The sequence below is a fragment of the Hordeum vulgare genome, chromosome 2H (assembly GCF_904849725.1).
Source record: "Hordeum vulgare subsp. vulgare chromosome 2H, MorexV3_pseudomolecules_assembly, whole genome shotgun sequence".
Taxonomy (NCBI): Eukaryota; Viridiplantae; Streptophyta; class Magnoliopsida; order Poales; family Poaceae; genus Hordeum; species Hordeum vulgare.
In genome coordinates this window covers 127,194,662-127,266,750 of record NC_058519.1, presented here as the reverse complement: position 1 = coordinate 127,266,750, position 72,089 = coordinate 127,194,662, and the positions used below count along the sequence as shown (strand labels likewise).

General features: G+C 44.8%; 1 long non-coding RNA gene across 3 annotated transcripts; it reads left to right on the top strand.

The window, feature by feature from the left end:
- The first annotated feature begins 46,314 nt into the window (after window positions 1-46,314).
- LOC123425498 lies at window positions 46,315-68,566 on the top strand. Of its 3 annotated transcripts, XR_006621843.1 has the most exons (6): window positions 46,315-46,792; window positions 47,199-47,371; window positions 47,461-47,734; window positions 47,804-47,896; window positions 47,971-48,103; window positions 68,528-68,566. It is a non-coding gene; the product is annotated as an uncharacterized LOC123425498 (long non-coding RNA). The 3 variants fall into 3 exon arrangements; XR_006621841.1 differs by lacking the exon at window positions 68,528-68,566 and having other exon boundaries at window positions 47,971-48,382; XR_006621842.1 differs by lacking the exon at window positions 68,528-68,566 and having other exon boundaries at window positions 47,804-47,919; window positions 48,008-48,382.
- Window positions 68,567-72,089: the final 3,523 nt, after the last annotated feature.

Sequence of the window (72,089 nt, the reverse complement as noted above, 5' to 3'; positions counted from 1 at the left end):
CCACCCGAGGACACGGAGGGGTCCATCCCATGCCTAGTGGAAGCCCAATGCTCCACGCTGGGGAGAAGACTCAAAGGAATCAGGCCCTAATGCCTCGGGGGTAGGGACACTCACGAGGCCAAAGCGTCCTCGCGACCTCCCAGACACACCCCCACCGTGAAACTCTCACGTAATAACGAGCCGAGGTTGTATATGCCCAGGGCCCCTCGAGGACGCGGCGGGTTCCATCCCACACCTAGTGGCAGCCCTACGCTCCACACTGAGGAGAAGACGAAGGCAATCAACTCAGTCCTCCAATGACTATGCCCGCAGCTGGCCAGGAAATCAACACAGTCCACCAATGACTATGGCCGCAGCTGGCCAGGAAATCAACACAATCCAGCAATGACTCTGCCCACAGCTGGCTAGGAAGCCAACCCAGTCCACCTGCGACCACGCCACCTGCAACCACACCCATGCCCAGTGCGGGGGACAAACAACTGGAGGTACGGAGCCGCTCGTACGTCAAGGAGGTCCCCTGCGCATCGCGATTGAAGGGCCTAATGATATGTCTCCGTCGTATATATAATTTTTTATTGTTTCATGCCAATATTCCACGACTTTCATTTACTTTTGGCAACTTTTTATACTATTTTTGGGACTAACATATCGATCCAGTGCCTAGTGCCAGTTCCTGTTTGTTGTATATTTTTTGTTTCGTAGATTATTCATACCAAACGAAGTCCAAAGGCAATAAAAACCTACGGGGATTTTTTTGGAATATTTATGATTTTTGGGAAGAAGAATCTATGCGAAACGATGCCCGAGGAGGTCACAAGCCCAGGAGTCGCGCCCCCCCTAGGGTGCGGCTGGCAGGCTTGTGACCTATCCCTAAGGCGGTTGGGGGCCTTCTTTCCCCGCAAGAAAGCTAATATCCGGGAGAAAATCTTGTTAAAATTTCTGCCCAATCGGAGTTATAGATCTCCGGGAATTTAACAAACGGTGAAAGGCCAGAATCTAGGAGCGCAGAAACAGAAGGACACAGAGAGAGAGATCCAATCTCGGAGGGGTTGTCGCCCCTCCACCACCAAGGAGACCATGGACTAGAGGGGAAACCCTTCTCCCATCTAGGGAGGAGGTCAAGGAAGAAGAAGAAGAAGGGGGGCTCTCTACCCCTCTCTCCTAGCGGCACCGGAACGCCGCCCGGGACATCATTGTGTGACGGCGATTTACACCAACACCTCCGTCATCTATATTCAGCGGTCCACTCTCCCGCAACCCGTTGTACCCTCTACTTGAACATGGTGTTTATGTTTCATATTATTATCCAATGATGTGTTGCCATCCTATGATGCCTGAGTAGATTTTCGTTGTTCTATCGGTGATTGATGAATTGCTATGATTGGTTTAATTTGCTTGTGGTGATGTTGCTGTCCTTTGGTGCCCATCATATGAGCACGTGTGTGGATAACACCATAGGGTTAGTAGTATGTTGATAGGACTATGTATTGGAGGGCAAGGGTGACAGAAGCTTCAGCCTAGCATAGAAATTGATGCATACGGGATTGAAGGGGGACCAATATATCTTATTGCTATGGTTGGGTTTTACCTTAATGAACGTTAGTAGTTGCGGATGCTTGCTAATAGTTCCAATCATAAGTGCATAGAATTCCAAGTAAGGGATGACATGCTAGAAGTGGCCTCTCCCACATAAAACTTGCTATCGGTCTAGTAACATAGTCAATTGCTTAGGGCCAATTCCACAACTCCTACCACCACTTTTCCACACTTGTTGAACTAACGTAATTGTTTCTTTATCTAACCAGCCCCTAGTTCTTATTTGCGTGTTCTCTGTTTTCTTGCAATCATATCCTATCTCTTCTACAAAGTACTTCTAGTTTCATGCTTGTTCTAGGTAAAGCGAACGTAAAGTGTGCGTAGAGTTGTATTGGTGGTCGATAGAACTTGAGGGAATATTTGTCCTACCTTTAGCTCCTCATTGGGTTCGACACTCTTACTTATCGAGAAAGGCTACAATTGATCCCCTATACTTGTGGGTTATCAAGACCTTTTTCTGGCGCCGTTGCCAGAGAGAAATAGTGTGGGGTGAATATTCTCATGTGTGCTTGTTTGCTTTATCACTAAGTAGATTTATTTGTTGTTCTAAGTTTTTCTCTATCTTTAGTTATGGATATGGAACACGAAATACCAAAAACATTCGGTGTACTTGCTACTCATGGAGATGGAGAACCTCCTAAAACCCTCGATGCTCGTTATGTGGAAAATATTATGCACTTCTTTAATAACCCTGAGAAAACACCATTAAATTATATAATGGGATACACGTTGGATCAACGTGAATACTTTAGGGATGATCGCTTGACTCAAAAAGGGAAACTATTATGGGATCAAATTCATTTGTTGAAATGGTATGCTTGGGAGATATGCTCGAGATATGATATTACTTGTTGCTCTAGGACGAATTCTAAACACCTTCCCTTTTCTTGCAAATTTAATGCTAATGAAACCTTGGCTTCTTATGCTAATGGTATATATGATTACTATGATGTGGAACAAATAGAAGAGTTTGTTGCTTTTATGGGTGCTTATCAAATTGAAGCTTCGTTTAAAAGGTGTGATGATAATGATGATGATGCTTACCGATCTAAAAATTTGGTTATGCTTCGTTATTGTTATACTAATTATGAATATAATGCCCATATTTATCGATTTATGGACAAATTCTATGCTGCCCAAGAAGAGACTAATACTTTGCAGGAAAGTATGGAAGAAGAAAATGCTGAAACTGTGAGCTCATTAGATGAAAAGAGATGACGAGGAGGGAAAAGAACAAAAGGAGGAAGAGCGGATTAGCTACCCGTGCCCACCTTCTAATGAGAGTAACTCTTCAAATCATACATTGTTTAATTTCCCTTCGTTCTTACCGACGGATGAATGCTATGTTGATTGCTATGATCCCTTGGATTCGTTTGAAATATCCCTTTTTGATGAACTTGATGCTTGCTATGCTTGTGGCCATGATGCCAATATGAATGATGCTTATGAAGATGAACTTGCTATAGTTCCTTATGTTAAACATGAAACTGTTGCTATCACACCCACTTATGATAGTCCTATTATCTTTTTGAACTCTCCCATCTACACTATATCGGAGAAGTTTGCTCTTATTAGGGATTACATAGATGTGTTGCCTTCTACTATTACACATGATGATTTTTATGAATATAGTATGCATGTGCTTGCTACTCCTACTTGCAATTATTATGAGAGAGGAACTACATCTCCACCTCTCTATGTTTCCAATACGATAAAATTGCAAGAAACTGCTTATGCTATGTATTGGCCTTTACTTGATGTGTATGAATTGTTCTTTTATGACATGCCAATGCATAGGAAGAGAGTTAGACTTTGTAATTGCATGATATATGTTACCGTGTGCTCACTACTAGATTGCAAATCATTGTTAATTAAAATTGGCTTTGATATACCGTGGGATCTGGGTGGATCCATTACTTGAGCACTTTATGTCTAGCTTAATGGCTTTAAAGAAAGCGCTGCCTGGGAGACAACCCAGAAGTTTTAGAGAGTCATTTATTTATGTTGATTTATTTTATATAGTTTAAAAAGAAAACAAAATATAGAGGGGAACTGAAAACATTTTCAAAAAGAGAAGCGATTGAAAGGTGATGCATTGCGGAAGTGAGGGTCGACCTTGAACACTTGTGTTCATGCTCATGGAAACAATGTAGAATTTTTCATGGAAGTTTCTCTAAAAACTAATTATCCCCTTGTACAACTCCATTGTATTATAAAAATAATGTGCCAAGTAAATCCTTTATGATTAGTTTGGGTGATAGTTGTTTGATCATGCTGAAAAAGACAGGAACTTTGTGCTCACAAAATTATTTTTAATTCCTATCCCGAAAGAGGTTTTGAGTTGATTCTTTTTGCTGCTGATTTATAAGCAAATTTCGCTAATTGTCATTATGTTTCAGAATTTTTTGAGTATCATAAGTATGGTATAAGTTCAGATTACTACAGACTGTTCTGTTTTTGATAGATTCTGTTTTCTATGCATTGTTCTCTTATTTTGATGAATCTATGGGTAGTATCGGGGGTATGAACCATGGTGAATTTGGATTACAGGAGATATAATGCTAATATTAATTTGGAATGAGTTCACAACAGTACTTAAAGTGGTGATTTACTTTATTGTACTAACGGATCTCACGAAGGTTTTGTTGAGTTTTGTGTGATTGAAGTTTTCAAGTTTTGGGTGAGACCATGATGGACGAAAGAATAAGAAGAGGCAAGAGCCTATGCTTGGGGACGCCCGAGGCACCCCAAGGTAATATTCAAGTAAGACTCAAGCGTCTAAGCTTGGGGATGCTCCGGAAGGCATCCCCTCTTTCGTCTACAATCTATCGGTAATTTTACTCGGACCTATATTTTTATTCGTCACATCATATGTGCAAATACTTGGAGCGTCTTTTGTGTTTTTTATTTTTCTTATATGCACCATGCTGGTATGAGATGGTTCTTGGTTGATTTATAGAATGCTCTTTTCACTTCACTTATATCTTTTGAGTATGGCTTTATAGAATGCTTCATGTGCTTCACTTATATCATTTGAAGTTTGGATTGCCTGTTTCCCTACACATAGAAAACCTCCATTTGTAGAATGCACTTTTGCTTCACTTATATTTGTTAGAGCGGGGCATATATTTTGAAGAAAGAATTAAACTCTCATGCTTCACTTATACCTATTTAGAGAGTTAACATGAGTTGGTCATTCACATGGTTAGTCATAAAATCCTACATAAAACTTGTAGATCACTGAATATGATATGTTTGATTCCTTGCAATAGTTTTGCGACATGAAGATGTGATATTAGAGTCATCCGAAGTAAGTAATTGTGTATTCGTAGAAATAATTGTGTTAAGATTTGTGATTCCCGTAGCATGCACGTATGGTGAACCGTTATCTGACGAAGTCGGAGCATGATTTATTTATTGATTGTCATCCTTTGTGCGGAAGTCGGGATCGCGCGATGGTTAACTCCTACCAACCCTTCCCTTAGGAGCATGCGTGTAGTACCTTGTTTCGATGACTAATAGACTTTTACAATAAGTATGTGAGTTCTTAATGACTGATGTTGAGTCCATGGATTATACGCACTCTCACCCTTCCACCATTGCTAGCCTCTCTAGTACCGCGCAACTTTCGCCAGTGCATTACACACACAATATACCCTTCCTCAAAACAGCCACCATACCTACCTATTATGGCATTTTCATAGCCATTCCGAGATATATTGCCATGCAACTTCCATCGTTCCGTTTATTATGACACGCACCATCATTGTCATATTGCTTTGCACGATCTTAAGATAGCTAGCATGATGTTTTCATGGCTTGTCCGTTTTTTGCTGTCATTGCTACGCTAGATCATTGCACATCCCTGTACACCGCCGGAGGCATTCATATAGAGTCATATTTTGTTCTAAATATTGAGTTGTAAGTAAATAAAAGTGTGATGATCATCATTATTAGAGCATTGCCCCATCTAAGGAAGTAATAAAAGAGGCCAATGAAGCCCAAATAAAAAAAGGCCAAAGAAGCCCACCAAAAAAAGAGAATAATAATAAAAAAATGAGAGAAAAGAGAGAAGGGACAATGCTACTATCCTTTACCACACTTGTGCTTCAAAGTAGCACCATGATATTCAGGATAGAGAGTCTCCTATGTTGTCACTTTCATATACTAGTGGGAAATTTACATTATAGAACTTGGCTTGTATATTCCAATGATGGGCTTCCTCAAATTGCCCTAGGTCTTCGTGAGCAAGCGAGTTGGATGCACACCCACTAGTTTCTTTTTGAATTTTCATACACTTATAGCTCTTGTGCATCTGTTGCATGGCAATACCTACTCACTCACATTGATATCTATTGATGGGCATCTCCATAGCCCGTTGATACACCTAGTTGATGTGAGACTATCTCCTCCTTTTTTTCTTCTCCACAACCACCATATTCTATTCCACCTATAGTGTTATGTCCATGGCTCACGCTCATGTATTGCGTGAAAGTTAAAAAAGTTTGAGAACACTAAAGTATGAAACAATTGCTTGGCTAAAACCGGAGTTGTGCATGATTTAAATACGTTGTGTGGGGAAGATGGAGCATAGCCAGCCTATATGATTTTGTACGGATAACTTTCTTTGGCCATGATTTTTTGAGAAGACATGACTTCTTTGTTTCTATGCTTGAAATTATTATCTTTATGTCAAATGATAGACTATTGCTTCAAATCACTCGTGTTTTAGTATTCATGTCATGATTAGATTATATGATCAAGATTATGCTAGGTAGCATTCCACATCAAAAATTATCTTTTTTATCATTTACCTACTCGAGGACGAGCAGGAATTAAGCTAGGAGATGCTGATACGTCTCCGTCGTATCTATTATTTTTTATTGTCTCATGCCAATATTCTACAACTTTCATATACTTTTGGCAACTTTTTATACTATTTTTGGGACTAACATATTGATCCAGTGCCCAGTGCCAGTTCCTGTTTGTTGCATGTTTTTTGTTTCGCAGATTATCCATACCAAAAAAAGTCCAAACTCAATAAAAAAACCTATGGGGATTTTTTTGGAATATTTTTGATTTTTGGGAAGAATAATCTATGCGAAACGATGCCCGAGGAGGTTACAAGCCCAAGAGGCGCGCCCCCCCTAGGGCGCGGCTGGCAGGCTTGTGACTAATCCCTAAGGCGGTTGGGGCCCTTTTTTCACCGCAAGAAAACTAATATCCGGAAGAAAATCGTGTTAAAATTTAGGCCCAACCGGAGTTACGGATCTCTGGGAATTTAAGAAACGGTGAAAGTCGAGAATCTAGGAGCGTAGAAACAGAAGGACACAGAGAAAGAGATCCAATCCCGGAGGGGCTCTCGCCCCTCCGCCGCCATGGAGACCATGGACCGGAGGGGGGAACCCTTCTCCCATCTAGGGAGGAGGTCAAGGGATAAGAATAAGAAGGGGGCTCTCTCCCCCTCTCTCCCGGCGGCGCCGGAACGCCGCCCGGGACATCATCGTGTCACGGCGATCTACACCAACACCTCCGTCATCTTCACCAACACCTCCATCACCTTCCCCCATCTATATTCAATGGTCCACCCTCCCGAAACCCATTGTACCCTCCACTTGAACATGGTGCTTTATGCTTCATATTATTATCCAATGATGTGTTACCATCCTATGATGTCTGAGTAGATTTTCGTTGTCCTATCGGTGATTGATGAATTGCTATAATTGGTTTAATTTGCTTGTGGTGATGTTGCTGTCCTTTGGTGCCCATCATATGAGCACGTGTGTGGATAACACCATAGGGTTAGTAGTATGTTGATAGGACTATGTATTGGAGGGCAAGGGTGACAGAAGCTTCAGCCTAGCATAGAAATTGATGCATACGGGATTGAAGGGGGACCAATATATCTTATTGCTATGGTTGGGTTTTACCTTAATGAACGTTAGTAGTTGCGGATGCTTGCTAATAGTTCCAATCATAAGTGCATAGAATTCCAAGTAAGGGATGGCATGCTAGAAGTGGCCTCTCCCACAGAAAACTTGCTATCGGTCTAGTAACGTAGTCAATTGCTTAGGGACAATTCCACAACTCCTACCACCACTTTTCCACACTTGTTGAACTAACGTAATTGTTTCTTTATCTAACCAGCCCCTAGTTCTTATTTGCGTGTTCTCTATTTTCTTGCAATCCTATCCTATCACTCCTACAAAGTACTTCTAGTTTCATACTTGTTCTAGGTAAAGCGAACGTAAAGTGTGCGTAGAGTTGTATCGGTGGTCGATAGAACTTGAGGGAATATTTGTCGTACCTTTAGCTCCTCGTTGGGTTCAACACTCTTACTTATCGTGAAAGGCTACAATTGATCCCCTATACTTGTGGGTTATCACCTAACTATGCCCGTAGCCCCTTCCCTCTTGGGCCGTCCTGGGTTCTGGTCGGTTCAACAGCGGTGGAGGTACGCACGGGGCTGGCCCTGCCGACGCAGAGCCTAATGCGCTCAACAAGCCACTTAAAATCTGTCAGGCAGAATGCTGGAGTCGCTCGTAAGTCAAGGGGGACTCCTAAGCATCACTACTCAGGAGCCTGAACTTTGCCCGTAGCCCCTTCCCCCTTTGGGCCGTCCTCATTTCTGGTCGGCTCAATCGCGACGGAGGTACGTGCGGGGCGGGTCCTGCCGACGCAGAGTGCTGAAGGAGTTCGGGAATCTCAATTTTTTATTTTCTTAGGAGGGACATTGGAGTCGCTCGTACGTCAAGTGGGACTCCTGAGCATCGCGACTCAAGGGCCTGAACTGGGCCTGTAGCCCCTTTCCCCTTTGGGTTGTCCTCGTTTCCGGTCGGTCCAATCGCGGTGGAGGTACGCGTGGGGCGGGCCCTACCGATGCAGAGTGCTGATGGTGTACCGAAGTTTCAGAATCCTCACCGCGTTCCCCTCATGAGGGCTTCTCGCACGTCAAGGGGGACCCCTGAGCATCGTGACTCAGGGGCCTAACTGCGCTCGTAACCCCTCCCCCCTTTGCGCCTTCCTCGTTTCCGGTCGGTTCACTGGCGGCGGAGATACATGCGGGGCGGGCCCTACCGACGCAGAGTATCACATCAAACATGTAAGAAATGAGGCGAAGAAACCATTCAAGCAGCCAACCAGTTATTATAAGCCTCAACTAATTCTTGAAAACGAAAATAAGTTTGACGCCTCCACGAGGCACGATGTGCATTGCAGGGGAAAAACAAGGAGAAGAAATCAGTAGGAGCCGCCACTGCCGGTAGCTCCATCTTCATGGGGCTTGTTGTCGGCGTCAGAAGCGTCGTCTTACCCATCGTCGGCTTCAGCGGCATCCGGTGACGAAGCAGCTGCAACGCGGGCGAACCTCTTCACGAACGCCTCCAACGGGCCCTTCACCGCCTCCGCAGCGCTATGGCGGGCCTCAGTGGGGACCGACAGGATCACGGAGCCGAAGTCAAATCCTGGCTCGCGAAGATGGAGGTGACTGAAGACGCGTGTCACAGCCTCGGTGAAGAGGTCACGACACTCGATGTACAAGATCTTATCCACCTAGATGACGACGTCCTCCGACGACACGGCGAGCTCCGCCGCGAGCACGGCGAAGCCGCTCTCTGGGGTGGCCAGAGGCTCATCGAACCTGTCCATGCAGAGGGTGCAGACTGTCGCGCGGAGCCTGAGCTCAACATCAGGGAAGCCGACCAGCTCCGTGGCCTTCTTCTTCTCGGACGCGGAGAGGGCTTCGCCCTTGGCATCGAGAAGGGTCTTCCTCGAGACGACCTCCTTCTCATGCTCGTCCAAGCGCGCCTGCTTCGCGCACAGACGATTTTCCTCCTGGACAACTCTTCTTCCCGGGCGGCGAGCTTGGCCTTGCGGTCCACGAGTTCCTCCTCATGCAGGCGAAGCTGCTTGGTTAGCTTGGCTTGTTCTGCTTGGAAGGCCTTCACGCGAGCCTCCGCCTCTTCGCAGCGTTTGGCAGCTGTCACGGCTTCCTCCAGCGCCACCTCACATGCAGCGCGAGCGGCCTTGGCCTCCTCCTTGCCCTTTGCCATCACGCCCGCGACCTTTCCCAGGGTGGTGAAGGCGTTGTTCAGGACTCCCTGGGTGAATACCGAAGTCTTCAGGATCTCCACCTGAGGAGCCTCTAGTACTGTCGCGGGCCGTGCAATCAAGGAGGCATCATCACGAAGGACAGGGGGCTCCGGAGGCTGCTCAGAGGTTGCGAGCATTGGCGCATCGATAGATCGAGGGGCCTCAAGAGCCTGCCCCTCGGGCAAAGGCGCCCCCGCGACCGCCTCAGGACGCTTCGGGGGCTTGGCGACCAAGACCAAAGAGGTCGCCCCGCGAGGCTCCCCTCCTTCATCAGCAGCCTGCGACGCGTTGGGGAGAGTCGACGGTGCGTCGGGAGTCGCCTTCGGCTTGACGCACGCCTTCTTCTTCTTCGCCCCCGGCTAAGCAACATCCCTGGACATCAGGCAAAAAGAGAATCAGCCATGCACGGACGATGAGTGCGAGGAGCGTGCCAAGACGATCCACTTACTCTTCAACGTCGCGCCACCTCTTCTTCCTCTCCGCCCAGGCGACGGCAGGGGCCACAGTGACCCCCGCGGAGGGGGGTGAGCCCGGCGCCTCGGATCTCCCGCCGGCACAGGCGGGACGTGCCGAGGGCGGCTCAACCCCGTTCCTCTGGGGGCGAGCACGCACATGGACCGCGTGGCGCGCGGGGCCGACGCGGGTCCCCTAAAGGTCCTGGTCGGGCGCGAGGAGATCACCACGGAGACCTCGCCGATGGCATCATCATCTTCAAGCTCACGCAGAAGGATGGCCTGCGATGGGGGATGCGCGTTCGTGGGGCAGTCTTCGACAATCTTCTCCGAGTCCTCCCCGCCGGAGGCGACATCCGACGATACCTCCACCGGACCAGAGCCCTCAGCCAGGAAGAGCCCCCGCTCATCGAAGACGGGCAGCGCGGCGATCAGATTGGCCCGGTCGTCGAGATGGTACAGCGGACCCAGAGCCTCGGGCATGTCACCAGGGTCACCGCCCAGCAAGATCGCCATGGCCATGTTCAGCTCCTCAGTGGGAAGGTCCTGGGACCGGACCCTCAGCTCGTCGTCCCCATCCCGGTAGTCCCACAGGGGCCTGTAATGGGCCTGAAGGGGCTCCAGGCACTGCACCAAGAATTCCTTCACTGTCAGTCCTCCAGTCAGCCTCCTCGCGCTGATGTCGCGGTAGAAGCGCTACAGGATGGGCACAACCCAAGGGTCGGAGAGCTTCGCCGAGCTCCACGCAGAAGCCTTCTCCGGCAGCCCCTTCGACTCCTCCAGCCGAGGGTTGCCATCCCTGAGACTCATGAGAACCCAGCGGTGCCTGAAGTTTTCCGTCTTCTTCCCGGCCTTCAGGAGCAAATTGCCGCTTTGGGCCGCTACGAAGGAGACGTACGCCAACAAATGGGCACCGTCGTGCAGGCGTAGGCTGAAGAAATGACGGAAGAGGGCTACAAAAGGTCGCACGCCCACAAAGGCCTCGCAATAGAAAGCAAAGACCGATAGGAGCAAAATGGAGTTGCGCTGGAGGTGAAGGGCCTGGATCCCGTAGTGACTCCGGATGGCAGTGACGAATGAGGATAAAGGCGGCACCAGCCTGACGAAGATGCTATGTAGGAAGAAGGGTTATACCACCTTCGACGCGGGCCGCCTCTCTATGGCGCGAGGCTAGATCAGGGTCCGCCCGTGCTCGTTGGACTCGGCCGCAGTCCATGGAAGCATGGGGCGAGATCCACAACCTTGGAGAGGGTGCACTCCCGGAGCGGAGGAGCCGGTGCAGGACCTTGCGCCTCTGGCTTCTTCTTGCCGGCGGCGCCATCGCTGAACTCGCAAGGGAGCGGCGCGGCACTGGATCTAGGAGATGCCAGTTGGAGTTGGAGGCCGAGGAGGAAGAGAGAGTGTGGGAGAAGGGAAAGCAATAATGGACCAATGCAACAAGTCAGACTCCTGATAACTCAAGCGGAGACAAAAGGCAAGGGGAACCCGACATCAGCTGCGTGAGGCACGCCAGACCTGGCTCACACGCATTAAGGGCCCGCGACATTTCGGGCTGCCCTCAAGGCTTCGCCGGGAAGCCAGCCCACGCGCACCTTGGTCCTAGGTGCTACTATCGGCATTCTAGGAATGGGGGTACCCAGACCTGCGTGCGTGTGGCCCAGGGCTGGCCCACTTCACCAAGCAAGCACGATTGAGCGCGGTACCACCCAAGGCAAGGCCCTCACAACGGGACAAGTCTCGCGAGGAGGAACAGCATCAAGACCCGCAGGGGGCCTCAACAGGACCACTTCGGAGCGGCGGATATTCCGAGGCAAGACCCGGCCTTAGGAGACAAGGATGACGTGGGGAAAGGACATGCGAGCAGCAGACAGTAGGGCGGGGTAGTTTCCCATTTAATGCAAAGTGGGCAAGGACGTACCGGGGTCCCAAGGCATCTTCCAAAGGTTTCACTTCTGGTGAAACAAAGCCACCGCCACCCGCCAGCAGGACATACGTCATCCCTGGACCCATCCCTGCAGCGCTGGCAACTACTTTGCAGGCGAAGACCACCTTTGGGCAGGAGAGCATGTTCCCTATTCCCCTTCAAAATTGGCTATTGTGGGATCCATTCCCGCCCTTGAGATAAGGGTAGAGGACCCGAGCCGCAGCTATATATAGAGGATAGGTTGCTCCGTAGAGGGAGAGATCCGTTCATTCGCCCACTGGCACCACACAAAGGCCATCCAGCCTCTGGAGGCCCTCGAACACTGTACTAGTTCATCCACCAACCTCCACGAGAGGCAATCCACCAAAGCAGGAGTAGGGTATTAGACTTCCCAGCGGCCCAAACCTGGGTAAACTGCCGTCTTCTGTGTCTTCATCACCATCGGGTGAGTTCTTTTCCATCCCCGACGAGTGGCGAGTTAGGTGATGCGAGCCCACGAGAGATCTTCGTACACGCCCCTGAGTTCGAATCTTTAGGGTTTTGCGGAGCCCAAAATCCGACAGTCGCTTCCCAACCTATTTGCTAGCCTTCGCGTGTACTAAGTGGGAATACTGCTTGTGCATCAAAATCATTGACACAAAGTTATTCCAGATAAGTCCACTAAATCTACCTATATACGGTATTACCCTGGCGTTCCAAGTAAATTTGCATGTGCCACCTCTAATACCTCAAATTAACTTCTATTTTGTGTGCCTCGACCACTCATAGAGTGACAGAGGGCAGTCAGTATCTTCCAAGCTAAGGGGGTTATTCTCATGATGAGTGTTTATTCACTCATCCTTGCATGAGAGGGGCTGGTATAAAGGGACTCCTAATCCCGAAATCATAAATCGCAAATAATTAAAAAACTCCCCGAATTGTTATTGGTATGGACCACACCCATGGATTCTTCTAGCCATGGAGTGTGTTTGTTGGTGGAGGGAAGTAAACCTTTAGTTTTACTGCTTGGGAACCGCCGCTAATTTGTTTAGCATGAAGATACCGATTACTCTTGGTCATAACATTGATAGGGAGGGAGTACCTCCCAAGATAATTTATCTCTATTTTTGGCTTTGAGCTGTGGCAGCACTTCAAATCCCCGCTTCCCTCTGCGAGGGGACTTCCTATTTACTTTCATGTTATTTTATTTTTACTTTGAGTCATCACCTTCTCAAATAAGTACCATACCTGAGAGCATTGTTGTCATCCTCATGCTTTGTGTCTAGTTAGACGTTGTTTGCAGCATGACTCGATCTCTTCTACCATGAATTACAATGTCTAGTCGCTGCTTGAACTTTGGAGGTGCTCTGCATTTATGTTTTGCTGTCCCAGAAAGGGCTAGAGAGATACCATTGTTGTCATATTATATCATGATTGTTTTCACCATGTGTTGACGTTTGAGTTATTATTGCTTGCTAGTTGATTATGACATTGATATGAGCTAATACAGTTTCTAAGGGTTATTGCCGATATGAAAACCTGGGTACTCCCTAAGCATGTATATGTAAACAAGAACAAAAGAGGTCGTAAAAGTTTTTCTTTATCACATTCAGTTTATCAACTGAATTGCTTGAGGACAAGCAATGGGTTAAGCTTGGGGGATTTTATATGTCTCCATCGTATCTAGTTTTCCTAATGCTTTTGCTCTTGTTTCAGATTCTAATTTGCATGATTTGAATGAAACTAACCCGGACTAGCGTTGATTTTAGCAGAATTGTTGTGGTGTTCTTTTTGTGTAGAAATAAAAGTTCTCGGAATTTAGCGAAACTTTATGGAGATTTTTTATAGAATAAAAGAAAAATAATGGAGCCAAGACCCACTAGAGGGGGGCACACACCCACTAGGCACCAAGGCGCACGACCCCCCTAGCGCGTCCTAGTGGCTATTGGGGCCCACTGGGCTCCGATAACCCTAATTCCTACGCTATGACATCCTATTTTCGAAGAAAAAAGGAAGGAGAGGAAGTTTCATCGCGTTTCATGATACAAAGCCATCGCCACCTCTTGTTCTTCATTGGGAGGCCAAATCTGGAGTCCGTTTGGAGCTCCGGAGAGGGGAATCTTCGGTCTTCGTCATCACCAACCCTCCTTCATCACCAATTCCGTGATGCTCTCCACCAGGAGTGAGTAATACCTTCGTAGGCTTGTCGGTCGGTGAAGAGCTAGATGAGATTCAACATGTAATTGAGTTAGTTTTGTTAGGGCTCGATCCCTAGTATCCACTATGTTCGGAGATTGATGTTGCTATGACTTTGCCATGCTTAATGCTTGTCACTAGGGCCCGAGTGCCATGATTAGAGATGTGAACCATTTATTTTTTCACCATTATATCTATGTTTTTGATCCGATCTTGCATGTTATATACACCTACTACGTGTTAGGATCCGCATACCCTAAAAGTGACAATAATTGGGATTCTTTCCGATGATTACCATAGTATGAGGACTTCATGTATTCACTATGTGTTAATGCTTTGTTCCGGTTCTCTATTAACAGGAGGCCTCAATATCCCTTAGTTTCCTTATGGTCCCCGCTGCCATGGGATGGTAGGACAAAAGATGTCATGCAAGTTCTTTTCCATAAGCATGTATGCCTATTTGCGGAATACATGCCTACATTATATTGATGAATGGGAGCTAGTTCTGTGTCTCCCTATGTTATGACTGATACATGATGAATATTATCCAGCAATATATCTGATCCAGTGCCTATGAGTTTTCCACATATTGTTCTTACTAAGTTACTACTGTTGCTATTGCGGTTACAATTGCTACAAAACTGCTATCACTGTTACCATTACTATTGCTACTGTTACCAGTGCTATCAAAACTATCATATTGCTGTGCTACTGATCACTATGCTGCAGGTACTAAATCTCCAAGTGTGGTTGAATTGACAATTCAGCTGCTAATACCTGAAAATATTTTTTGTCTCCCTTGTGTCGAATCTATAAATTTGGGTTTAATACTTTACGAAAACTATTGCGATCACATATAGTTGTGGGTTATCAATGATTAGCAAGCTCCCCCTGGTAGAGTGGTTGGATGCTACCTTTATCAATACCATCAAAATCTGGCAAAAAGAGTGGTTTCACATCATCGAACCACACGGCACGGATTGGGCACCATCCCCCGAATTCATATCCGGACCTCCCACAAGGCTCGTGTTGTGGATGAGAAGGGGCTTGACTGGGGTTTACCGTGGAGGTGGAGTCGCTGCAGAGGTGCATATCCAAATTGATAGAGAAGGGGCTCAAACTAACCAATGTGGTTTAGGTCATGCTTTACCGCCGCCTCCTACCTTGCCAACATCGAGCCACTCCAATGTGGTCCTACAAACCCAAAGCCCCTGCCACTATGCTCCACTTTTACCTCACCACACACAACAAGGTGTGGAAGTTGTTGTTCAAGTCCCAAAAGGTCCGTCCGGTCGAGGAGGAAGACAATATTTTACTCTTGACTTCGGGTGCTACCTTTTAATAAGGCACTTAACACTTTATTGCCCACACTCACAAAACTGGCTAGAGAAAGACAAACGGATTAATGGACTCGCACTACTTCCCAAGGACCCTAGGGCAGCCTTGCTAGTCGAGGCGCCGTACACGGTGCGGGAGAAAAAGGAGAAGAAGGACAAGAAGAAGGAGGCCCGAGGAGACCTCTGCCCGAGAGGACACCACGAAACCAAGTCCAAGGATACCCAAGCCCCTTCTTCTCTTGAGGGAGAGGAGGAAGAGGACGGGGAGGAGATCAACTCCTCCGGAACAAGAAAGAGGGCAGCGTCTGGTGACGTCGAGGGGGATCTCGCTCCTCCTATGCAAAAAAGGCAATGCAGGGCCAAGACGGCCATGTTTGACAATGGCCCAGACTCTTCCGAGGATTCTGCGACTTATGAATTGGTTCCTCGAAGGAACCCCATCGTTAAGCCCCTGGACCAAAGGTATGAGTTCTTAAGACTCTGTCATGCATCCATGTTGCGGTTCGCTAATAACCATATGCATTCTTTTCATGTTGTAGCGTGCGACGTGACCTCCCCATCGATCAGACCTCAGAGGGGATTCTCCATCATCCGAGCTAGGGAATATTAGGACCGCATCACACACTACACCTCCTCCGGTTATCAAGGAGATCGAGGAGGTGTTGTCCCGAAAGACCCCTCCTGGGCCGAACACGCGGGTGGGGTGACGTTGTTATGGCCGAGGTTAATACCTCGGTCGCCAAAGACCAGGAGGGAGAACCCCTCCCGGTGAACAAAGAGGGGGAGCCCGGTCAAACCAATCCCTCTCCAACGACATTCCCGGAGACCCCTAGGCCCCTAGAGTTGTCCATTCCGGACTCCGCCAAAGGGGGAACCGAGGTGCCGCCACCAGATCCACCCATAGGAGAGCGGGTCGGAACTGGGTGCAGGCCGCAATGGAGGAGGCTTTAAATGTCTCCTCAATTGCTGAAGAACACCATGCTCTTCCGGGTGCTGATTTACAAAGCATCCACTCCATTGACAACGGACTCAAGGAGGCTTTCGACAGCCTCTTGATGGGCTTCAAGGTAAATCATGTAATACCCTTTTACAAAGAGAATTTCTTTTATGGGTTGATGCAATCCTCATATATAGTAGCCCCAGAGCCCTCAGTGAGTTTGCAAAACTCAAGCAGGGGTGAAATAGCTTATAAAAACACTGATAATAGTAAAAGTGAACCGTAGGCCCTAGACTCTGGCAGGATTGAAGAAATCCTCGCAGAGGATCCTAAATCTTATAACTCGGGAGTCTCACATGTAAGAGTTGTTATGAACGCCTCATCCTCGGCAGTAGCCACTAATACTTGTGATCTGCGTTGGGTTTTTGTGAAGACGAATGAGTAATTGCAACATAATACATGTAAGTATTTCCGTGAGTTAAGAAACCAAGGTTTATCAACCAATAGGAATATCAATCCTCAACCGTCTTCAGCGACTGCACACAAAAGAGCAAACAACTTGCACCCAACGTGGGCAATAGGGTTGTCAATCCCCTCGATCTCGTTATTTGCAAATAAATGAGGTGTGCAGATAATTATAGTTTGCAAAATAAAATAAAAGACAAATAATAACAACGAGGAAATTACAGGTATTCTTAATATATAAGTGAATAGACCTCGGGACCATAGTGTTCTCTAGTGGCATCTTTGATGAAAGCAACATATGGTGGGTAAACAAATTACTCTTGGGGAATTAACAGAACACCAGATAGTTATGTGATTTTCACGAAAATGATCATGTGTATAAAGGCATCACGTCCGTAAGCAAATAGGCTAACTCCTACATGCACCTACTACTATTACTCCACCCATCGACTGTTATCCAGCATGCATCTAGAGTATTAAGTAAAAGAGAGTAATACTTGGAGAACAATGACATGATGTAGACTAAGTAAACTCAGCCAATATGAATAAACCCCATCATTTTATCCTTTGTGGCAACAACACAAAGACACAACTTGTCCCCTTCTGTCACTGGGATATAGAAACTCGCCACACTGAACCCACTACAATGCACCCGTCTCACCGAAGAAATACCAAACTGCTTGGCCAAATCAATTTAATAGATCAGAGAGAATTACAAAGCTATGATGATCATGCAAATAAGAATCATAAAACTCAAAGAAGACCTAAAAGATAAAAAATTATGGCAATTGGACTTCGTTTGGTATTGAAAACCCGAAAAACAAAAAACACAGAGAAAACAACAACTGGCCATGGGCACTGTGTTAGTAGGTTAGTGCTAAAAAATAATTTAATTGGTGAATTATGACCCAAAATGTATCCTAGGATGATAATATAATAGCATGGAATAATAATAAAATTATAGTTACGTTGGAGACGTATCAAGCATCCCCAAGCTTAAACCATGCTCGTCCTCGAGTAGGTAAATGATAAAACTAGAATTTTTGATATGACATGCTACCCAATATGTAATCTTTTGCACATATGCTCATTAAGAAACGATGAATTAACAAACATCAACATAGTAATAATTATAAGCACAAACAACAAAATCATCAATCTTTCAAAGTATACAATCCGAAAAGAATGTTTACCCCTATTCATCTTTCATATTAGCAAAGCATGCCTCCGTCTTCACCACATTAATACAATTGTCAAGCACCGCGATGTCCAAGTCAGGCAGTTGGATCATAATTTTTCAAAGTGAATCAAGTTTTTATTCTTCACGCAATACATGAGCGTGAGCCATGGACATAGTATCAGGTGAAATAGAATATGGTGGTAGATATCAAAGGGGTAAAAGTGGACAAGATAGTTTCACATCAACTAGGCGTACCAGCGGGCTATGAAGATGTCCATCGGTAGATGTCAATACAAGGAGTAGGGACTGCCATACCAATGATGGACTAGAGCTATAAGTGTATGAAAGCTCAAATCAAGCCAAGTGGGGTGTGCATCCAACTTGCTTGATCATGAAGACCTCAAGCATTTGAGGAAGCCCATCATTAGAATATGAAATCAAGTTTATAATAATGATAATATGATTCCCACTAGCATATGAAAATGACATATCATGAGACTCTCTTTAGGAGGAACATGGTGCCACTTTGAGGCACAAGTGTTGTAAATGATAGTAGCAAAGTCCCTTCTCTCTTTTTCTCTCATTCATTTTTATTTTTTTTATGGTGGGCTCATTTGACCACCCCCATTTTTATTTTCCATTTGGAGTCTCTTCTCGACTTGTGGGGGGATCATAGCCGCCATCATCCTTTCCTCAGTGGGACAATGCTCTAATAATGATGACCATCACACTTTTATTTACTTAGAACTCATGAAAGCTCGATATGAAGAACTATGCCTCAATATGAATGCCTATGGCAGTGTACTAGGATTTGCAATGATCTAGCATGACATGTATCAGCAATATAATGAATGGTGGCAATGCCACAAATGCTATGTTAGCTCTATATGATCACGCAAAGCAATATGATGATGATGAATGAAGTAGTCATCTGATACAGTGGAATTTGAATGGAAATATATCTCAGAATGGATGTGAAAATGCCACGATAGGTAGGTATGGTCGATGTTTTGAGGAAGATATAAGAAGGTTTATGTGTGACAGAGCATATCATGCCACGGGGTTTGGATGCTGTAGGATCGAAAGTATGTCTAGAGGAGGGGGGTGATTACACTACTTGACCAATAAAAAGTTAGCCTTTTCCCAATTTTAGTTGTGGGCAAGTTTTAGTAATTATGGTAAGTCAAGTAGACCCTACACATGCACATCTAAGAGTATAGCAACGGAATGTAAAACATGCAAGTGTAAAGTAAAGGGAGTAAGGTAGGGAGATCAAAGGCAACAGGTTGACACAAAGATTTTTAGCATGGTTCCAATAGGTGGCGCTACCGTACGTCCATGTTAGTGGAGAGTTCAACCCACGGTGGGTAACGACTGCGTTAGTCCATGGAGGGCTCCACCCACAAGGGGTCCACAAAGAAGCGGCCTTCTCTATTCCCCCACGGCTTCCATCCATGAAGGACTAGACTCACTCACGGTAGATATTCACGAAGTAGGCAATATCCTTGCCCTTACAAACAAAGTTGTCAGAATAATGACTCAAGTCTTAGAATCTTACGACTTTACAATCCAAACTAGCCCCTCCGATTCTATGATTTTGCTCATAGAATCTAAGTTTCTACGATCCTAGTAGTTATGATTCTACGATTCACGATCCTACCCAATGGAGCTCAGATTCAATTCAGAATCGCGATTCTGACAACCTTGCTTACAAACATCTTGGTTCAACTCCACAACACAAAGTAGGAGGCTCCCAAGTGACATCTAACCAATCTAGGAGACACCACCCTCCAAAAGGCAATAGATGCAGTAGAATGATGAACTCCTTGCTCTTGTGCTTCTAAAGATAGTCTTATCAACACTAGGTTACTCTCTCATAGAATAGGCATGGGTAGGAGAGATTGATTTGGTGGGAAGCAACTTTGGGAGGCTAGAGATCAAGTTTCAAATGAATGGATTGGAATATCTTGATCTCAACACATAAGAGGTGGCTCTCTCTTAGAAAAATGGATCTGGCAATGAAGTGTGTGTTCTGAGTGCTTCCTCTACGAATGAGAGGTTGGTGGAGAGGTATACATAGGCAGCACCCAAAATCCAACCGTTACACCTAAAGTGACCAACTCGGTGACACCGAAGTCATAAACTCGGTGGTACCAACTTGCACAAAAGGTAGCAACTTTCGAATCTCGGTGAGACCGATATACACAACTCAGTAGAACCGAAAATGTGGCTAACGGTCAGATGACCCAACTCAACGACACCGATACCCAAACTCAGAAATTCTGATTTTGTGTACCGAGGCAACAAAATGTTGGTCACCTGAACTTGGTAGAACCGACGTAGAATCGGTTGTACCAAAATGGTAGGTTTGGATAGGGTTCTGTCCGGGCTGAAAATCGGTAGGGCCTAATCGGAAAACTTGGTGGCATCGATTTTGGATATTTGGCATAGGATAGAAGTGTTATGTGGGAAAATGACAGAGTACTTTTGGTGGCTATCTCTGAGCACTTGAGCAACCAGTTCATTTTAAGACCTCGTCCCCTTTTAATAGTATTGGCTTTCCTATGGACTCAAAAGTGATTTCTCACAAATATAAAATGAAGAGTCTTCTTGCTTGAAGCTTGAGCCAATCTTATTCCTTTGTTGCATCAAGGGGAATCTCCACATAAACATTTAGCCAATGCATCTTTTCAACTTTTCTGAAATATACTAGGATAAGATCATTAGTCCAATGCTGCATATGTTGTGATCAATTATCAAAACCACCTTAGGGAGCAATTGTGCTTTCAATCTCCCCCTTATTGATAATTGATGACAACATAAAGATCAAAGCTTTGACAAAATATATAATCAATGATTAGCATCGACGCTTTGAGAAGCATGCGGAAAGCAAGAGCTCCCCCTAAATTTGTGCATTATTTATAATTTGCGTTTGAATGCAAATGCACAATCGATTAGGATCATGGGTCACTCTTCCATGTCACATACATCTTGGTGGTGCACATACATGATATGAATGAATAGAAATGCACATGACACCAAAAGAATAAGTGAATGATCATCATATGAATAGCTGAAATATAATAATGTAGTAGCATCAACCAAACAAAGCGTATGATCAAACATAGGTAACTGGATAAAGTCATCCAACGAGACAAAGGATTTTTAAAAAGCAAGAAAGAGCAAATAAAGTCAAAAGCTTATCTCTCGAAGCCCTATGATCTATACATTTCTCCCCATTTGGCAACAAGTTACCAAAAGGTTCTAAAAGTATAGAGCTAATCATCTCTCTGGGCTCTATCTCCTGTGACAGTCGATGATGGAGTAGAGAGAAGAGCGTCGGCGAAGGCTTCGACAGAATGTCCTGGAGCTAGAGGTGTCGATACTGGAGGTGCTGGAGCTTGGGCTGAAGCTGAAGGTGCACATGCGTGAGCTAATGAAGTTGTTCTTGCTTCCGACACTAGCGCAGTTGCTAACCTGGGCTTGGTACTGAACTGAGTGGTAGTGCGAGGAGGAAACTCTTCATCATCACTAGTTGAACTGGGTGTCCTTGCACCATCAACTTCATGCTTGAGCCGATCAACACTAGTTGATATCTTTGTCACTTTGACGTCCAAATCATGGAGTTTGGTTTCCACGATCATCTCTAAGCTCCTTTGATTTAGCAGAATCTCTGAGATATTCTTCTCCATATCGTGGATAGTGCTCACTAGAAATGCCATTTGCTCAGCTTGAGTTCTGAGCTGTGGAACTCGTGGTGGCACATTCCTAGCAGCCTCTACTTCTGCTACCTTAGTTGCCTCTCTAGCTGCGGCTGAGCTGGAATCATTGTCAAGTTGGAAATATGCCCTAGAGGTAGTAATAAATTAGTTATTATTATACTTCCTTGTTCATGATAAACGTTTATTATCCATGCTAGAATTGTCTTGATTGGAAACTCAAATACATGTGTGGATACATAGACAACACACTGTCCCTAGTGAGCCTCTAGTTGACTAGCTCGTTGATAAAAGATGGTCAAGGTTTCCTAGCCATAGATAAGTGTTGGCACTCGATAATGGGATCACATCATTAGGAGAATGATGTGATGGACAAGGCCCAAACTATGAACGTAGCATATGATCGTGTCAGTTTAGTTCTAGTGTTTTCTACATGTCAATGTATATGTTCCTATGACCATGAGATCATGCAACTCCTGGACATCGGAGGAATACCTTGTGTGTATCAAATGTCACAACGTAACTGGGTGACTATAAAGGTGCTCTACAGATATCTCCGTAGGTGTCTGTTGGGTTGGCATGGATCAAGACTGGGATTTGTCACTCCGTATGACGGAGAGGTATCTCGGGGCCCACTCGCTAATACAACATCAGAATAAGCCTTGCAAGCAATGTGACTAAGCAGTTAGTCACGAGATCTTGTATTACGCAACGAGTAAAGAGACTTGCCAGTAACGAGATTGAATTAGGTATAGAGGTACCAATGATCGAATCTCGGGCAAGTAACATACCGATAGACAAAGGGAACAACATACGGGATTAACTGAATCCTTGACATAGAGGTTCAACCGATAAAGATCTTCGTAGAATTTGTAGGAGCCAATATGGGCATCCAGGTCCTGCTATTGGTTATTGACCGGAGAGTGTCTCACGTCATGTGTGCATAGTTCTCAAACCTGCAGGGTCTGCACACTTAAGGTTTGGTGACGTTTCGGTATAGTTGAATTATTGATGTTGGTAACCGAATGTTGTTCGGAGTCTCGGATGAGATCCCGGAAATCACTAGGGTTTACGGAATGGTCTGGAAATGAAGATAGATATATAGGAATGCTGCATTTGGCTTCCGAAAAGATTTCGGGCATTACCTGTAAAGTACCAGGAGTGACAAATGGATTCTGGGGTTTTACCAGGAGGGGCCACTCACCCGGGAGAAGACCTAATAGCCCTATGTGTGGCGCACCAGCCTTTAGTGGGCTAGTGAGGCCAGCCCTATAACCTATTTCGGCCAAAGCAAAAATAAAAGGAAAAAGGAAAAAAAGGAAGGAGGTGGACAAGTGGAGAAGGAGTCCTCCACCAAACCGAATTGAAGGAGGACTCCTCCCTCTTGGTTCGGCCGAACCCTCCTACTTTGAATAGGAGTCAAGGGAACCCTCCTTCTTGTTCCACCTATATATAGTGGAGGTTTGAGAGGCTTTTTGTACCCCAAGCCATTGTGCAGCCCTCTCTCCCTCCACCACTTCGTGACTCCGTGTAGCTAGTTCGGTACGACACGGCAAAGCCCTGCCGGAGTTGCTCCACCATCATCACCGCCACGCCACGCCGTTGTGCTGCCGAAGAATTCAGCTACCTCTTCATCTCTCTTGCCGGATCAAGAAGGCGGAGATCCTCATCAAGCTGTACGTGTGTTGAACACGGAGGTGTCGTCCATTCGGCACTAGATCGGGATGGGATCACAAGACGGATCATGATGAGATCGCGGGATGGGCTGTGATTTGGATCGCGAAGATGTTCCACTACATCAATCGCGTTATATATACGCTTCCGCTTAGCAATTTATAAGGGTATGTAGATTCACTCTCGCCTCTCACATATGATCATCACCATGGATAGGTATTGCATGTGCGTAGGAATTTTTTTATTTCCCATGCAAAGTTCCCCAACAGTGGCATCATGAGCTAGGTTCATGGGTAGTTGATATCTCGAGTAGAACACAAAAGAGTTTGTGGGTGTTGATGTTCAATTTTCTGCCCTCCTTAGACTTTTCTTGATTCAGCGGTATTGTTGGATTGAAGCGCCCCGGACCAACATTACTCGTATGCTTACGAGAGACCGGTTTCATCGACTAACATGCAATTTGTTGAAGAAAGATGACTGATGGGTGTTCGTTTCTTCAAGTTTAGTTGAATCAGATTTGACGGAGGCAATCCTTGGAGAAGGTTAAATAGCAACTTGCATATCACCGTTGTGGTTTTGCATAAGTGAGATGCGATCATACTAAATACACATAGCAGGCACGTAAAATTTGCAACAACAAATTAGAGAACGTCTAACTTCTTTTTGCAGGGTATGCATGTGATGTGATATGGCCAAAGACATGATATGATATATTGGATGTATGAGATAATCATGTTGTAATAGTTACATATCGACTTGCACGTCGATGCTACGGAAACCTCCAGGGACCATAGGGTTGTCTTTAATTATTTTGCGCTTGGTGATGCTTTCCTTATCGCTAGTAGTAGCTTTAGTAGTAACAACATAATTAGCGCGACAACCTCGATGGCAGCATAATGATGGAGATGATGATGACGGAGATCATGGTGTGGCGCCGGTGATGATGGAGATCATGCTGGTGCTTTGATGACGGAGATCAAGAAGCACAAGTTCATGGCCATGTCATGTCACTTATGATTTGCATGTGATGTTAATCCTTTTATGCACCTTATTTTGCTTAGGATGACAGTAGCATTATAAGGTGACCCCTCACTAAAAATTCAAGATGAAGTTGTGTTATCCCCGACTGTTCACCGTAGTGACAGTTCATCGTTTCGAGACACCAGATGATGATCGGGTGTGATAGACTCAACGTTCACATACAACGGGTGCAAAATAGTTGCACGCGCGGAAAACTCGGGTCAAACTTGACGTGCCTAGCATGTACGGACATGGCCTTGAAACACAAAACACTGAAAGGTTGAGCATGAATCATATAGTTGATATGATCAACATGGATATGTTCACCATTGAAACTATACTCAACTCAAGTGATGATCGGACTTGAGTTAGTGAATTTGGATCATGCGACACTCGAATGACTAGAGGGATGTCAATCTGAGTGGGAGTTTATTATTAATATGATTAGTTAAACTCAATTATCATGAACATCGTCAAAAGGTCTTTGCAAATTATGTTGTAGCTTGCGTTGTAGCTCTACTATTTTTGATATGTTCCTAGAGGAAATTTAGTTAAAAGATGATAGTAGCAATTATGCGGACTGGGTCCGTAAACTGAGGATTGTCCTCATTGCTACACAGAAGGCTTATGTCCTTAATTCAGCACTCGGTATGCTGAACCCCGAGCATCGTATGTGGATGTTTTGAACATGTGACATACACGTTTTTTATGACTACATGATAGTTTAGTGCATAATGCTTAATCGGCTTAGAATTGAGGTGCTGAAGACGTTTCGAACATCGCGGAACATACGAGATGTTCCAAGAAATGAAATTGGGATTTCAGGCTTGTGCCCGTGTTGAGAGGTATGAGACCTCCGACAAGATTCTTTGTCTACAAAGTAAGGGAGAAAAGCTCAATCATTGAGCATGTACTCAAATTGTCTCAGTGCTACAATCACTTGAATCGAGTGGGAGTTAATCTTCCAGATGAGATAGTGATGGTTCTCCAAAGTCACTGCCACCAAGCTGCTGGAGCTTTGTGTTGAACTATAGCATATCGGGGATGAATATACTGATCCCTGAGTTATTCGTGATGTTTGACACTACGAAAGTAGAAATCAAGTAGGAGCATCAATTGTTGATGGTTAGTGAAACCACTAGTTTCGAGAAGAGCAAGGGCGAGAAGGGATACTTCATGAATGGCAAACCAGTTGCCGCTCTAGTGAAGAAACGCGAGGTTGAACCCAAACCCAAGACTAAGTGCTTCTATTGTGAGGGAATGATAACTGAAGAGGAACTACCCGAGATACTTGGTAGATAAGAAGGTTGGCAAAGTCGACAAAACTATATTGGATATACGTGATATTGATGTGTACCTTACTAGTACTCCTAGTAGCACCGGGGTATTAGATACCTGTTCCGTTGCTAGGTTTTAGTAACTCGAAGAAAAGCTACGGAATAAACGAATAATACCAAGGGAGAGGTGACGATGTCTGTTGGAAGTAATTCCAAGGTTGATGTAATCACCATCGCACGCTCCCTCTTCTTTCGAGATTAGTGTTGAACCTAAATGTTGTTTGGTGTTCACATTGAGCATGGACATGATTGGATTGTGTTTATTGCAATATGATTATTCATTTAAAGATAATAATGGTTATTCTGTTTACTTGAATAATACCTTCAATGGTCTTGCACCTAAAATGAATGGTTTATTGAATCTCGATCGTAGTGATACTCATGTTCATAATATTGATGCCAAAAGATACAAAGTAGTAATGATAGTACCACTTACTTGTGGCACTTCCACTTAAGTCATATTGGTATAAAACACATGAAGAAGCTCATGCTGATGGATCTTTGGAGTCACTCGTTTTTGAAACGTTTGAGACATGTGAACCATGTCTATTGGAATAAACACATGATGAAACTCCATGCAGATGGATCGTTTGGACTCACTTGATTTTGAACCACTTGAGACATGCAAATCATACCACATGGGCAAGATGACTGAAGTCCTCATTTTTCCAGTGAGATGGAACAAGAAAGCAACTTGTTGGAAGTAATACATTTTGATGTGTGCAGTCCAATGAGTGTCGAGGCACGCAGTGGATATCGTTATGTTCTTACTCACTGACGATTTGAGTAGATACATCAGTATTTTCTTGATGAATCATAAGTCTGAAATATTGAAAAGTTCAAGCTATTTCAGAGTGAAGATCGTCATGACAAGAGGATAAAATGTCTATGATATGATCATAGATATGAATATCTCAGTTGTGAGTTTGGTACACAGTTAAGACAATGTGGAAATTGTTTCACAACTAATGCCACCTGGGACACCATGGTGTGATGGTGTGTCCGAACATCATAGCTGCGCCCTATTGGATATGGTGCATGCTATGATGTCTCTTGTCGAATTATCGCTATCGATTTTGGGTTAGGCATTAGAGACAACCGCACTCACTTTAAATAAGGCACCACGTAATTCCATTGAGAAGACATCGTATGAACTATGGTTTGGAGAAACCTAAGCTGTTGTTTCTTAAAAGTTTGGGGGCTGTGAAGCTTATGTGAAAAAGTTTTAGCCTAATAAGCTTGAACCCAAAGTGGATAAATGCATCTTCATAGGATACCCAAAACAGTTGGCAATACCTCATATCTCAGATCCGAAAGCAAAAGGTTTGTTTCTAGAAACGGGTCCTTTCTTGAGAAAAAGTTTCTCTCAAAAGAATTGAGTGGGAGGATGGTGGAAACTTGATGAGGTTATTGAACTGTCGCTTCAACCAGTGTGTAGCAGGGCGCAGGAACTTGTTCATGTGGTGCCTCCACCATTTGAAGTCGAAGCTGATGATAGTGATCATGAAGCTTAAGATCAAGTTACTACAAACCTAGTAGGTCGACAAGGTCACGTACTGCTCTAGAGTGGTACGGTAACCCTGTCTTGGAGGTCATGTTGTTGGACAACAATGAACCTACGAACTATGGAGAAGTGAAGGTGGGCCCGGATTCCGACAAATGGGTGGAGGCCATGAAATCCGAGAGAGGATCCATGTATGAAAACAAAGTGTAGACTTTGGAAGAACTACTTGATGGTCATAAGACCATTAACTGCAGATGGATCTTTAAAAAGAAGACAGACGATGATTTTAAATGTCACAAGTTCAACGAGTTGACTACGATGAGACTTTCTCACCCATAGCGATGCAAAAGTCTGTTGTAATTATGTTATAAGTTGCTGCAATATTTACGAAATCTTGCAGATAGGATGTCCAAACATTGTTTCCTCGACGGTTGCCTTGAGGAAATGTTGTATGTGATACAACCAGAAGGTTTTGTCGATCCTAAGGATGCCAACAAGTATGCAAGATCCAGCGATCCTTCTAAGGACTAGAGTAAGCATCTCGGAGTTGGAATGTGCGCTTTGATGAGATGATCAGATCTTTTAGGTTTATACAAATTTTATGAGAAACTTGTATTTCCATGGAAGTGAGTGGGAGCACTGTAGAATTTCTGATGAGTATATGTTGTTGACATACTGTTGATTGCAAATGATGTAGTATTTCTGGAAAGCATATAGGGTTGTTTGAAAAGTGTTTTTCAGAGGAAAACCTGGATTAAGCTACTTGAACATTGAGCATCAAGATCTATAGATATAAATCAAGACGCTTGATAAAACTTTCAATGAAATGCATACCTTGACAAGTTCAGAATAGATCAGCAAAGAAGGAGTCCTTAGCTGTGTTGTAAGGTGTGAATTTGATTAAGACTCAAAGCCTGACCATGGCAAAATAAAGAGAAAGGACGAAGGTCGTCCCCTATGCATTAGCCATAGGCTCTATAGTATGCTATGTTGTGTACCGCACTTGATGTGTGCCTTGCCATGAATTTGTCAAGGGGTACGAAAGAGTGATCCAGGATTGAATCATTGAACAACGGTCAAAGTTATCCTTAGTAACTAGTGGACTAAGGAATTTTTCTCGATTATGGAGGTGATTAAAGAGTTTGTGTTAAAGGGTTACGTCGATGCAAGCTTTGACACTAATCCGGATAACTCTGAGTAGTAAACCGGATTCATAAAGTGGAGCAGTCATTTGGAATAGTTCCAAATGGCGGGTGGTAGCAACATCTATAGGATGACACAGAATTTGTAAAGCACACACGGATCTGAAAGGTTCAAATCCGTTGAATAAAAACCTCTCTGACAAGCAAGATATGATCAAACCCCATAACTGTATGGGTGTTAGATTCATTAAAATCACATAGTGATGCGAACTTGATTATTTACTGTAGTGTAAGTGGGAGACTGTTGGAAATATGCCCTAGAGGCAATAATAAATTGGTTATTATTGTATTTCCTTGTTCATGATAATCATTTATTATCCATGCTTTAATTGTATTGATTGGAAACTCAAATACATGTGTGGATACATAGACAACACACTGTCCCTAGTGAGCCTCTAGTTGACTAGCTCATTGATCAAAGATAGTCAAGGTTTCCTGGCCATAGAGAAGTGTTGTCACTTGATGACATGATCACATCATTAGGAGAATGATGTGATGGACAAGACCCAAACTATGAACGTAGCATATGATCGTGTCAGTTTATTGCTACTGTTTTCTGCATGTCAATGTATCTCTTCCTATGACCATGAGATCATGCAACTCCCAGACATCGGAGGAATACCTTGTGTGGATCAAACGTCAGAACGTAACTAGGTGACTATAAAGGTGCTCTACAGGTATCTCCGAAGGTGTGTGTTGGGTTGGATGAATCAAGACTGGGATTTGTCACTCCGTGTGATGGATAGGTATCTCGGGGCCCACTCGGTAATACAACATCACAACAAGCCTTGCAAGCAATGTGACTAAGGAGTTAGTCATGGGATCTTGTATTACGGAGCGAGTAAAGAGACTTCCCGATAACGAGATTGAACTAGGTACGGGCAGGTAACATACCGAAGGACAAAGGGAACATCATACAAGATTAACTGAATCCTTGACATAGAGGTTCAACCGATAGAGATCTTCATAAAATATGTAGGAGCCAATATGGGCATCCAGGTCCCACTATTTGTTATTGACCGGAGAATGGATCAAGTCATGTCTACATAGTTCTCGAACCCACAGGGTGTGCACACTTAAGGTTCGGTGACATTTCTGTATAGTTGAGTTATAGGTGTTGGTGACTGAAGGTTGTTTGGAGTCCCGAATGAGATCCTGGACTTCACGAGGAGCTCTGGAAAGGTCCGGAGGTAAAGATTGATATATATATATATATATATATATATATATATATATATATATATATATATATATATATATATATATATATAGGAAGTCCTATTTTGGTCACTGGAAAAGTTTCGGGCTCATCGGTAATGTACCGGGAGTGCCGGGAGGGTGCCGGGGGACCACCGGGAGGGGTGTGACGACTCAAGACCCTTATGGGCTGTGAGAGGAGGTGGACCAGCCCCTGGTGGGCTGGCCGAAGCCTTTCTTAAAAGCCCGGCCAGCCTTTCTCAAAAGCCCATGCGGCTAGGAGTGGAGTGATGTCTACGCACGCTTCTATTCTTGTAGACTATGTTGGGCCTCCAAGCGCAGAGGTTTGTAGGACAGCAGCAATTTCTCTCAAGTGGATGACCTAAGGTTTGTCGAACACAGGGAAGTAGAGGTTGAAGATGGTGTCTCTCAAGCAACCCTGCAATTAAGATACAAGAAGTCTCTTGTGTCCCCAACACGCCTAATACAATTGTGAGTTGTATAGGTGCACTAGTTCAGCGAAGAGATGTTAAAAGGCAGGTGATATGGATGGTAAAACAAGGTATTGTAAATCTGAAATAAAAATGGCAGCAAGGTAGCAAGTGACAAAAGTGAGCATAAACAGTGTAACAATGGTGAGAAACAGGGCCTAGGCTTCATACTTTCACTAGTGCCAACTCCCAACAATGTTAACATAGTCTAATCACATGATATTTCCACTAAAACATGCAATGGAGACGTACTCAGAGGTCATTCCTTTGTGATCAAGAGAGGACGAGAATTATGTAGGGCTACAAAAGCACACCTCAGAGTTCGTAGTTCTCTCTATGGATTTCCTAATGTCACCGCGGCCATCCAAAGAGAGTACCAGAATCACCACAACATATCTCAAGGATAGTCAAAGACAAGCACCAAGAGACTCTCAATCATCAATCAATTCACAAAAGAGGAAATCACTCATGAAAATATTCTTCTAATCCATGTCCGATAGACTGCCATCACCAGGGTCTCGGGGATTATACTAGATAAGATCAAGTGAGTACATCAATCCAATACATAGAAGAAGGGAAAACATCATGGGATCACTCTAGATTGACATAGCCCATGATCACAATGAAGATCACATCATGGAGAGAGAGATAACCACATAGCTACACGTAGAGGACCTCGGCCCGGAGGAGGAACTATTCCCGCTTCATGGAGGGAGGAAGCAACGTCGATGGAGATGAATCCGGGGGCACTTCCCCGTCCCGGCACGATGCAGACACAGGAATTCTGGTCCCGTGAAACTTGTTGGCGATGGCGGCGGAGATCGGAATTGCTTCTGGAGAAAAGGGTTCCGGAATCAGGGTTTCCTCCACGGGGGCAAAAATAGGAGCCAAGGTAGGGCACGAGAGGAGGTGGGCCCCACCCAGGCGGCATGTGGGTGCGGCCAGGGTGTAGGCCGTGCAGGGAGGCCGCTTGGGCGACGCCCTGCTCCCCTCTGGCCCACCTTTGGTGCTCTCGAAGCTTCCGTCATGCTGATTTTTATATATTTTTCTCAGGATTTTTGGGACTAGGTAAATTGGGGTAAAAGTCCATGCAAAAAAGACATGAGTAGACAGAAACTGGCACTGGGTGTACTGAGTTAGTAGGTTAGTCCAAATATGTGTAGAAATGTATGAAAGTTTAGCAAAACATATAACAGTGTCACCCAAAAGATCATGGATCAAACAGAAATTATAGATACGTTCGTGACGTATCAACATCCCCAAGCTTAATTCATGCTCGTCCTCGAGTAGGTAAATGATAACACAAATAATTTCTGTGGTGACATGCTAACACACATATAAGAACTTAAAAGTAAAGCAAGTAAGATGTGAAATTCAAGTCAAGACAATAACAAGCAAGAGTCTATATTTAGTATTGAAATTAGCAAAGTAAGAACATAAAGGTGCGAGAGCTCTCGCTGTCCGTCACTCGAATGTCTCCAAACGGTGTTTGGGTGCAAGAAAAGGGAGATGGGTTTAGAGCATAAACATAGTTTAATTTAGAACTCAATCTACTAAACTTCACACTTGGACTCCTTTGGAATCTTATTTTGACTCATCCCGAGACCACTAGTCAGGCACAAGTCAAAATGATCCTCTCCCTTTCGACTTCGAGCACTCATGCAATGGATGAGCGCAAGCAAGATATGTTGGCACTTAGGATGGCAAAGAGAATAATGATGGGGAAGGAAGACAAAGAAGGTGTGAAAGGCTCCCATCAATGAGGAAAACCGTAGGAGAGAGAAAGCCAAATGATAGATATGATGTGAGGAGTAGGGATTGCCGTGCAATAGATACACATATGAGCTAAGGTAAGCTCTCCAATGGAACTAGTGGGGGTGCATCCAACTTGCTTTCTCATGAAGACCTAGAGCTCATTTGAGGAGGCTCATCATTGGAATATACAAGCCAAGTTCTATAGTTTAAGGGTCCCCACATAGTTATGCATGAATGATAATCTCTATGGAGTACGAATATAACAATGGAGTGTGAGTGTGAATCTTTCAAAAGGAATAGTAGTGTTGCCCCCTTCTCTCTTTTTTGTGGCCTCTTTGGCTCTTTCTATTTATTTGTCATTTGTCCTCTTTGGGATATTTTCATTTGTCCTCTTTGGGATCTTTTAATTTGTCCTCTTTGGGATCGTTTCCGCACTTAAGGGAAACACGCTATGTTTTACAGGAATGAAAAAGAAGATCTTCACACTTTATAAGAAGTACTCAACATAAAGACAAATGATAATTATCATGATGTATGCCAATGTATGCCTCTGCCAATGTAGCAGGATATGCAATTAAACTAGTGCGTCATGTAGCAATAATAGGGGCAAGGCCCAACTAACATGCGGCTCCTCTATCAAGCAAAAGCATGTATGACATGAAGATCAAGTCATGAGATGGTGGATGTTGCATGGAAATGTATCTCGAAAAGGCTATGGAAATGCCTTAATAGGTAGGTATGGTGGTTGTTTTGAGGAAGGATATAATGAGGCTTATGATGACAGAGCGTATCATGCCAAGGGTTTGGATGCACCGGCGAAGTTTGCACCAACTCTCAAGATGAGAAAGGGCAATGCACGGTACCGAAGAGGCTAGCAAAATATCGATGGTGGAAGTGCCAACAATCGAATACTCACATTAGTCTGAAGAACTCATATACTTATTATAGGCAACTCTCTATCTAGTCAGGAAATTCACAAAGATACAAGTACCCCGGGGAGGAGTGTTTGGGGGTTTGGTTATCCTTGCGCATCCTTGACCCATGATAATGTGAGGGTACTCTATATATTCCAACACTTCCACAGGTTAGCGATCAATTTAGTAGCTAGAGTTCTCAAGTATTTTTTTAGTTTTTTTTAAAACACATGGATTTCACCAAATGCGACACGTATCACTAATAGGCTCAAGCTCTTGGCACCAATAGTCCAAACATTACTCAAATCAATACCTCAAAACTATTGCAAGTTACTACTATACTTAAATAGCAACCTCAATTACCTACTCGTGCAAGACACACAACTCGGTGCAACAAGCCAACTCTCTAAACAAGATAAGCATGATAACTCAAGAGAGTTACAAAAGCAACCTAAATAAAATCTCTTAAAAGATAAAGCATGAAAACTAAGAGCTAAGCATGACAGCGACTATGAAAAGATAAAGAACACACAAAAAGATAAGCATGAAAACCTATGTTGTGTTCTAGGATGGAGTGGAGCGTGTTTCTCTCCCAAACAAAGAAGGCTAGGTTACAACTTGTTATTAACAGCAAGCAAAACTAAAACAAACTAAAAAGTAAAGAGCGGGACGCTCAAAGCATAGCACATAACATATGAAGTGATAAAAATATAGCATGCAGATGGACGAAATGACGATTGTTGGTGGAGAAGGGGATGCACGGGGGCATCCCCAACCTTAGACGCTCGAGTCTTCTTGAATATTTCTTGGGGTGCATGGGGGCATCCCCAATCTTGAGCGCTTGACACTCCCGGATCTTCTTTCATCATCTTCCATCGCATACTTGAAAATTCCCTTCATACGAAACTCATCATAGGCTGATTAGGGTCGTTAGTGCCCATGATAAAATAATTTATTATCTACTGGAAATAAGGATTTTCATGAAGAGCTACTGTTTCTCAAGATTGTCAATAGGTTTTCGCAAAGAAAAAGCAAGCTTGGGATTTGGAAAATGATGAAAACGCAAAACGTGACAGAATTTGTGAAAAACAGACCAGGAGGTAGGAAATAATTTTTTTGGGGCACTTCTGCAACTCATATCAAAAAACTCAGAATATACGCTAGAAATAAAATTATATAGAGCATATTTTCGAAATAAATCATACCAAAAATATGATCTGGTGATTTTTGGTGAATTTTTCCGTCAAGGAGACAGAATCTGTTTCTGGACAGCATGTCACCACTTTTGAACTTTCTTGCAATCGGAGGCTAAAACTTGGCACAAAGCTTAAAAATAAAGATACAATGATGTTGCCACGGTAGGATACAACATCAAGACCACTAAAAACTGAAAGTAAAAACTCAAAGTAAAGATAACAAGGGTTGTCTCCCTAGAACTATTTCTTTATAGCCATAAAGATAGGCTTAAGATTTTAATGATGCTCTCGTAGGAATAAGAGTTGTAGAACAAAGTAGAGCATCAAGAAGCAAATACCAAACACATTTAAGTCTAACATGCTTCCTATGCATATGAGTATTGCAATGTAATAGTTCATTGGAGCACAAAGCAATAAGCATAGGAAGGCAAAACAAGTGTAGCTTCAAGACCTCCGACATAAAGAGATGGAACTTGATATTATTGAAATATCTATAAGCATATGTTCCCTTATCATAATAATTTTCAGTGGGATCATGAATAAACTCAACAATATAAGTATCACATAAGGCATTATTTCCATGATCCAAAAGCTTAAAAGTATCATTACTCTTCTTATAAGCAAAATCTTTCTTATTAGGAATAGTGAGCGTAAAGCAACCATTATCATCATGGTAATCATCAAAGCAAATTTTCTCCTCAAAAGTTGGGGGACTAAAAATATCATGTTCATCAAACCCGTCATTCCCAAGCTTAGGTCTTTCCATGTCATTAGCAATATTGATGTTCAAAGGAAGCATACTAATAACATTGTCACCATCATAATTGTTATGCAAATAATAAATTTGCATAGGTTTTTTAATTTTCTCCTCAAACACTTCATGTCCTAGATCAAGATAAAGTTTATAAAGCTCTCTCATATTTTTGTTGTTTTCCATTAAGCCTAACTAGTGAAAAAAACAAGAAACAAAAAGATATAATTGCAAGATCTAAAGATATACCTTCAAGCACTCACCTCCCTGTGAACGGCGCCAGAAATAGCTTGATGTCTATGCACGCTTCTATTCTGGTAGACTATGTTGGGCCTCCAAGCGCAGAGGTTTGTAGGACAGTAGCAATTTCCCTCAAGTGGATGACCTAAGGTTTATCGAACTCAGGGAAGTAGAGGTTGAAGATGGTCTCCCTCAAGCAACCGTGCAATTAAGATATAAGAAGTCTCTTGTGTCCCCAACACACCTAATACAATTGTCAGTTGTATAGGTGCACTAGTTTGGCGAAGAGATGTTAAAAGGCAAGTGATATGGATGGTAAAACAAGGTATTCTAAATCTGAAATAAAAATGGAAGCAAGGTAGAAAGTGACAAAAGTGAGCATAAACGGTGTAACAATGGTGAGAAACAGGGCCTAGGCTTCATACTTTCACTAGTGGCAACTCCCAACAATGTTAACATAGTCTAATCACATGATATTCCTACTAAAACATGCGATGGAGACATACTCGTAGGTCATTCATTTGTGATCAAGAGAGGACGAGAATTATGTAGGGGTACAAAAGCACACCTCAGAGTTCGTAGTTCTCTCTATGGTTTTCCCAATGTCACCGCGGCCATCCAAAGAGAGTACCACAATCACCACAACATATCTAAAGGATAGTCAAAGACAAGCACCAAGCGACTCTCAATCTTCAATTAAGTCACAAAAAGGGAAATTACTCATGAAAATATTCTTCTAATCCATGTCCGATAGACCGCTGTCACCATGGTCTCGGGGATTATATTAGATAAGATCAAGTGAGTACATCAACCCAATACATAGAAGAAGGGGAAATATCATGGGATCACCCTAGATTGACATAGCCCATGATCACAATCAAGATCACATCATGGGAGAGAGAGATAACCACATAGCTACACGTAGAGGACCTCAGCCGTGAGGAGGAACTACTCCCGCTTTATGGAGGGAGGAAGCAACGTCGATGGAGATGAATCTCGGGGCACTTCCCCGTCCCGGCAGGGTGCCGACACAGGAATTATGGTCCCCCGAAACTTGTTGGTGATGGCGGCGGAGATCGGAATTGATTCTGTAGAAAAGGGTTTCGGAATCAGGGTTTCCTCCACGGGGGTAAAAATAGGAGCCAAGGTAGGGCACCAGAGGAGGTGGGCCCCACCCAGGCGGCCTGTGGGCGCAGTCAGTGGGTAGGCCACGCAGGGAGGCCGCCTGGGCGACGCCGGGCTCCCACTAGCCCACCTTTGGTGCTCTAGAAGCTTCTGTCGCGCTGATTTTTATATATTTTTCTCAGGATTTTTGGGACTCAGTAAATTGGGGTAAATGTCCCTGCAAAAAAGAGATCAGCAGACACAAACTAGCACTGGGTGCATTGAGTTAGTAGGTTAGTCCAAATATGTGTAAAAAGGTATGAAAGTATAGCAAAACATATAAAAATGTCACTCAAAAGATCATGGAAGAAACAGAAATTATAGATACATTTCGGAAGTATCATGGAGATAAAAGGCAAAAGTCCTTTAAAAGGAAAGGAAGGAGGACTCTTCCTTGTAGGGTTCGGTCGACCCCTTTTCCTTGGAGTAGGGGCCAAGGCTGCCTCCTATCCCCTCCTCATATATACACTAGAGGTTTTGACGGTTTTGAGACGCAAAAAAAATCAGACACGGTTGCCTCTCTCTCCCTCTAGATCTGTTTCTCCTCTAATCTAGTTCGGTAATGCTTAGGCGAAGCCCTTCTCGATTAGATCACCACCACCACCACCACTACCACGGTGCCGTGCTGGAGAACTCATCTACCTCTCCGCCCCTCTTGCTGGATCAAGAAGGCAGATATCTTCATCGAGTTGTACGTGTGCTGAACACGGAGGTGTTGTCCGTTCGGCACTAGATCGGGATGGATCATGATGGGATCGCGGGACGGATCGTGATGAGATCGCGGGACGGACTGCTATTTGGATCGCGAAGATGTTCCACTACATCAACCGTGTTATATACGCTTCCACTTAGCGATCTACAAGGGTATGTAGATTCACTCTCCCTCTCGTAGATGATCATCACCATGGATAGGTATTCCGTGTGCGTAGGAATTTTTTTGTTTCCCATGCAACGTTCCCTAACAATCCTCACCGCAGAGGAACTCACGACACTACATGTCATGGTGGAAAAAGACGACGTGATCCTCAGCAAGTGGCCCAAGTTCACATCCTTCAAACTTGTGGACGAGATCGTCAAGTTCAAGGTACACCCAACCGACCCTAATCAGACAACATCCATTAGAGCATAACTCGAGCCTACAATAGACAAATCACTACGCGCGTTCTTGTCGGGGAATGTAGCATGGCAAACAAAAAATTTCCTACGCACACGCAATACCTATCCATGGTGATGATTATCTACGAGAGGGGAGAGTGAATCTACATACCCTTGTAGATCCCTAAACACAAGCCTTAAGAAACGCGGTTGATGTAGTGGAACGTCTTTGTGATTCAAATCATCGTCGTCCCACGATCCGTCCAATCTAGTACCGAATGGATGGACCTCCGCGTTCAGCACACGTACAGCTCGATGACGATCTCCGCCTTCTTGATCCATCAAGAGAGACAGGTAAGTAGATGAGTTCTCTAACACCGTGACGGCGCGCCGGTGGTGGTGGTAATCTATTCCTGCAGGGCTTCGCCTAAGCACCGCAAAAATCCGATCTAGAGGAAGAACTACGAACTAGAGGAGAGGGTTGCACGTGGCTGAAAATTGTGTGTCAAAAAACCCTAAAACCTCTAGTATATATAGGAGGAAGAAGGGGCTAACCTTGAGCACCAAGGAGAACCTCCTTGGGCTCGGCCGACGCAAGAGAGGAGGAGTCCTCCTCTAATCCTACTTGGAGTAGGACTCCTCCCCAAGTTGTCCACCTCTTTTGTTTTTTCCACTTTTACCTCATGGCCTTTCTTTGGTTGACTTGTCAGCCGAGTAAGAGCTATTGCGCCACCATCAAGTCCATGTGGCCCTCTTGGGGAGTGGTGGGCCCCTGGTACCCATTCGTCACTCCCGGTACACTGCCGGCAATGCCCAAAATTCTTCCGGAATCCAAATACCAACTTCCTATATATCAATATTCGTTTCCGGACCATTCCAGAAACCCTCATAATTTCCGGGATCTCATCCGGGACTCCGAACAAAACTTCGGACACCAGCACCTTGATACGTCTCCAATGTATCTATAATTTTTTTTGGTTCCATGTTATTATCTTGTCAAACTTTGGATGTTTTGTATGCCTTTTATATATTTTTTGGGACTAACTTATTAACTCAGTGCCAAGTGCCAGTTCCTGTTTTTTTTCGTGTTTTTGACCCTTTTCAGAGGAGAATATTAAACGGAGTCCAAACGGAATAAAACGTCCGAAAAGATTTTATTTTTTCCGGAACAGAAGATACGTGGGGAACTTGAGAACCAAGGCAAAGGACCTCGGGGGAGGTCACAAGCCCCCTAGGCGTGGCCTGGGGGGCGCCTAGCAGGCTTGTGGGCCCCGTGTGGCTCCTCTGCCCTACTTCTTCCGCCTATAAATATCCGAAAAACCCAAATCCACGGGAGAGAACCACGAAAATACTTTTCCACCGCCGCAAGCTCCTGCCTCTGCAAGATCCCATCTGGGGCACGTTCTGGTGCCCTGCCAGAGGGGGGATTCGGACACAGAGGGCTTCTTCATCAATACCATTGCGTCTCCAATGATGCGTGAGTAGTTCACCATAGACCTTCGGGTCCATAGCTAGTAGCTAGATGGCTTCTTCTCTCTCTTGGATCTTCAATACAAAGTTCTCCGTGATCTTCATGGAGATCTATCCGATGTAATCTTATTTTGCGGTGTGTTTGTCGAGATCCGATTGAATTGTGGATTTATGATCAGATTATCTATGAATCTTATTTGAGTTTCTTCTGATCTCTTATATGCATGATTTCATATCCTTGTAATTCTCTTCGAGTTGTGGGTTTTGTTTGGCCAACTTGATCTATGATTCTTGCAATGGGAGAAGTGCTTGGTTTTGGGTTCATACCGTGCAGTGACCTCACCTAGTGACAGAAGGGGTAGCGAGGCACGCATCATGTTGTTGCCATCAAGGGTAAAAAGATGGGGTTTATATCTATTGCGTGAATTTATCCCTCTACATCATGTCATCTTGCTTAAGGCATTACTCTGTTTGTCATGAACTCAATACACTAGATGCATGCTGGATAGCGGTGGATGTGTGGAGTAATAGTAGTAGATGCAGAAAGTATCGGTCTACTTGTCTCGGACCTGATGCCTATATGTATGATCATTGCCTTAGATATCGTCATGACTTTGCGCGGTTTTATCAATTGCTCGACAGTAATTCGTTCACCCACCGTAATATTTTCTATCTTGAGAGAAGCCTCTAGTGATGCCTATGTCCCCCGGGTCTACTTCACATCATATTTCGAGCCCTACACTTTTACTTTGTTGCACTTTCCGCCTTCAGATCTCACTTTGCAATCAATCTTGAAGGGATTGACAACCCCTTTATAGCGTTGGGTGCAAGCTCGTTTGTGTTTGCGCAGGTACTCTGGACACTTGGCTTGATTCTCCTACTGGATTGATACTTTGGTTCTCAAACTGAGGGAAATACTTACTGCTACTATGTTGCATCACCCTTTCCTCTTCAAGGGAAAAACCAACGCAAGCTCAAGAGGTAGCAAGAAGAATTTTCTGGCGCTGTTGCCGGGGAGGAGGATCAAGACAAGAATAGTCTCCCATCAACGTGCCAATTTATGGCACCGTTGCCGGGGAGGAGGATCAAGACAAGAATAGTCTCCCGTCAATGTGCCAATTTCTGGCGTCGTTGCTGGGGAGGAGGATCAAGACAAGAATAGTCTCCCGTCAACGTGCCAATTTCTGGTGCCATTGCCGGGGAGCATCAAGTGAAGCTTATCCAAGTAACCATCGCAAAGTCATCTCTTGCATTTACTTTTTTTGCCTCTCGTTTTCCTCTCCCCCACTTCTGAAAAACAAAAATTTACAAAAATATTTGCCTTTTTCGTTCGCCCTTCTCTTTCGCTTGCTCTCTGTTCGCTTGTGTGCTTGTCTGTTTGCTGAAGTCACCATAACTGAAAACACCAAACTTTGTGACTTCTCGAATACTAATAATAATGATTTTATTAGTACTCCGATTGCTCCCGCCACTAGTGCAGAATCATATGAAATCAATGCTGCTTTGCTGAATCTTGTTATGAAAGAGCAATTCTCCAGCCTTCCTAGTGAAGATGTCGCATCCCATCTTAATACCTTCATTAATTTATGTGATATGCAAAAGAAGAAAGATGTGGATAATGATGTGATTAACTTTAAGCTACTTCCGTTCTCATTGCGAGATCGAGCAAAAACTTGGTTATCATCTTTGCCCAAAAATAGTATTGATTCTTGGAACAAGTGCAAAGATGCTTATATATGCAAGTATTTTCCACCGGCTAAGATTATCTCTCTCCATAATTATATCATGAATTTTAAGCAACTATATCATGAACATGTTGCACAATCTTGGGAGAGAATGAAATTGATGATTAGAAATTGTCCTGCTCATGGCTTGAGTCTTTGGATGATTATACAAATCTTCTATGTTGGTTTGAATTTTGCTTCTAGAAATACCTTGGACTCCGCCTCCGGTGGAACTTTCATGGAAATCACATTAGGAGAAGCCACAAAACTCATAGACAATATCATGACAAACTATTCTCAGTGGCACACTGAAAGGTCACCTACTAGTAAAAAATTGCACGCTATAGAAGAAATTAACTCGTTGAGTGCTAAGATGGATGAGTTAATGAAATTGTTTGCTAGTAAAGGTGCTCCTTTAGATCCAAATGATATGCCCTTGTCTTCCTTGATTGAGAGTAGCAATGAGAGCTTGAATGTTAATTTTGTTGGTAGGAATAATTTTGGCAACAACAATGCTTTTAGAGGAAACTATATTCCTAGGCCTTTTCCTAGTAATCCCTCTAATAACTTTGGCAACTCCTAAACAATGCTCATGGAAATTACAACAAATTACCCTCTGATCTAGAGAGTAATATTAAAGAGTTTATCAACTTGCAAAAGATTTTCAATGCGTCCATAGAAGAAAAACTACTCAAAATTGATGATTTGGCCAGGAGCGTTGATGCTTTGAAAGTTAGATGTGCTCCTCCCAAGATCAATATGGATGAAACTTTGAAAGCTATGCGTGTTTCCATGAATGAGAGTAAGGAAAGAACCGCCCAAATTCGTGCTAGACATGAATGGCTTAAAAAGGCGTGTTCTCGTGATGAGAATCACGAAGATCTTAAACTGCTTGGTGTGACTCCCATTGAATCCTTGTTTTCTAGTGTCAAACCTAATGATGATGGGTCTGGATGTGAATCCACTTTGGTTGAAAAATGCCCCAATGATTCGGAGTCCATCTATCTTGATGCTAAAAGCATTGAAAGTGGAGTAGAGGATATCAAAACTTTGAGTAGTAATGAAACTACTACTTTGGATTTCAAGGAATTCAATTATGATAGTTGCTCTTTGATTGAATCTATTTCCTTGATGCAATCCATGCTAAACTCTCCACTAGCTTATAGCCAAAACAAGGCCTTTACCAATCATATCGTCGATGCTATGATGAAATCTCTTGAAGAGAAACTTGAATTGGAAGTTTCTATTCCTAGAAAACTTCATGATGAGTGGGAACCTACTATCAAAATCAAAATCAAAAACTATGAATGCAATGCTTTGTGTGATTTGGGTGCTAGCATTTCCGCGATTCCAAAGTATTTATGTGATGTTCTAGGCTTCAATAAGATTGATGAGTGCTCTCTTAATTTGCATCTTGCAGATTCTTCTGTTAAGAAACCTATGAGAAGGATCAATGATGTTCTTATTATTGCAAATAGGAACTATGTACCCGTGGATTTCATTGTGCTTGATATTTATTGCAATCCGACATGTCCCATCATTCTTGGTAGACCTTTCCTAAGGACTATTGGTGCTGTCATCGATATGAAGGAAGGGAATATTAGATTTCAATTTCCATTAAATAAGGGCATGGAACATTTTCCTAGAAAGAAAATAACATTGCCTTATGAATCCATGATGAGGGCTACTTATGGTTTGAGCGCCAAAGACGACGATACGTGATTCTATCGCCTTATGCCTAGATCATCTCATCAAAGCGTATATTCGAACTCCGAGATGCTTGCACTAGTCCATAGAAGGATCGCTGGAGCTTGCATACTTGTTAGCATCCTTAGGATTGACAAAACCTTCTGGTTGTATCACATACAACCTTTCCTCAAGGAAACTGTCGAGGAAACAATGTTTTGACATCCTATGTGCAATATTTCATAAATAAGGCAGCAATTGATAACATAATTCCAACACACTTTTAGCATCGCTACGAGTGAGAAAGTCTCATCATAGTCAACTCTTTGAACTTGTCGGAAACATCTTTGCGACAAGTCGAGCTTTTCTTAATGGTGACTTTTCACCATCATCGTGTGTCTTCCTTTTAAAGATCCATATGTACTTAATAGTCTTACGACCATCAAGTAGTTCTTTCAAAGTCTACACTTTGTTTTTATACACGGATCCTCTCTTGGATTTCATGGCCTCCAACCATTTGCCGGAATCCGGGCCCACCATCGTTTCTCCATAGCTCGTAGGTTCATTGTTGTTCAACAACATGACCTCCAAGATAGGGTTACCGTACCACTCTGTAGCAGTACGCGACTATGTCGACCTACGAGGTTTGTAGTAAGTTGATCCGAAGCTTAATGATCACTAGCATCAGTTTCCACTTCAATTGGTGTAGGCGCCACATGAACAACTTCCTGCGCCCTTTTATACACTGGTTGAAGTGACGGTTCAATAACCTCATCAAGTTCCACCACCCTCCCACTCAATTCTTTTGAGAGAAACTTTTCCTCGAGAAAGGACCCGTTTCTAGAAACAAACACTTTGCTTCCGGATCTGAGATAGGAGGTAGGCCCAACTGTTTTGGGTGTCCTATGAAGATGCATTTATCCGCTTTGGGTTTGAGCTTATCATGCTGAAACTTTTCCACATAAGCATCGCAGCCCCAAACTTTTAAGAAATGACAGCTTAGGTTTCTCCGAACCATAGTTCATACGGTGTCATCTCAACGGAAATACGTGGTGCCCTATTTAAAGTGAATGCGGTTGTCTCTAATGCATAACCATAAACGATAGTGGTAATTCGATAAGAGACATCATAGTATGCACCATATCAAATAGGGCGCGGCTATGACATTCGGATACACCATCACACTATGTTGTTCTAGGTGGCATGAGATGTGAAACAATTTTCACATTTGTCTTAATTGTGTACCAAACTCGCAACTCACATATTCATCTCTATGATCATATCGTAGACATGTTACCCTCTTGTCACGACAATCTTCAACTTCACTCCGAAACTACTTGAACCTTTCAATAATTCGTACGTGTGTTTCATGAAGCAAATACACTAGTATCTACTCAAATCATCTGTGAAGAAAGAACATAACGATATCCACTGCGTGCCTGAGCACTCATTGGACTACATACATCCAAATGTATTACTTCCAGTAAGTTACTTTCTAGTTCCATCTCACTGGAAAACGAGGCCTTCAGTCAGCTTGCCCATGTGGTATGATTTGCATGTCTGAAGTGATACAAAATCAAGTGAGTCCAAACGATCCATCTGCGTGGAGTTTCTTCATGCGTTTATACCAATAGGTATGTTTTGCATGTCTCAAACATTTCAAAAATGAGTGAGTACAAAGATCCATCAGCATGGAGCTTCTTCATGCATTTTATACCAACATGACTCAAGCGCGAGTGCCACAAGTAAGTGGTACTATCATTACTACTTTGTATCTTTTGGCATCAATATAATGAACATGTGTAGCACTACGATCGAGATTCAATAAACTATTGAAGGTATTTATTCAAGCAAATAGAATAACCATTATTCTTTTTAAATGAATAAACTTATTGCAATAAACACGATCTAATCATGTTCATTCTCAACGCAAACACCAAATAACAATTATTTAGGTTTAACACTAATCCCGATGGTAGAGGGAGCTTGCGATGTTTGATCACATCAGCCTTAGAATTACTTCCATCACACATCGTGACCTCACCCCTTGTTAGTATCCATTTAATCTGTAGCTATAATTTCAAGTTACTAACACTTAGCATATGAACGGGTATCTAATATCCTGGTGCTACTAGGAGTACTAGTAAGGTACACATCAATATCAGGTATATCCAATATAATTTTGTCGACTTTGCCAGCCTTCTCATCTACCAAGTATCTAGGGTAGTTCCGCCTCAGTGATCGTTCCCCTCATAACAGAAGCACTTAGTCTCGGGTTTGGGTTCAACCTTGGTTTTCTTCACTAGAGCGGCAACTGGTTTGTCGTTTCATGAAGTATCCCTTCTTGTCCTTTCCCTTCTTGAAACTAGTGGTTTTACTAACCATCAACAATTGATGCTCCTATTTGATTTCTACTTTCGCGATGTCAAACATCGTGAAAAGCTTAAGGATCATCATATATATCCTTGATGTGTTATAGTTCATCACGAAGCTCTAGTAACTTGGTGGCAGTGACTTTGGAGAACCATCACTATCTCATCTGGAAGATTAACTCCCACTCGGTTCAAGCGATTGTAGCACTCAGACAATCTAAACACATGCTCAACGATTGAGCTTTTCTCCCTTACTTTGTATACAAAGAATCTTGTCGGAGGTCTCATACCTCTCAACAAGGGCACAAGCATGAAATCTCAATTTCATCTCTTGGAACATCTCGCATGTTCCATGACGTTCAAAACGTCTTCGGTGCCTCAATTCTAAGTTGTTTAAGCATTACGCACTGAACTATCATGTAGTCATAAAAAACGTATATGCCAGATGTTCGCAACATCCACAAACGGCGCTCGAGGTTTAGCACACCGAGCGGTGCATTAAGGACATAAGCCTTCTGCGCAACAATGAGGACAATCTTGAGTTTACGGACCAAGTCTGCATAATTGCTACTATCATCTTTCAACTAAATTTTCTCTAGGAACATATCAAAAATAGTAGAGCTACAACGCAAGCTACAACATAATTTGCAAAGACCTTTTGACTATGTTCATGATAATTGAGTTTAGCTAATCATATTACTAATAACTCCCACTCAAAATAGACATCCCTCTAGTCATTCGAGTGGCGCATGATCCAAATCCACTAACTCAATTCCGATCATCACGTGAGTTGAGTATAGTTTCAGTGGTGAACATCTCCATGTTGATCATATCAATTATATGATTCATGCTCGATCTTTCGGTCTCTTGTGTTCCGAGGCCATGTCTGTACATGCTAGGCTCGTGAAGTTTAACCCCGAGTATTCCGCGTGTGCAATTGTTTTGCACCCGTTGTATGTGAACGTTGAGTCTATCACACCCTATCATCACGTGGTGTCTCGAAATGACGAACTGTCGCAACGGTGCACAGTCGGGGAGAACACAGTTTTATCTTGAAATTTTAGTGAGGGATCACCTTATAATGCTACCGTCGTTCTAAGCAAAATAAGGTGCATAAAAGGATTAACATCACATGCAAATCATAAGTGACATGATATGGCCATGATCTTGTGCTTCTTGATCTCCATCACCAAAACACCGGCACAATCTTCATCATCAGCGGTGCCACACCATGATCTCCATCATTGTGCCGTCATCGAGGTTGTCATGCTATCTACGCTATCTTCTATACTTATACTAATTAGAGACTCCCAAGCAATTACCATATTAATCATAAAATACCAACCGTTAATCTGGTGGGACCGTATTATTACGGTGTAGATTAATCGCGTGATTCTCTCCAAAAGACAACCGTTTGGACCAAAATAAACCAAATACAAAGCCCAGCTGCCGAGTACATATGCATGCTATCACGGTTGTACAATATATCTACTCCACGTATATAACCCTCAAAATTGTCTAAAATAATTACCCTAAAAAATTGTCTAAAATAATTACCCTCAAAATCAATCAAAAAAATTTATCTTCTCTATGTCTTACTTCTCTAAGTAAAAAAAACTAAACCAATCGTACGCCATAGTCTCTCCTCCTCCCCACGGTCTCTCCTCCTCCCCATGGTCTCCTCCTCCCCACGGAAAAGAAATCAATATTTCTCAAATTGTAGCAAGCAAATTGGGGAATCAAATCTGGTGCGCTCACTCCATGGAATCTCTCCTCCTCCCCCTTGGGAAAAGAAACCGGATCTCTCTCAAATTGGAGCATCCAAGTTGGGATATAGATCAGGTTCGTCACTGATTTGTGTTGATTTTTTCCTGATGTAAAATTTGAATCGACCTTATCTTTTCAATTGTGTTTGGATTAATGATTTTCTCACGTACGCTCTCTGGACACTTCCTATATTTTCTCACGTACCCTCTCTGGGCACTTTGTGGAGATTGCAATGGAGCTCGACCAGGCCCATACGGCTAGCTTATATATTAACTACAACCTAACACAAACAGTCTCAACATCAAGGAGGCTCCTGTCGGCCGTGAACATCATTGCTGGTGAACCTTCTCCTATTTGGTACGAAAGCTTCATCGTTGCCCAATTTTAATTTTTCAGAGATTATTTGTTTCATTGGCTAAATCGTATTTTTTTGGCTATTCACTTCTTACTACTTACGAACTTAATGATGGGCAGGAGAAAATCTTTCTTTTCAAGTGAATCCTTGGATTTGGCAAAGAATAAGAAAGTACTAATCGACAAGATTGTATTTGCATACAATTCAATTTTATTCTGTTGCTTGCTCGCCCAGTTTTTAGAGAGATTATTTATTTCGTTTGTTCAATTTAGTAAAATTCTTAGGCTATGCACTTCATATCGCTTGCAAATTGCATGACAACCAATATCTAATCTTTCTTTCCGACTCAAGCCTTCGATTTGTCAGAGACTAAGAAAGTAGCGATCTTCCAAATTGTGTTTTTTACAGGTCAACTTCTTATGTTTTTGTTCAAAACAATGGCATACGATGTGCTCCATGATATTAGCAAATACAAGGATTCTTGGAAAGTCAAGGCAGAGTAATTAATTAGGCTATGGGATGCCATTAACCTCAGCAACAATGAACTTATTAGCCGTGACATGATACTACTTGATGAAGAGGTATGATTTTCCAACATAAACACACAACTCTGAGTTTTAACAGTTACTATAATATTGATGCATCTTCTCGCTGCACTATAATGTTTCAGGGCACTATGATACATGGCAAGGTAATGAAACATATGGTTAACAAGTTCAGACCATTGATCTAAGAAGGTTTAGTCTACATGATTGCAAATTTGAAGGTTACATCTGCAATTAGTTTCCGTCCAGTTGAAAGTGAAAAGATTTTATATTTCTTGCACATGACCAAAATTGAAGAGATAAAAGGTCTAAAAAATATCAGAATAGCAGAACAAAACTTCACGTTTTGTAGTATTGAAGTTCTTTCCACAAGAGACGACCAGAATATTTACTTATCTGGTATGATTCTATTTGTTTCCATTATTGATTTCCATGTTTCCTACATATTAATACCACTTTTCTTAGCAGATGTCATTCGCATAACAAGTTACATAGGCCATATTGAAGAAACACAAACAACCCTGGGATTTGAAAGATTCGAGATATTGTGCTTCGAATTGAGTGAGTACACTAAAAGCAATTAGGTAACTACAATTGTCATGGGTGATAATAGGTATTTCTCTTGGAACATACAGGGATCAAAAAATTAACATTAGACTATGGGGTAATCAGGTTGGCCAAGTTGATGAAGACTCTTTGGGCCATGTTGTCATAGTAACATCAACTACTGTCCGAAAACTGAAAGGTTTGCATTTGTATTAACAATGGGTAAGTATTTCTAGGAGTGTTTTTATACATAATTTGATATATCAAGTGCATGCAGAGTACTTACTGTCATCTACAGGTGCGACTACAGGGATAACCATGGAAATATATATATAGTACTCTCTATGTTTATCAATATAAGATGTTTTAGAGACTCAGGAGGAGTACATATAGTGCAGTGACAATAGAAAACCCCTGCAGATCGTATGTGTCGTGGTTTTGTCACGGCAGATGTCCTCGTGAAAGGACTTAGTACTGGAGCCATCGCACCTTGGTGACGACTCAAAGGGGTTAAGCGGGAGAGACACGGCGATTTACCCAGGTTCGGCCCCTCGAGAAGAGGTAATAGCCTACGTCCTGCTTTGTGTGTATTGATGTGGATTCGATTACAAGGAAAGCGTAACTCGCCCTAACCTAGCACTCGATGATTTCTAACCTGCCTCTCCCCCTCCAGACTCGCCTTTATATATAGGTCGAAGCCTTAGGGTTTACAAGAGTCCCTTCCTTTTTACAAATCGTGACCACCGCGGTCTCTAAGTCGCCGTCTTGTCGAACCTAGAGTCTTTCCATAAATCATAATCATCCTGCAACTTCGAACCGCCCGGCCAGAGGCCCAACTAGCCTTAAAGGATGAATCGCCTTAACAGTAACCCGGCCCATATTTGGCGGGTCACAACAGCAGGCAATATCCCCAACATTAGGCCCCAAATTGACTTGAATCTTCATGCCAATGTCTCCATTTTAGTCGAAGGCGATTCACTCTTCTGTGTTTCTCCTCGCACCAGAAATCTTAACTCGCCAATTGGTGCCGGAAAAAGTCTCTGAGCCGCCAAAGCATTTCCCATCAGTACTCTCCTTAGCCCTCGATTTTCGGGAACTCCAACACAATCTCAACGGATCTTTTGGGCGCATCATTATCCCAAAAATTTTGGATGTCATCATGGCGAATCTTTTCTTTCTCAACGGTTCCCGCTCACGGCGCCTCGATCCCCGCGCCCATCCTGATAAATAGGCGGAGGGGACAGGGCTGACACCGTCCACCTACCAGTCCCGTCGATTTCTCCACAATCATCACAGCGCGAAAAAAACGCTCCGCATCCCGAAGGCTCCGCCGCCGACCGCAATCTCTGCCTCCATCCGAAGAACTCCGGTGCTGTTCGCGAACAGTCGTCGCCCGAGGAACTCCGGCGCCGCTCGCAAACCGTCACCGCCCGAAGAGCTCCGGTGCCGCCCGCAAACCGTCGCCGCTTGGAGGAGCTCTGACGCCGCCTGCAAGCCATCGCCGCCGTCAGGCTCTGTCGCCGCCGAGGGTCCCTGCAACTCTCCTACAGCCTCGGCCATCGCCGGCCTTCCCCGACCAGGATCTTCAGGTTAGGCCACCATTTCCCCTCCTTTTAAGGGTAGATTTATCCCCTGTTCTTGCTTCCGCCATTGCCATGCTCCCGAAAACCTATACTCGCAACAAACTATCACCTCCGAACTGATTAGTCCGAACGCCATTAGGGCACCCAGCGCTTTGAACAGCTTTATCCATCTGCGCCCTTGCGGATTTTCTAAATGTACTAGTTTCTTTAAGCACGAGGCACCACCCTGATAACACATCGCTCATGTTTGGGCCATACCGGCGAGCCCTTATAACTGTCCAACAGATCCATTCCTCATTTACTGTTTGTAAAAAGCTGTTTTGGAAACCTCGTCCTTCCCTTAGTGTTTCGGAAAGAATAAACTTTACCACCCAACGTAGCGTCGCTTCCGAGAATAGCCCTGCTCCGATAGGTCGCCAAATCAACTCAACCCGGCCTCCCAGACTGGCGGGTTAAGCAGGAGCTAGTCCCGACTCACATAGTAAATGTTTCGAGACATGTAACACTAGTTTCTTGCCTATTTGTAGCATGGGTGCCGTTTTCAAGAGCGATTGGCTTCCTACCAAAGTCGATGATGCTATCTTGGCGAATTACGTGAAAGCGGGCTGCTTGGATCCTCAAGACGTCATTGGATGGCGCTCCGGGTTAAGAGAAGACCTCCCCAACCCCAAGGAAGGGGAGATAGTAGTTTTTGTGGAACACTTAGAACGGGGTTTTAAGCCGCCCGGATCTAAATTCCTTAGGGACGCTCTGCACTTCATGAATGTCCGACTCCAAGATTTGGGACCCAATTCCATAAGCAACCTAAGTCAATTCCAAGTCCTTTGCGAAGCTTATTTGCGGATCGAGCCTTCCGTCCCTCTGTTTTGGTACTTTTTCCACTTGAATCGCCAGACGGAATTCCATAATGGCCCCAGTTTGGAACTCGGCGGGGTCAACGTTCAGCGTCGCAGGGACAGTCCGTTTCCTTCGCTCACTATGCCTAGCCACCCCAAAGGCTGGGGTGAGTCCTGGTTTTACTGCAAAGAGACATCCCCTGCCGGCGAGAACAAACTTCTGGGCTACAGGCCAACCCGCCTTCCGATCAACTTTAAGCTCCCTGACAAGCTCACCGAGGAAGATGAGTCGGACTTCATCCCAATTCTGTCTGAGCTGAGATCCTTGACGAACAACGGTCTCACCGGGGTTGACTTGATCCGCTGCTGGGTCGAATGGCGGATCCTTCCTCTGAGCCGCCGAGATGGCCTGATGTGCGAATTCGACGGTACTCTGGACCACCCCCAATGCTACTTCCACACAGCACTAAAGGAAAAAGACATAGTCGCCGTCATTAGGAAGCTAACCGGTGAACCTGCAGCAAAATGCGGCCAAATCGGCCTTAAGCCCTTCTGCAAGATTAACCCGGCACCCAAGGTAACCAAAGCTAACTCGCCCTCAACTTTTATTTCATCTGCTTTACTTCCGTCATGACTTCATGCCTCATCCCTTTCCAGAAAGGCGACAAGTTCTGGTCTAGGAGACCTAAGAAACAAGCCATGAAGAGCGCTAAGCCGCCTTCCAAGAAAAACAAAGGCAAAGGTAAATCGGCTGCGGCCGAGCCATCGGAAGTCGACGAATCTCAAGCCGGCGATGCACTCTCAGAGGTACCAATGCGTCCTCATTTTCACCCGCCGCTTATCGCCTTTTAACTTTTATTTATCTCTCGCTCTTCTTATAATAGAATGAAGATAACGAAAGCCAGGAAGACTCTGTCGAGGTAATTTCCGTCTCCTCCGATTCATCTCCTTCTCCACCTAAGCCGGCCCGGCGAGTATGTGGGAAAGTACCTCTCTCACATCCAAATGCCCATTTGGACCCAAATTTCTTACTGAAGAAAACGCAGCACGCCTCGAGACGGAAAACGCGAAGTCATTCTGGCGACCTAACACCTGGCTTGCCAACAACCAACAAAAGGAAACCAAGCGAGGTACCTCCTTTTTCTTTATTTGAGCAACCATTGTTAGTGCTGTTTTGGATCACAGTCATAACCCGCCTGTATTATTGATGTACAAATTCTGCAGGATTCTCCCCCTACTTCTGGCGACTCAGTGATGTCGACCCTTCCACCAATGATCCGCATCCCGGGGTAAGTGTCTTGCCCTGATCCTTGAGAATAGCGCTTTTTTTAATGTTTTAACACACCTATCTCTCCCGTTAGGGCGCAAGCCAAAAAGAGGAAGACCAGTGGATCAATCCCTGACGCCACTTTTGAGCTTCCAAGGAAAGCTACTCCGACTCAAGAAGAGCCGAGTCAAATCGAACCGACAGTTCAAGCAAACCTTCCTGAGTCGCCCAAAGGATCAACGGATGTCCCTAGATCACCGGTCGTAATGGCGACAGCTGATGACCCAGATGCTGTAGTCATTACCGGTTTTGGCTTCTCCAAGCCGGCAGATACAATCCTCTCCAAGCATACAACATCCCCTGCTCCATCAATTCTCGAGTCTGGGCCTTCCAAGGCGAAACTTTCTGACTATGCAGGTCTGGAGTTTAAAGAACTCTGTTCTGGCTTCGCAAGTCGCCTGGAAGCGAGTTACGAGATGGAAAAGAATCTGCTGAAGATGTTAAATAACAAGCATGAGGTAAACTTTATATTCTATTATTATTCCCAATAACCCCCAAGGGCCGGGTCATCAATAAAATGATGAGTCGGGTCTTTTAAAAACTTCACGACCAGTAACCCCCAAGGGCCGGGTCATCAATAAAATGATGAGCCGGGTCTTTTTAAAAACTTCGCGACCAGTAACCCCCAAGGGCCGGGTCATCAGTAAAATGATGAGCTGGGTCTTGATTTCTGTATAATTTCCCTTGAGAAATTATACATTAGCCCCCAAGTGTCAGGGGTATTGCCTTGCAATAATTCTGAGACTTGTCTTTGGTTTAAATTTCGAACAGGAAAGCCTTGCCCAGACCGAACTAGCCCTGGGCGACTTAAGGAAAAACCTTGCTGTCCAACAAGATGCCCGAACTCAGTCAGAAGACAAATATAAGCTGGCTCTGGTTGAACTGAAAAGCTCAAAGTCGAGTTAGAAAGAACTGAGGCTGACCACAGCGCGGTTTTGACGAGAGCCGAAAAAGCAGAAGCAAAGCTGGCAACTGTGCAGCAGGAGCTATCCGGCTTAAAGCGCCATATTTCCAACATGACACAAGCCATCTTTGGTAAGCTTTACCTAACTCGCCAATCTTATCCTCTTCCTTGGGCGAATCCCTTAATGTTTAACTTACCGGTTTATTTAATTCACAGGCTCGAGAGTCGCCAATCTGCAAGATGACAGCGTGTTGATGCTGAAGGCGATCTATACACTACTGACGGAACAACTGTACACAGGCAGCGTGCTGACCGTCAAAGCTGTGATCGGTACAAAGGAGCCCATAACTTCTATCAAGAAGGTGCTTGGATATCTATCCACACTGCCTCCCCAGATCGGCGAGTTAACCCGGTCAGCCACCCGGAAGGGTGTCCTGACGGCTCTGAGTCGCTGCCTGGCGTATGCTCCAGAAATTAATTTGGAAGAAGTAGCTGCCGGCTTCCCTCAGCTTAAAGATGACGGCTCGGAATTCGTGGAGGAAGACTACCAGAAGGTTGTCAAGGATTCTCGACTGGCCGCGACTCAACTCGCCGCCAGCCTTGACTTGACAAAATATCAGGCGGCTTACGATGACAAGAATAAGAAGATCAGCCCGCCAACCTTCGTGGTGACCAACCTTATCCCTCGGCGACCCAAGAATCCCTTTGACTGGGAAACAGACCTGGCATCAATCTTGACCGATGAAGACGATTTTGCCTCTTTATCCAGATGCAATTGGGTCTTGGGCGATTTACAAATCGAAGCTGGTCAGAGCTCACGCCAGAACTTAGCGGAATAGGTTTTCCTTGAATTTGGCCCAAGAGCCATGTAATAGTCAGTACTATCTTTTGATGACATCTTCTGCAAAAAAAAATCCTTATACCGTTTTTGAGGCGGTTTAAAATATTTTGTTAACCTTTATCAGAATCGCCTGAAATGCTCAACTCGCCAAGGATGAAAACCTTGAGCACATTATCTGTGAAGATAAAAGAAAACACAAACAGTTTCAACGAGTAAGCAGTGAGGATAAAAATTTCCAAAGTCAAATCATAACACGAGCAACTTTGTTGGCTCATACGGTCGCGACAGGGGGGGGGCGAGTCAGAAAGCTCGTGCACCCACCCTTAATGCAGGTTTCGTCGGCTCATAAGGTCGCGACAGGGGGAGGCGAGTCAGAAAGCCCGTGCACCCACCCTTAATGCAGGTTTCGTCGGCTCATACGGTCGCGACAGGGGGAGGCGAGTCAGAAAGCTCGTGCACCCACCCTTAATGCAGGTTTCGTCGGCTCATAAGGTCGCGACAGGGGGAGGCGAGTCAGAAAGCTCGTGCACCCACCCTTAATGCAGGTTTCGTCGGCTCATACGGTCGCGACAGGGGGAGGCGAGTCAGAAAGCTCGTGCACCCACCCTTAATGTAGGTTTCGTCGGCTCATACGGTCGCGACAGGGGGAGGCGAGTCAGAAAGCTCGTGCACCCACCCTTAATGCAGGTTTCGTCGGCTCATAAGGTCGCGACAGGGGGAGGCGAGTCAGAAAGCTCGTGCACCCACCCTTAATGCAGGTTTCGTCGGCTCATACGGTCGCGACAGGGGGAGGCGAGTCAGAAAGCTCGTGCACCCACCCTTAATGCAGGTTTCGTCGGCTCATAAGGTCGCGACAGGGGGAGGCGAGTCAGAAAGCTCGTGCACCCACCCTTAATGCAGGTTCTGTCGGCTCATAAGGTCGCAACAGGATGCCATGAAATTGCTCTTTCTTTTTCTTAACGAAGAAACCCCCCGAGTCAGGGAAACATTATATTATTTCATAATAAAAAACTGGAAAACTTACAAAGCATGGCGTTTTAAGAACTCAAGTGTAATAAGGCCGCAAATGGGCAATATTCCAAGGGCGAGTTGACTCAGCCCCCGTAGTCGGTCGATCAGACCGAAGATCCATCAAGTAGTAAGAACCATTGCGGAGGTTCTTGCTGACAACGAAAGGTCCCTCCCAAGGGGGCGAAAGCTTGTGCATGCCTGCCCTATCTTGTATCAGTCGAAGCACCAAATCGCCTTCCTGGAAGGTCCGACTCTTCACCCGGCGACTGTGATAACGCCGCAGATCTTGCTGATAGATCGCTGAACGAGACACTGCTAAGTCACGTGCCTCTTCCAAGGCGTCCAAAGAGTCCTGACGCGCCAGCTCGTTGTCCTGCTCCACATATGCGGCGACTCTAAGAGAATCATGCCTTATGTCAGTAGGGAGGACGGCCTCTACACCATAGACCAAGAAGAAAGGGGTGAACCCCGTGGAGCGATTCGGGGTGGTTCGGATGCTCCATAATACCGAAGGTAACTCCTCCACCCAACATCCTGGAGTTCTTTCCAGGGGAATTATGAGTCGAGGTTTGATCCCTCGCAAAACTTCCTGATTCGCCCGCGGCCTATCCGTTTGACTGCGGGTGAGCAACCGCAGAGATATCAAGCCGGATATGTTCACGGCGACAGAAATCCAGCATCGCTCCTTGGGATAAGTTAGTACCATTGTCTGTGATGATACTGTGCGGATATCCAAAACGGAAAATTAGCTTCTTCAGAAATTTTACCGCAGTCTCCGCGTCGCAAGCCCCAACTGGCTCCGCCTCAATCCACTTAGTGAATTTATCAACCGCCACCAACAAGTGAGTTTTCTTGTTGGAGGACATCTTAAAGGGACCTACCATGTCCAGCCCCCAGACCGCGAAAGGCCAAGTAATGGGGATCATCCTCAATTCTTGAGCCGGCACATGAGCCTGTCTCTCGTATCGTTGGCACCCCTCACACCGCCGTACTATATCTTCTGCATCTGCGTGAGCCGTCAACCAGAAGAAACCGTGTCGAAAGGCTTTTGATACCAAAGAACTTGACCCGGCGTGATGTCCGCAGTCTTTAGAATGGATGTCATTAAGGATCGTGCATCCTTCCTCGGAGGAGACGCACCGCTGAAAGACCCCTGAAGCACTTCGTTTATATAGCTCACCGTTAATGATGACCATGGACTTGCTACGCCGAACAATCTGGCGAGCCAAAACTTCGTCAGTGGGTAACTCGCCACGGGTAAGATAAGCTAGATAAGGAAGAGCCCAATCCGGAGCGATATGGAGAGCCGCCACAAGCCGAGACTCGGGATCTGGTATCGCCAATTCCTCCTCCGTGGGTACAGTCACGGACGGTTTATGCAAGATATCCAAGAAGACATTAGGGGGGACCGGTTTTCTCTGTGAGCCGAGTCGCGAGAGGGCATCAACTGCTTCGTTGAGTCGCCGATCAACATGATCAACCTGGTATCCATGAAAATAGCCCGCCACGTCAGATACGGCTCGCCTATAAGCCGCCATCATAGGATCTCGAGAGTCCCAGGTGCCCGAAACCTGTTGCGCCACCAGATCTGAGTCCCCAAAACATCTGACTCGGGTTAGGTTCATCTCTTTTGCTAGTCGCAAACCGTGGAGCAGAGCTTCATACTCTGCCGCATTATTTGTACAAGGGAACATGAGCCGGAGGACGTAGCAGAACTTATCTCCTTGAGGGGATATCAACACCACACCAGCCCCCGAGCCCTCCAACTGCCTGGATCCATCAAAATAAATAGTCCAATAGGTAAGGTCAGGGTGATCTTCCGGAGCCTGAAGCTCCGACAATCATTGACGAAATCAACTAGTGTCTGGGACTTGATGGCCGTGCGGGGGGTATACTGGATGTGATGTGACCCAAGTTCTATCGCCCATTTGGCGATTCGCCCTGTTGCCTCGCGGTTTTGGATGACGTCGCCGAGGGGCGCGGAACTGACCACGGTGATTGGGTGTTCTTGGAAATAATGTTTAAGCTTCCGACTCGCCATGAACACCCCATAGACCAGTTTTTGCCAATGGGGGTATCGTTGTTTGGAGAGAGTTAACACCTCACTGATAAAGTACACCGGGCGTTGTACCGGGTATTCCTTTCCTTCCTCCTTTCTTTCGACGACCACGGCCACGCTGACTGCTTTGGAATTCGCGGCGATATACACGAGCATAGGCTCCTTTTCGGTCAGGGCCGCCAGGACCGGCGGGTTAACCAGTTGATGTTTCAAGGCCTGAAGTGCCTCGTCGGCTTCCTCTGTCCACACGAATCGGTCAGACTTCCTCAACAATTGATAGAGCGGAATCGCCTTTTCTCCGAGGCGGCTTACAAAACGACTGAGAGCCGCGATGCGACCCGCCAATCGCTGAACTTGGTTAACATTCGTCGGCTTGCCGAGGGAGGCAACCGCTTCAATTTTGTCCGGGTTAGCCTCAATGCCGCGGTTCGATACCAAGAAACCCAGTAGTTTTCCCGCAGGTACGCCGAAAACGCACTTGGTAGGATTTAGCATCATCTGATATACCCGTAAATTATCAAAGGTTTCCTTAAGGTCTTCCAGAAGTGTCTCCTCCCGGCGGGTCTTGATCACAATGTCGTCAACATAAGCATGGACGTTGCGGCCAATTTGGCTGTGAAGACAATTCTGGATGCAACGTTGGTAAGTCGCCCCTGCGCTCTTGAGCCCGAACGGCATGGACACATAGCAAAAGGCCCCGAAGGGGGTTATGAAAGCAATCTTTTCTTGATCTTCCACAGTCATTTTGATCTGATGATAACCTGAGTAAGCGTCCAAAAAGCACAATCGTTCGCATCCCGCCACCGAGTCAATGATTTGGTCGATGCGGGGAAGAGCGAAAGGATCCTTGGGGCAAGCTCTGTCGAGGTCCGTATAGTCAATACACATACGGAAAGTGCCATTCTTCTTGAGTACTAACACCGGGTTAGCTAGCCATTTGGGGTGAAAGACTTCCACGATGAACCCGGCGGCTAAAAGACGGGCGACTTCCTCTCCAATCGCCTTCTGTCGCTCCTCGTTAAACCTACGGAGGTATTGTTGGACAGGTTTGCATTTTGGGTCAATATTAAGATGGTGCTCAGCGAATTCTCTCGGTACACCCGGCATGTCAGAGGGTTTCCATGCGAAGATGTCCCGATTCTCACGGATGAATTCGATGAGCGCGATTTCCTATTTGGGGTCCAGACCCGTCCCGATGGTAAACTGCTTGGATGAATCGCCAGGGACGAAGTCGACTGTCTTCGTGTCATCCGTTGGTTTGAACTTGAGGGGCGACTCGGAATCTGTGGTCGGTTTCTTGAGTGGTGTCATGTCCGCCGGGTCAACATTGGCCCGGTGGTTTTTGAGCTCTTCTGCCGCGCAGGCGACTTCCGCGTAGGCCGCGTCTCCTTCCTCACACTCCTTTGCAATCCTTCTATCTCCGTCGATCGTGATGGGCCCTTTAGGACCGGGCATTTTGAGCTTGATGTAGACGTAGCACGGGCGGGCCATGAAGCGAGCGTAAGCCGGTCGTCCGAACAGCGCATGGTACGGGCTTTTTAATTTGACCACCTCTAAGACCAGAGACTCCGACCTGTAGTTCTGTGCAGTTCCAAACGCTACTGGGAGCCTGACCCGGCCAATCGGATAGGCGGATTTGCCCGGGACGATGCCGTGGAAAACTGTGGTTGAAGGCATCAAGTCCTTCTCTAATAGATTCATCCTCCGGAAGGTGTCGAAGTATAGGATATTAATGCTGCTGCCACCATCCATCAGTACTTTCGATAGAGTGTAGCCCGCCACTTGGGGAGCCACGACCAAGGCCAGGTCGCCCGGGTTATCTATTCTCGGCGGGTGATCCTCTCTGCTCCATGTTATGGTCTGTTCGGACCAGTGGAGATATCTGGGAACTGTCGGCTCAATTACGCTGTACGCCCGGTGATTTACCTTTTTATCACGTCTGCAAGCATTAGTGGTGAAAACATGGTATTGCCCATTACTTAGCTGTTTAGGATTGTTGCGGAAGCCCCCATGGTCATCCTGGTCCTGCGGAGCCCCCTGCGGGGGCGGCTGCTGGAAGACTCCTGGCGGGTTGTACCGCCGGTGGTGGTGCACCGGGTATTGGCCGCCGCCTGGCTGCGCCCCCCCCCCCCCCCTGAGCCTCTTGTTCGGGAAAACCGCCGAAGGGGTTGTGCCTTTGGTTGGGCGCGGCGAGTTGGTCTTGGCGACGGTTCGGGTCTTCGCTCTGGCTCTTCTTGATCGCCTCGGCCCGAAATTCCCGCATCACGAAGCAGTTCTCCCAGGAGTGGCCCACCGGGCCGTCGGCCGTGGCGTGGTGCGGGCAAGGGCCTTTGAGCAGCTCTTCGTAGTTACGCGGTCTTTTTCCGCTGAAGCCTCGATTCTTCTTTTTCCCGTCATTGGCGTTGGTGTTGGCAACCAGATCCGAGGGCTCCTCATGCGGCCTACGCTTGCCGTTGGTCCCCTGGTTATGACAGTTGCGGCCTTGGAGGCGGGTATGCTTATTCGTTGAATCGCCCTTCTTGGGCGAGTTACCCTTACCATCCTCGCCGGGATCCTTGGTATCATCGGCTTCGGCGTACCTAGTGAGGGTATCCATCAGCTCGCCCATATCCTGAACTTTCCGTTTGAGTCGCCCCAGCTTCTGGACCAGTGGTTCGTAGTGGCAGCTGTGCTCGAGGATAAGCACAGCTTGCGCTTCCGTGATGCCATCCGATGAATGGATAATTTCCGCGACTCGCCGTGACCAATGATGCGCCAACTCATCCGGGCGTTGCACGCAGTGTTGTAAGTCGACGATTGTCATCGGTCGTTTGCAGGTTCCCCGGAAGTTTTTGATGAAACGTTCCTTTAACTCGGCCCAGGACTGGATAGAATTGGGGGGTAAATTCTTCAACCAAGTGCGTGCCGATCCCTCGAGCATCATGGTGAAGTATCTGGCGCAAACCGCCTCGTTTACGTCGAGCATATCCATGGCGATCTCACTTCTGGACGTCCCGCCGGCTCCATCGCCCCCGGCGGGGTTCGGTGCGGGTTGAGTCGCCCCGGCCATGTAGATGGCGATCTGGCGGCGGGTTCGATCGAGGATTTCCGGATCCATGGCCAATGACAAGCCCCCAAGACCGTCTCCGTGGAGGGACTGGATGGATTTGGAATCGCCCATGGATGACTCGTCGTCAGAGTTGACGGGGGTGACCTCCTGAGCCGCCGCGCGCTCTGGTTCCTCCGATCCCTGTGTGAAACCCACAAAGACCGGGCGGGTCAGATTCCGGGTTATGACTGGATGAACGTACCTGGCCGGCTCGACGATGTCGGAGGAGGTGTCTGACTCAGGAACGGGTGACCCGATCATGCCGATGAAGACGTTGATCTTGCCGAAGGGGACCCTGTAGCCTCATTCGAGAGAATTTGCTTCAGGTCCCCATCGCCTGTTGTCGATGTAGGCTATGCCGCGTCGGCTCCAAGTCATGAGCGCCGCCGCATAACTCCCAGACCCTGGTAGGGCTCCCTTTGAGAACTCAACTCCACCGTGCGCAAGCCCCACGGTGGGTGCCAACTGTCGTGGTTTTGTCACGGTAGATGTCCTCGTGAAAGGACTTAGTACTGGAGCCATCGCACCTTGGTGGCGACTCAAAGGGGTTAAGCGGGAGAGACACGGCGATTTACCCAGGTTCGGCCCCTCGAGAAGAGGTAATAGCCTACGTCCTGCTTTGTGTGTATTGATGTGGATTCGATTACAAGGAAAGCGTAACTCGCCCTAACCTAGCACTCGATGATTTCTAACCTGCCTCTCCCCCTCCAGACTCGCCTTTATATATAGGTCGAAGCCTTAGGGTTTACAAGAGTCCCTTCCTTTTTACAAATCGTGACCACCGCGGTCTCTAAGTCGCCGTCTTGTCGAACCCAGAGTCTTTCCATAAATCATAATCATCCTGCAACTTCGAACCGCCCGGCCAGAGGCCCAACTAGCCTTAAAGGATGAATCGCCTTAACAGTAACCCGGCCCATATTTGGCGGGTCACAACAGCAGGCAATATCCCCAACAGTATGTGAAAGAAGATCAGACTGTGTTAGCCTGTTAGTTGAGTTGATGTGTCGATGAAGGCCTCCCTGCCTGATGAGCTGATGCTGAGTAAACGTACTCGCTGCATCCGGTGCCTACAAATGTGGCAAAGGAAACTTGATTGAAACATGTTTAACTGTACGTGCTAAACATATATTTTTTTAAAGGAGCTCATGTTTTGACTATCAGCTTGCGTGTGTTTTAGAATTGAGTAGTGCGATTTCATAAGTGTCAGCTTTCTATGTATCACAGGTGAGAAAGATCCAATATAAACATAGACATCTATGTCATATACTCGTGCACATATGTATGTTGCCTAATGGAAAATAGTATCACCTAAAGATGTAGTGTAGATGACCTTTCTTTATTACCTAGCAATTCAGATCAGATTTCACAAGTAGTACTACAAAATTAGAAGAATCTAATTGCTAAATAAAATATTAGAAAACGTAATTTGGTAACCATGCTATGCATGTCATCTAAATCTCTGTTAACTGAACAGAGCATACCAATAAATGGAGATATTTAGAAAATAAATATATAAAAAAATTCATATATACAAAGGATCAGCGCACATTCATATCTATTAGACTTCTGAGAAAGAATGAAATAACCAAAAGAGAGAAGATGCGAATAATCAATAGAGAGAACACACGGGAGATTTTACAGAACAAATATAGCAAATGGTCACGTGGTTGCCGTATTTGTTTGCTGCTGATGCTTATAGTAGATGGATAAGATAGGCTCATTTGTTTGATGCATAGATAAGAGTCGCCGCTGGTGTATAGTAGATGGATAAGATAGGCTCATTTGTTTGATGCATGGATGAGAGTCGCCGCTGGTGTTGCTGGATGTAGAAAATCCGGTCATATTACAGATTCAACAGGGACGATCTTTTTTTTTGGAAAAGGAGGATAACCCCCGGTCTCTGCATCTGAAAGATGCATGCGACCATTTTATTGATTAGGGTAGCGGATCCTGACAAAACAACTTGTTCAGAATACGCTTTACCGCCAACTGATAAGTAGTTTCTAGCTGCAAGCAAATAAGGCAGGCAATCTATAAAATAAAATATCATATAAAATTACTCCACTATTGCCTTTTGTAAAGACTCGGTATCTGGCCGCCTCTGCTTTGGCAGCTTGTTCAGCTTCATACTTCACGTTTTGTAAATAGATACTATTGCCTTTTGTAAATATCAGAATAGCAGAACAAAGCTTCACGTTTTGTAGTATTGAAGTTCTTTCCACAAGAGACGACCGGAATATTTACTTATCTGGTATGATTCTATTTGTTTCCATTATTGATTTCCATGTTTCCTACATATTAATACCACTTTTCTTAGCAAATGTCATTGGCATAACAAGTTACATAGGCCATATTGAAGAAACACAAACAACCCTGAATCCGAGGACCTTACAAAGTAGTACAACAATATGCCTGAATCCGCCATCTTGACAACATCTGCCGTTATTCCTATCCATATGATGAAGGGGTGCAAGCTGAGCCAAATACCCAGACCTCTCACCTAAGCCTAACATTTAAAACCGGAGGCCCCGACCGAGCCACATACCGGGTCAGGGACACAAACCGGTCTGACGCACTCACATGTGTCGCCGCCACCATCTTCCACGGGTACATCTTCAGAGCAGATTGATGTGCCAGCCTTTGCAGGTGCCTCCGCCATCGATGCCACCATGACGCCAGACGACGACCTCCAGCTACGTGAGTCCATCTCCAAGTAACGGACGGAGATCCATGTTAGGATAGGGCCGCACCACTGCCGTCGCCCACCACCCACAAGCGCCACCCAACCCCAGGGTTCCCAAAGCGGCGCCTTCAAGAAGGGAACGACGCCGTGAGCGCCGCCGCCGCCCAACAAAGTAAGGGCTTTCGCCCAGGAGACCTAGGGGAAGGGGAAGTGAGGGGATCAGTCCATACCGACGCCTCCAAGGAGAATGGTCGAATGGTCGTCGCTCTAGCCAGTGTTGCGATGCGGTTCACGACGAATGACCAATGAGAGGTTACTGATGCACACCGTCAATGAGAGCTACCGGCGCAGCCACTCTCATGGGCCAATTAGGCGAGCGGACTAGACAGGACTGTAGCGCCGACCGCGAACACCGTACCCGTCCCTGACCCTATGAAAAAATCTGCCACTCATTAGAATGCGCACATTAGTGTATAGAGGAATATAAATATATTATCCCCTCCGTAAAGAAATATAATCAAAAAAATTAGTCTTTAGTGATCCATAAATGCTCCTATAAATAAATTAGGTGTTACAAATTAAAGGAAGTGTGTAATAAAATTATATAGGACCAATATAATTTAACTACATAGGAAAATGACTAAAAATCAGGATAATTATTTATCCAATTTGCCTCAAGAGTTCTCGAATGAGTTCTAAAATCAACCGTTATCGACCAAAGTGGTAAGTTAAGAAATATAATGCTAATTTCAATAAAAATAAAAATAAAAATATAAAATGATTGTTGTTTGTCAAAAGAATAAATTTATCAATCTTTGTATTCAAAAGTACTATATTCAAACCCAGATGTTTTTACAATCGATCTAAATTCATTACTATAAGTACTGATGTAGATACGTAAACATATAAACATGAAATGTATTCTATGAAAGTTTATGTGTTATACACAACGATAAACATGCTAGCCCGTGCGATGCACGGGTTGGCGACTAGTTACTACTAAAGCTATAACCTAGCAATATAGTAAACGCATCTGCAAGCACAAACGTTAGTTTAAAGCCAACCCTATGGCTCCTGTCGGTTGCCGTAGCATCGACGTGTAAGTCGATATTTAACTATTACAACATGATCATCTCATACATCCAATATATCATATCATGTCTTTGGTCATATCACATCACATGCATACCGTGCAAAATCAAGTTAGACGTCCTCTAATTTGTTGTTGCATGTTTACGTGGCTGCTATGTGTATTTAGTATGATCGCATCTTACTTACGCAAAGCCACAACGGTGATATGCAATTTGCTATTTAACCTTCTCCAAGGACCGCCTCGGTCAAATCCAATTCAACTAAAGTTGAAGAAACATACACCCGCCAGTCATCTTTATGCAACAAATTGCATGTTAGTCGATGAAACCGGTCTTTCGTAAGCGTACGAGTAAGGTTGGTCCGGGCCGCTTCAGTCCAACAATACCGCCGAATCGAGAAAAGACTAAGGAGGGCAGCAAATCAAACATCAACACCCACAAACTCTTTTGTGTTCTACTCGAGATATCATCTACGCATGAACCTAGCTCATCATGCCACTGTTGGGGAACGTAGGATGGGAAACAAAAAAAATCCTACGCACACGCAATACCTATCCATGGTGATGATCATCTACGAGAGGGGAGAGTGAATCTACATACCCTTGTAGATCGCAAAGCGGAAGCGTTAAGAAACGCGGTTGATGTAGTGGAATGTCTTCGTGATTCAAATCAATCTCGTCCCACGATCCGTCCTGATCTAGTACCGAACGGGCGGCACCTCCGCGTTCAGCACACGTACAACTCGATGATGATCTCCGCCTTCTTGATCCAGAAAGAGATACGTGGAAGTAGATGAGTTCTCCAGCAGAGTGACGACGCATCGGTGGTGGTGGTGATCTATTCCTGCACGGCTTCGCCTAAGCACTGCAAAAATCCGATCTAGAGGAAGAACTACGAACTAGAGGAGAGGGTTGCACGTGGCTGAAAATTGTGTGTCAAAAACCCTAAAACCACTAGTATATATAGGAGGAAGTAGGGGCTAGCCTTCAGCACCAAGGAGAACCTCCTTGGGCTCGGCCGACGCTAGAGAGGAGGAGTCCTCGTGCAATCCTACTTGGACTAGGAGTCCTCCCCAAGTTGTCCACCTCTTTTGGTTTTTTTCCACTTTTACCTCATGGGCTTTCTCTGGTTGACTAGTCAGCCCACTAAGAGCTATTGTGCCACCATGAAGTCCATGTGGCCCTCTTGGGGAGTGGTGGGACCACCTGGTGGGCCCTCGGTACACATTCGTCACTCCCGGTACACTGTCGGCAATGCTTGAAATTCTTCCGGAATCCAAATACCTATATATCAATCTTCATTTCCGGACCATTCTAGAAACCCTCGTGACATCCGGGATCTCATCCAGGACTACGAACAGAACTTTGGTCACCAGCACCTATAACTCGACTATACCAAAAACGTCACTGAACCTTAAGTGTGCAGACCCTGCGGGTTTGAGAACTATGCAGACATGACCTAAGACACTCCCTGGTCAATATCCAATAGCGGGACCTGGGTGTCATATTGGATCCTACGTATTCTACGAAGATCTTATCGGTTGAACCTCTATGCCAAGGATTCATATAATCCCGTATACCATTCCCTTTGTCCTTCGGTATGTTACTTGCCCGAGATTTGATCGTCGGTAACCCTATACCTATTTCAATCTCGTTACCGACAAGCCTCTTTACTCGTTCCGTAATACAAGATCCCATGGCCAACTCTTTAGTCACATTGCTTGCAAGGCTTATATGTAATGTTGTATTACCGAGTGGGCCCCAAGATACCTCTCCGTCACATGGAGTGACAAATCCCTGTCTTGATCCATGCTAACCTAACGGACACCTTCGGAGATACTTGTAGAGCACCTTTAGAGTCACCTAGTAACGTTGCGACGTGTGAAACACACAAGGCATTCCTCTGGTGTCAGTGAATTACTTGATCTCATGGTCATAGGAATAAATACTTGACATGTAGAAAACAATAGCAACAAAATGACACGATCACATGCTATGTTCATAGCTTGGGTCTTGTCCATCACACCGTTCTCCTAATAATGTGACCCCGTTATCAAGGGACAACACTTGCCTATGGCCAGGAAACCTTGACCATCTTTGATCAATGAGCTAGTCAACTAGAGGCTTACTAGGGACAGTGTGTTGTCTATGTATCCACACATGTATTTGAGTTTCCAATCAATACAATTCTAGCACGGATAATAAACGATTATCATGAACAAGGAAATATAAAATAACCAATTTATTATTGCCTCTAGGGCATATTTCCAACACTTCTTGCGTGAAAAATGGGACATATTTGCCTGCCACCCCTCAGGCATGCCAGGAACCCCTCGAGGGCTGGCGGAACACAGCTTGAACATAATTGCTGGCTTCAAGCATGTCAAACAAGCCCTACGCCGATTTTCCAAACCAAAGTGTCAAGCTATGGGTGAAGAACTTGTCAAGCTCCTGGAAGCCGGGTTGAACAGAGACATTAAACATCCCGACTGGTTGGCAAACCTGGTCATGGTACCAAAGAATGAAAAATCTTGGCAGCTATGTGTCGATTTCAAGGACCTAAACAAAGCCTGCGCCAAGGATCCTTTTCCGCTACCTCGAGTAGACCAAATTATCGATGCAACAACTAGACACGGCTCCTTGTGTTTCCTTGACACCTACTTCGGATATCATCAGATCAAAATAAAGGAATCTGATCAGGCCCGAACCTCCTTTATAACACCCTACGGGCCATTCTGCTTCAACACAATGTCTTTCGGGTTAAGGAACGCGGGCGCCACTTACCAGCGCATGATCTAGACATGCTTGATGAAATAGATCGACAAAACTATGGAGGCATACGTGGACGACGAGGTCGTTAAGAGCAGACGCGTTAGCCAGTTGGTAGACGACCTCAGGGAAACCTTCTCCAACCTACGTGCATACGATATATGGCTTAATCCGGATAAGTGTGTCTTCAGAGTCCCAGCTGGCAAACTCCTCGGATTTATAGTGTCACAAAGAGGAATCGAGGCCAATCGGCCAAAATTCGAGCACTGTCACAACTTGCCATCCCAACAGAGCTACATCATGTCCAAAAGTTGGCACGTTGCATGGCGGTCTTAAGCCGATTTATACCTCGCCTCGGTAAGAAGGCCCTCCCGCTATATAGGTTGCTGAAGAAAAATAGAAACTTCAAATGGACTGATGAGGCCACGACGACTGTGAAGGAAATCAAGGCGATACTGGCTAGCACCCCATCCTAGCAGTACCCTTCACAGGGGAGCCGATGTTGCTATACATATCAACCACCAATCAAGTGGTCAGTGCGGTCCTCGTCGTAGAACGAGAAGCTGAGGGTCAACAACTATGGATACAAAGGTTGGTCTATTACGTATCTGAAGTGCTAATTCATGCAAAACCAGGTACCCGCACTAGCAAAAGATTGCTTACAGAGTGTTTATGTCATGACGCAAACTTAGACACTATTTCGAGGAATGTGCGGTCAATGTGACTTCAGAAGTACCACTGAGTGAGATCATTAACGATAAGGATGCCACCGGACGAATTGCCAAATGGGCCATCGAGCTCCTGCCGTTTGAGATTACCTACAAGCCATGACAATCTATCAAATCTCAAGTCTTGGCCGACCTCATCTTTGAATGGACTGAGGCCGAATTCCCCAAAGTGTATAGCACTTATGCTCATTGGACCATGTATTTTGACGGGTCCAAAACTCTCACCGAACTGGGGGGTGGAGTGATTCTCACATCCCCTAGCGGGGATAATGTTTGGTACATGCTACGGATCATGTATGCTGACTCGAATAATGCAACAGAATACGAGGCGCCATTACACGGTCTCCATCTGGCAGCGTCAATGGGCATGCAATGGCTTGAGGTGCGAGGATACTCTAACCTTGCTATCTCACAAATCAACGGTGAATTTGATGCAAAAAATTCGAAGATGGCAACATATAGAACGTCATCCTCAAGATATCGGCACGATTTGAGGGGTTGGAGTTCCACCACGTCTCAAAAGACAACAACCAAGCCACAGACGTTCTCGCCCGCTCAGGCACAAAGCGCAACCCTGTCCCCAGCAACATATTCCTAGAACGGGTGTTTAAGCCATCCATGGTATGGTAGGACGAAGAGGGTAGCGCAGGAGCCGATGGTGTAGAGTAGGTTATACCACCTACAACCGAGTAGGATGATCAAATCATCGACGGAACTTCAATTGAAGAAACGCCCTCGGCCCACGAGGTCATGGCAGTAATCGCGCCATGGATCGAACCCTTACTTGCTTATCTCCTGTGCAAGGAACTCACCGATGAACAGACCGAGGCATGACGTATCGTCGACCGATCAAAGGATTACAAGATCCACGAGGGTGAGCTATATAAAAAGAGCACCACGGGAGTCCTCCAACGGTGCATATCCGAGGAGGAGGGAAGGCAGCTTCTGGCTGAAGTACACGCCGGTATGGGCGGTCACCATGCAGCAGCTCGGGCCCTGGTCAACAAGGCTTTCCGAGCTGGTTTCTTTTGGCCGACAGCCTGAGAGGACTCCCACGTGCTCGTTCAGCATTGTGCGGGGTCTCAAATCTTCACAAATCAAATCCACGTGCTCACGACACCTCTTCGGACAATCTCGATCATGTGGCCCTTTGCGTTCTCTAGTCTAGATATGGTAGGCCCCCTTAAAGGGGGGCTAGGAAAAAGAAATACCTCCTGGTCATGGTCGACAAGCTTACCAAATGGATTGAAGCAAAGCCTATTAGCTCCGCCAAAGCCGGGCAATAATCGAATTCATTTCCGGTGTCGTACACCATTATGGTGTCCCGCATAACAAAATAATAGATAACATATCATATTTCACCACCGAAGAGGTCAAAGATTGGTGCGCAAACTTGGGCATCAAGCTCGACCATGCCTCCGTATACCACTCGCACACCAATGGACAAGTCGTAAGAGCCAATGGGCTCATTATGAGTGGTATTAAACCTTAGTTGGTCTGCTCTCTTGAAGAATCCAACTGCCAATGGGCGGAGGAGCTCGACTTCATACTATGGGACTTGCGCACTGATACGTCTCCAACTTATCTATTATTTTTTATGGTTTCATGCTATTATCTTGTCAAACTTTGGATGTTTTGCATGCCTTTTATATATTTTCTGGGACTAACTTATTAACTCAATCTCAAGTGTCAGTTCCTGTTTATTCCATGTTTTTGATCCCTTTCAGAGGAGATTTTGAAACAGAGTCCAAACGGAAGAAAATCCCCGAAATGATTTTTTTCGTAACGGATGAAGATCGGGAAGCTTGAGAGCCAAGGCAGGGGAGCCTCAGGGGCCCCACAAGCCCCCACCCCGTGGCTAGGGGGGAGGTCGCGGCCCACAGGCTTGTGGGCCCCCTGGGCGCCCTCTTCCCTAGGGGTTGCACCTATATATTCCCTAAAAATGCCAAAAAAATCAGGAGATCATCGAAAGTACTTTTCCGCCGCCGCAAGCTTGTGTCTCCACAAGATCCCATCTGGGGCACGTTGTGGTTCCCTGCCGGAGGGGGGATTCGGACACGGAGGGCTTCTTCATCAACACCATGACCTCTCCGATGATGTCTGAGTAGTTCACCATAGACCTATGGGTCCATAGCTAGTAACTAGATGGCTTCTTCTCTCTCTTGGATCTTCAATACAAAGTTATCCATGCTCTTCATGGAGATCTATCCGATGTAATCTTCTTTTGCGATGTGTTTGTCGAGATCCGATGAGTTGTGGATTTATGATCAGATTATCTACGAATCTTATTTGAGTTTCTTCTGATTTCTCTTATGCATGATTTTATATCCTTGTAATTCTCTTCGAGTTGTGGGTTTTATCTGGCCAACTAGATCTATGATTCTTGCAATGGGAGAAGTTCTTGGTTTTGGGTTCATACCGTGCGGTGACCTCACCCAGTGACACAAAGGGTAGCGAGGCACGCATCGTGTTGTTGCCATGAAGGGTAAAAAGATGGGGTTTTCATCATTGGTTTGAGATTATCCCTCTACATCATGTCATATTGCTTAAGGCGTTACTCTGTTCGTCATGAACTCAATACACTAGATGCATGCTGGATAGCGGTCGATGTGTGGAGTAATAGTAGTAGATGCAGAAAGTATCGGTCTACTTGTCTCGGACGTGATGCCTATATGTATGATCATTGCTTTAGATATCGTCATGACTTTGCGTGGTTCTATCAATTGCTCGACGGTAATTTGTTCACCCACCGTGATATTTGCTATTTTGAGAGAAGCCTCTAATGAACACTATGGCCCCCGGGTCTACTCCACACCATATTTTCAGCCTTACACTTTTTACTTCGTTGCACTTTCCGCCTTCAGATCTCACTTTGCAAACAATCTTGAAGGGATTGACAACCCCTTTGAAGCGTTGGGTGCAAGCTTGTTTGTGTTTACGCACGTACTCTGGACTTGACGAGACCCTCCTTCTGGATCGATACCTTGGTTCTCAAACTGAGGGAAATACTTACTGCTCCTGTGCTGCATCACCCTTTCCTCTTCAAAGGAAAAACTGACGCAAACCAGAGAAGTAACAAGAAGAATTCCTAGCGCCAAGGAAGGACTTTTGTTGTCGTAGCAGAAGAATTTCTGGCGCCGTTGCCGGGGAGGATCAAATCAAGAACTCATCCAAGTAGGTGTCGCAAACTCATCTCTTGCATTTACTTTTTTGCCTCTCGTTTTCCTCTCCCCCACTTCTAAAAAACAAAAATTTACAAAAAAATAATCTTTGCCTTTTTCGTCTGCCTTTTTCGTTTGCCTTTTTCTTTTGCTTGCTTTCTGTTCGCTTGTGTGCTATGTGCCTTCAATATGCTTGCATCTTCGCTTGCTGAAAATCTGGTGATATGGATCCTCATCCACTTTCTTATCTCTTTAAGAGATCCAATTATGCTGATCCAATTGCTAGTGAGTTGAGTGCACTTGACTTTCTCTATGGACTTTTGCTTGAGATGCGTGAATTTGAAAATCGTGATGAAGAAACATATGAAATGATTCACGAGGGCTCCTTGAATGAAAAGCATGATTGCAATGATTTCATTATAAATTATATTAATGACAGTCATGCTAAAAATAGGCAAAACCCTAAGCTTGGGGATGCTAGTTTTGCTTTGTCCACTACTTGTTGCAATGATATTTGCAATAATATTGAAAGTGGGTTTGGAGAAGTCATGACTTTAGTTGATGATTATCCCACTATTTTTGAAGAGCATAAACTTTGCATGCATGTGGATCATGAAAAGAATATCCTTTGTGATACCTATTTTGTTGAATTTGATTATGATCCCACATGTAATTGCTATGAGAGAGGAAAATATTGTGGTAGAAACTTTCATGATACCAAATTACCTCTCGTTATGTGGAGATTGCTATTGTCTCTTTCTTCTTCCTTGCATATGGCAACTATTGGTTGTCTTGACAATCTATTTTCCTATAAAATGCCTATGCATAGGAAGTATGTTAGACTTAGATGTGATGTTCACATGCTTTATGATGCTCTCATTGTGCTTAAATTCTTGTCTTTTGTGTGAGCATCATTGATTTATCAATGCCTAGCTAAGGGCGTTAAACAATAGCGCTTGTTGGGAGGCAACCCAATGTATTTATTTTTTTCTTTCTGTTTTGTTGCGTCCACAATTTCATAATTCTGTTTTGATTGTGTTTTTTGTGTTTCTTTTTGTGTTTGAGCCAAGCAAAACCTTTATGACTAGTCTTGGTAATGGTTGTTTGATCCTGCTGGAAAAAGACAGAAACTTTTCGCTCATGATATGATTTTTCATTTTTATTCAGAAATAGCTTTTGAGTTGATTCATTTTGCTTCTGGTTGATATGCCTTTTTCTCAGTCGGTCGTAATTGTTCAGAATTTTTGAGGTACCAGACGTATACGAAGTATACAGATTGCTACAGACTGGTCTGTTTTTGACACATTTTGTTTTTGTTGAGTTGGTTGCTTGTTTTGATGAAACTATGGTTAGTATCGGGGGGTACTAGCCATGGAAAAGTGAGAATACAGTATCCCAACACCAATATAGATAGAATTCAAGTTTGCTACAGCACCAAAAGAGGTGGTGCTTTGTTTTCTTGTGCTAATGTTATCACGAGTTTCTGTTTAAGTTTTGTGTTGTGAAGTTTTCAAGTTTTGGGAGATGTTCTCATGGACAATGAGATAAGGAGTGGAAAGAGCTCAAGCTTGGGGATGCCCAACGCATCCCAAGCCAAATTCAAGGACACCAAAAAGCCTAAGCTTGGGGATGCCCCGGGAAGGCATCCCCTCTTTCGTCTTCAATCCATCGGTAACATTACTTGGAGCTATATTTTTATTCACCACATGATATGTGTTTTGCTTGGAGCGTCTTGTATCTTGGGAGTCTTTTCTTTTTGTTGTGTCACAATCATCCTTGCTGCACACCTTTTTGAGAGAGAGAGACATGCATTCATCGTGATTTTGCTAGATACTTTTGCTCTAGTGCTTCACTTATATCTTTTGAGCTAGATACTTTTGCTCTAGTGCTTCACTTATATATTTTGAGCTACATACTTTTGCTCTTGTGCCTCACTTATATCTTTAGAGCATGGCGGTGCGAGATTTGGTAGTTGGCTTATGCTATGAAAGTAGTCTCAAATGTGACAGGTACCCAAAGAGGATGCAAAAACCTCCATCTTCATGTGCATTGAGTAGAAAGAGAAGTTTTGATTCCTCTCAATTAGTTTTGAGACGTGGATTTGGTAATATTAAGAGTTATGTTAGTA